This window comes from Dipodomys spectabilis, unplaced genomic scaffold (assembly GCF_019054845.1).
Source record: "Dipodomys spectabilis isolate Male_0828 unplaced genomic scaffold, ASM1905484v1 ptg000297l, whole genome shotgun sequence".
Lineage (NCBI taxonomy): Eukaryota > Metazoa > Chordata > Mammalia > Rodentia > Heteromyidae > Dipodomys > Dipodomys spectabilis.
This window is the reverse complement of record NW_024870974.1, coordinates 5,442,158-5,514,246: the sequence shown is the minus strand read 5'-3', so window position 1 is coordinate 5,514,246 and position 72,089 is coordinate 5,442,158. Positions and strand designations below refer to the sequence as shown.

Genomic DNA, 72,089 nt, shown 5'->3' with positions numbered 1-72,089 from the left:
TTGTGTGGTGTTTGTTGCTTCTAAGAAAGAAGAATCTTCTTTAGACACACAGAAGCTTGACCAATTAAGAGGCATAAACGGTGTCAAAGCTGTCTCTGTATGTGAAATCTTGAATTATTCAACTGTTTATAAAAAATGGATTCTAAGGAAATTGAATCTCTCTATAAAGCCTGTTGAAAGGAATGTTACAAACTACCATAAAAGTGTTGGTTCTATTGCGTAGTCTACATTATCTGGTATCTTTCACTTTGTTCTCTTTCTCACGCTGTGTAAATTTCAAATATTTCTTTCTTTTCTTTAAATTTCAAATATTTCTTACTGAAATAACAACGTAGCACAGAAAGAGAAAACGGGACAGTCTATGGGTGCTATGTTTCTCCAGCCCTCTAAATAGCCAATGTTTACTAAAAATCATTAACTGCTAAAAATAGACACTTCCCTTCTAAATGATTATGTTTTCTAGCTGTGTTTCCCCTAAGCTCCACTCCTAAATCTCTCAATCAAAACTATATAATCTTCTGAGCTTCAGAAGAATCTGGGCTCAGAAGATAGGCTACACCTTGATCTACCATCTCTGAATTCTCTCATGTTTTACAATCATGTCCTATATAAAGAGGCTCTCGCTAATATTCATTTTTTTTTTTAATTTTCTTGGCATGAACTCAGGGCCTGAGTGCTGTCTCTGAGCTTTTTTGGCTCGAGGATAGACCTCTACCACTTCAGCTCCACTTTTGGCTTTCTTGGTAGTTAATTGGAGATGAGAGTCTCATGGACTTTACTGCCTGGGCTTGCTTTGAACCTGGATTCTCAGACTCAGATCTCAGTCTCTTAAATAGCTAGGGTTAAAAGTGTGAACCACCAGCACCTGGCTTAATTTTTTTAATGAGAGAAAGAGGTCAACTGTGATAGATAATGACTTATTTCAATATTCATTGTTCTTAAAGACATTTTCAAAACTATTACTAAGTACTTGCACATATAAATCCACCTATATATACATTTGTGTATATATGTTAAGATTATGCAGCCTTTTATGTCTGTTTGATCTTTCTGTAAAAAGTCCTGGAATATTACACGTCTATGTATAAGGTCAATACCATTACAAAGCATTCAAGTGAAAAATTGTTAATAAAAATAAGAAACATTATTAATAAAAGTTTCAGTAGCTGGTTGTTTCCTCTGCTTTCTCTTCCCTTCTTCCTCCTTCTACTACAAACCAAAGACAAGTAAATTATCCATTTTTATAGAGACTATGTTTCATTTAATAAAGGTCTAGCTGAGTTCAGCTGAGATGAGCCCAGAATAGAAAAACTACCAGCAGCAAGGAGAACTAATAAACTGCTACTTTTAGCTGCTTTTAAAGCTATTTGTGAGTGTTTCTTTGTGCAGTAAAAGTTTACTGGTAGATATTTTATGTTTTATAGGAAATGTGTTTTATTCCTATGGGCTAGTGTTGGTTACAATTGGAAAATGGGATTTTGCCTTCACAAATCCAGAAATATCTTTGTAAAAATATTAAATGATAGACTGTGCTATATGAACTTTTATCCTTGTCAACATTTCTATTGGTGAATATATTCTTAGATTGTGCATGACATTGTTATTTCCTATTGTGGGAGTCAACCCACCCACCTATTAAGAAGCCATGATTAAATGCTTTCTCTAGTCTAAGTGCACTGAAAAATTCCAAAATTAATGGTGTAGTTTTCAGCTCCAAGTCACCTATAGTCTTGTAAATATGATTTACATGTGAAATGCAAGTAACAAGACAAAAATTGAAACAATATAAAGCCAGCCATGGTTCTTTTATCATTCTCTTTGTGATACATTTCCCTCTTCAGAAAGACAGAGGGAAAAGCCAAAGGAAGCTCACATTGTAATCTCTACTTGTGATATATTAATGAAGACAAGATGTGATGTTGAGGCATTTGGAAGAAATGTTTTAATATAAACAGATTAAAGCTCAAATAACTTGTGAAAAGAAGACTTCCTTTCTTACATGCTCCTTTTTTATAGTTTTTTTGTGTGATACCTTAATAAATAGATTTTGACCAAGGTATAACAAAGGAGGATATACCATTCTGTTCCATCTTCTGAGAACAAACAAATACATAAACAAACCCATGCAGTAATGGAGGGAGTTGAGTGAATTGGAGTTTGGGATTTTGATTTTACTTTTCTCTGGTATGTGTTGTCTTATAAGAAGCTGAAGCGGGTAGAACAATGTTTGTTTAATTTTTACAGGTGCTGTATTCTAGGAAGTTACATCTCATATTCTTTTTTTTGTGTGTGCTGGCTTAAACCCATGACCTGTCCCTGAGATTCTTTTGCTCAAGGTTAGTGCTCTGTTCTCTAACCCACAGCTCCACTTCTGGCTTTTTTGGTAGTTAATTGGAGGTAAATATCTCACAGAATTTCCTGCCTGGACTGGATTTGAACCATGATCTCAGATCTCAATTGCCCAAGTATCTAGGATTACAGATGTAAGTCACTGGCACTTGACTAAAGCTAATATTCTTTTAATTTCCATGAAATTGTTACTATTCTCATCAAATGGAAGAAAACTAAGGTTGTGAATGATCACACAGAAAAAGAGATGTATAAATAGCCTAGGAATTAATGCTTTCATAATTACATTACTTTGTTTCATTCTGTTGGGTATTAATTTTCCATTGGTAGCTAACATGGTTGTAGATACTGAGATTTCAGTGGTGAATCACAACCCATTTCCCATCTGAGAGGTGGGTGTGGGCGTGAGTATCAAGGAAATGAGTGAATCCATAAAGATAAAATATGGCAATAAATTTATGAAAAAGGAGAAGATTATATGCAAGGTTGGAAGATTAGGAAATACATCTCACTTAATTCAAGTGAGATGTGAATGATGGTAGTAAGCCAGCCATGACAAGATCGGAAGAAAGCTGTTTCCAGGCAGAAAGAACAGCTAATGTTAAAGCCCCCAAGGAAAAATAAGCTTATCAAATTCTAGCAACAGAAGATGAATGTGTTTAACACAGTAGTTGATGTGAACCAAGGCAAGATGAAAATATAGGAGATGGGCTGCATCAAATCATTTAAGACTTTGAAACCTGGGAAGAATTCATATTTTAAGTATGATGGAAAACTCCTAGAGGTTTTGAACTGGCTATCCTGTGAATAATGAATTGGTTGTTCTAAAAGTAAAAAGGCTGAGCCAGGCTGGTGGCTCACGCCTGAAATCCTAGCTACTCAAGAGGCTGAGATAAGAGGACTGCAGTTGGAAGCCAAGCCAGGAAGGAAAGTCCATGAGACTCCAACTGATCTCCAGTTAACCACCAGAAAACTGGAAGTGGCGCTGTGGCTCCAAGTGGAAGAGCACTAGCCTTGAGTAGAAAAGCTCAGGAACAGCCTGTGGACTGTAAAGGTTTAGAGTCTATCTAAGGATTTGCTGTTCACAGAAGGTAGTGCAGATAGAGAACCAGAGAGCCTGAGTCCTGTCTTTGAGTCAGAGTTTGAAAGGATTTTCAGATGATTAGATGTGTTAAGAACGAATCATCATAGCTTCCCTCTTAATGTCTTGGATGGTATTTTGAGAAGAACCTCGGAGGAAGAAAAAATGATTATGGGGGAAAGGGGAACACAACTGTCTCCTTTTTACTCCAGTGGTGAAGGAGAGATATTATCCCTTAAACTGGAGGAGAGAAAGTCAGGTGCACCATACTTGACACTGGACAGATGAGGTTGCCAGCTGTGACTATTACTCACAAATACAACAGCAGACAGACACTGTGTGCCACGGGGCTCACACAGGTTTTGCACTCAGGAACAGAGTGAATGTAGGTTTCCTTATGTAGAGTTGGACTCATATGTATTTCAAGACACTTGGGAGAATTAAACTGTGCCTCATTTATGCTAAGAGACTGAGAGAGGTAGGCCTTGGTTACAAGGTGAGGGTGGAGAGTCAGCCTCCGGTGGTTTCAGAAGGATGATCTGATTGGCTTGCTTCAGTTGCAGGTTAGCAGAGGGCTCAGGCTGCTATGTAGGGGAATATTTGGTGAAGGCAGGGTCACTCACCTGTGGGCCTGTGGGGCTCAAAGATGTAAAGCTATCCCTTGAAAAGTTAGATCTTCTGTTGCAGGGGGAAGTTAGCTGTAGCTGCCGTAGGGGTGAGCCATCTATGGAAAGTCTCCATCTGAGCAGAGACATAGAATTGTTACCTATTGATCTGGAGCTATGAGAAACCAGTCGCAGTGGCAAAAGACTCTGGAGAGAAGCTATATTCTGAGCTCTGACTGCATTGCAATCTTGAGAATGGAAGCCAAAGAGAACAAGTGTTGAGATGAGGAAGGGTAGCTGATAAAACCAGAGGAAAAAAAATCAGGGTTGCACACATGTCATAAACCAAGAGAAGCATTTCAGAAAAGTCGTGATCCTCTATGACAAATGCTTTTGAGCTGTCATGGAAGATAGGCAGCCACTGGTTTTATACAAGAAGTTGACAGGGAGTCTCTGTGGAGTTAGGAGAAACTGGATGCTCTATGTGTGCTCATTTTAAGGTGGGTGAAACCAGTGGTGTCTGCTATCTCTAGCCTCCAGTATCATTTTATATTAATCACTGTATGTTAAACAACAACAACAACATGGGCTATGAGGCAAATAGACACAATGTATATGTATAGATAGCCTTGCAGCCTTGTTTATTTTTTAGAGGCCAACATGAGGCAATTGTTTATCATCTGAAACGTCACAGACAAGGCATTAGAGGTACCACAGGGGCCTTGATTCCCTCTTATGATGTGTTTCCTCCATGGCTTTGTTGATCTTCTGATTTTACGAGCTAGACAAACTTCCCTTGGAGCTTTTCATTGTGCTTTTCTCTCTCTCTCTGAAAAAAATATCACTCGTTTCTTCTGTATAACCTCAACTTCAAGATCTCCTGGGATGTGTTCCTAAGTGTCTTTCTCTTTCTCAGGATAGCCCACTGAGCTCATTAATTAGCTATGTCCCTGCTATGGACTGTCATTCAGAATATTCCCAACTCTTCAAGGCATCTCCAGTGTACATCCATGAAATTATTTTGAGACCTGACTCCATGTTCTATGAAATTGTCACCTCTGTAGATTTTGTTTATTACATTTCTAGCAGATGCCACAAGCTCTGGCATTGAGTGAACAATAAATACTGTAAAAACTAAAACCATAAGAACTACCCAAAGGTATTTATTTTTTAAGGCACTTTAAGTAGCAGATTCATTAATTCAGTTCTTTCTTCTTTCCATTGCAGGAAGCAATGTGTGCAAGATTTATTTTAGAATCTTCATCATTAGTTGTTTTCATTTTTTTCTTTGTTTCTTTTTATTCATAAGTAGAAATGGAAGGGATTCACTCAAAGGTAGGGATAAAGATAAAGCCCATTCTACTTTTAAAATTCATCTCAGAACTAAGATGAATTTATTTAAATTATTTTATTCAGGTATTAATCTTGCTGAACGCATTCATTTTTGTGCTCTTATTTACTATTTGCAAAAATATTCATCAAGTAATAAGTAGTGAGTAATCAAGTAGTAATAATTTCAAGGAGGATTCTACTAGTTTATATTCAGTTCCATAGCAAATCATTTAATCTATCTATCTATCTATCTGTCTGTCTATCTATCTATCTATCTATCTATCTATCTATCTATCTATCTATCTATCTATCTATCTATCTATCTATCTAGTTCTACTTATCATTCATCTCTATTTGCTATCTATTGTCTTGTATTAATATATCTTAGGATATTAATGCATAATAAATATGGTAGTTTTTATTAAAGGAAAAATGCCTCAGAATTATTTTCCATCATTCCATGATACATGGTGTCATTTTCCCCCCTGATACTGAGGGTTGAACTCATGCTAGGCAAGTTCCCCAGCTGTAATTGCTGTGCTTCCAAGCAAGCCTTTTTATTATTGTCGGTCATGGAGCTTGAACTGAGTACTGTCCCTCAGTTCTTCAGTTCAAGGCGAGCGCTCTACCACTTGAGCCACAGCACCACTTCCAGTTTTCTGGTGGTTTATTGGAGATAAGAGTTTCACAGCCTTTCCTGTCTTTGAACTTCAATCCTCAGAAATGAGTACCTAGGGTTAACAAGCTTGAGCCACTAGTGCCCTGCCTTCCAAGCCTTTTTGTTTGCATTTTTGAGATAGGGTCTAAGTTAACTTTTTCCAAGCCATCTTTAACTTGTGATCCTCCTACTTTATGCCCCAAGTAGCCAGGATGACAGATATTCACTACTACTGCTAGTTGGGACAAGATAATTTGATCTGAGTTCATTCCCTTTACTACCTATATGATTCTTACTCCATATTTCACCTTGACTCTGAACACAAATCTTATTCTATTCATAATCTTTATATCTGCCTTCCCTGCATCTCAAGACCTACATATCTTTCTCCTACTTGACATCCATATTTTTCTCATTTCACCACTGCTCTTAAGGGTTATGTCTCAGACATGTATAGCCACACCTGCTTTAACAATGCCATGCTGATAAAACATAGCGGGCTATCTTAGCAAAATCTTCCTGAAACAAACGCGATTGCATCAATGTTGCGGGGTCAAAATGTTAAGCATCTGATAGCTTGCCAAAAGGGTCAAAAAGAAGCCCTACGAGTCCTTTTATTGCTAATAATGATGATCCTGGGAACGCCCTACTCACTGAGTTTGATGTACAAACAGGAAAGGCTGGGATCACTTGTAATCGCATTAGTGTTCATTCTCATGACTTCACTGTATGACTAAGAGAAGAGAAGAATATGAATAATGCTAGCATTTCTTTCTGTGAATAGAAATAGATATTATAATGGGATTTGTCTGGTAGAGGGAATTTGTTATTTGGCCTGGTCAAACATCACAATAATTTGAGTACTGCTTGATGATGTGCCATTAGTTTTCTCTCTCTCTCTCTCTCTTTTACCTTTCATTGTAAAAGTAATTTAGTAGTTAGTGGAGAAAACATGCAGCGTTTAGGCGGTGGGTCCCTGTACACTGTGTTCTTTATGCTTGGCTTTTTATTTCTTCAGAGAATTTCTATTGATCCTGAAGGATTCAGCTCAAGCATCATCTCCTCAGTGAAAATTATTCCCTGTTCATCACTTTTCCCCTCCCAGTTCATTTAGGGAAATAGACTCTCCAAGTCTGCTCCCCTAGAGCTGTATACATAAACTCTTTAATCATTTATTAGAGGATAGTAAAATTACTTGCTCAATAATGTAACTGGGGCTTAACTGGCCTTTGGATGATTTGACAAAGACACATGATACTTGCTCAACATGTGTTAGATATAAATTATTGTCCAAGGAACAATACAGAAAACCAGTAAGAGAAAAGGATTGTTTTTGCTTGTTCTCTTTATATGTTTATCAACTATTCTGACTAATGGTCTTTTCATACAGGAAGACAATATGCTAATTAGCTACTTTCTCCAGTTTTCCTCTGGAACTTTGTGAATATTACTTAATTCTTATGATTTGCAATGAACCCTGGGATGCGCTAAGGCTTTGACAAAGAATCAGGAATTGGGGTTAAATGATCAGGATAATTCAGCCACATAAAATGCTTTGCCATCGATTCATCCTCTTCTCTCAAAACTACATGTTGTGAGATGTAGCTCAAATGCTTCAAAACTAACAATAAGGGGGTATGAAGTTGATTCAAATGGTAACAAATTGTGCTTGTTGAAATGAATGCCTTTTAAAAAACATACTAATTTGGACAGTGATTTTTTTCTTACCTTCTTACTCACTTATTCACTATTGAAAATAGACCAAAGTGGAATAATAAGTTGAGAAATTAAAAAATACATGTGAAAGAAAATCTTACGTCCTTGGTATACTATTAAAGAACATTGTCACCCTTCATTTTTACATACATATTCACAGATTCTGGGAATGATTGAAATGGTAAATGAACTATCATAATGGTCCCCACTTAGCACTGAAATGTCATGTGATCACTCAAGGACATTAACAATGGGACCACATAGCACTTATAACTTTAATAGTCAAAGACCGCTCTTTAGTTGGCATATGAAATTCATGGATTGCACTCTATCCTAGCCTATGATTTCTATAGACTATGACAGGCATAAAAGGGAAATGCCTTATTTGTTTTCACGGAATTCTTTTGCTTGCGGAGAGAAGTCAGGAGTTGAAATCTATAAGAGATTCAACCCAAAAGAGGAAGCAGCCTATGACCGGATGATAGGTTTTTCAGTTTGAGAACCTAACACTTCAGTATTTAGACTCAAGACCAAAAGAACTTTCAAAATTTTGCCTTTTTTTTTGGTATTACTGTGACTTTGGAGCTGCAAACTCAAAAGTGTCTTTTAATCCAAGGGAAAGAAGGAAATGATACTTCTTATAAAAGAAATTCTGAATGTGCATTCCCACAAAACCTGAACACAAACTTTTCTGGGACATCTGACTCTTCTAGTTTTGTTCATTGGTGTTTTTATGAGATGTGTTAGAGTATTTTTAATCACTTAAAGTCGTACAGCATTATATGAACTATATAAAAATGTGATTGAGTAGAAGATGGTGAACCATGAAGACAGTGGTAGTAAGAAAAACTTGTGTATGATTGGCAAGAAAGTGTTATGACTTAGTAAATATTTCATGTGCTTAGTAAATATTTCATGTGCTTATGCTCCTTCCTATATAAGAAGTATAATATGTTAGCAGTGTGAAGGGAAGCTAACAATACACATCTACAATCCATCTACAAATACCTTGGTGATGCATGTTTTTATATATGATGACCATTAACGCTAGGTACTAAAGTAAATCTCTGTCCAGACAGACAGGGCCTATAATACTTATTCCCTGGAATTTCATCCATGTGGTAGACCCATGTTTTCTTTTTTGGGGGGAGCGTCCGGTCATGGGGCCTGAACTCTGGGCCTGGGCACTGTCCTTCAGCTCTTCAGCTCAAGGCTAGCGCTCTACCACTTGAGCCACAGCGCCATTTCCGGCTTTTTTCTTTTTGCTTATGTGGTGCTGAGGAATCGAACCCAGGGCTTCATGCATGCAAGGCAAGCACTCTACCACTGAGCCACCTTCCCAGCCCATAGACCGTGTTTTCTATGTGTATCTCTATTGTCCCTTTCCTGAATTTGAATTTGTAATTCTATTTATGGTGTCTCCTCTCCACCATGGTAGGTTGGATGCCAGGTGAAACAGATGGCTTGTCATTTGGATCATAAATGAACAGCCATAAGCAGACCTATCCATGGACTATGCACAGAACTCCATACCAGCTGGACCGCCTGGACTCTGAGTTGAATGAAGTAACTGTATGGCTGTGTCAGTTTTGAAATATGGGATATTTTCTGGGTTGAGCACAAATGATGCATACAGAGAGATATTTGATGGCTAAATGGGAATTTGTAACAGAAGGTGAGGTTTCCACCAATTAGTTATTCTGTGCATGTTTAATGCAAAAGTTATTACCAAGAAGTAGCTGCCTTTTGAAGTATGTATTTCTCAGAGTCCCTTGGCATTTAGTTGATACTTTTTGCCTACTTGTTGGCAGTTCAAGACAGTTATGAATCAAGTGTACCTTGCAATTAATGAGGTTCAGTGTGATCCATAATGTGCACTGATCAATCTAGCCATTATTTTTCCATTTTCATTGATTCCCTGTGATCTGTGGTAATCACCAATCTACTTTCAGGCTGAGGATATTTTAAAGAGAACAAGTAGTTCTATGTCAGGCTTATTTCACTTAATGTCATGTCCTCTGATTCCATCTATTTTGTTGTAAATGACCCTAATTCATTCTTCTTTATGGCTAACACTCCATTTTGTGAATATCACATTTCGACATTCTCTTTAGCCACTTATCTGTTGATAGAACCTAGGCTGATTCCATGGTTTAGTTATGTGACTAGTGCTGAAATACATAATGTGTACAAATATCTCTTCACTATGATGATTAATATAGTTTGGCTATATACCCAGAAGATAACTCAATCATATATATATATATATATATATATATATATATGCTATATATATATATATATGCTATATATATATATATGCTATATATATATATATATGCTAGATGTATTTTAGTGTTTTTTGGGGGGGAGAAGAAATACCTTGCTGTTTTGCATCATGAATGCATTGATTTATGTTCATACCAATAATGTATGAGTTTTTTTCCTTCTTATTCTAAATAGCATTTATATTCTTTTTTCTTTCTCTTTCTCCTCCCTCCCTTTCTCCCTTCCTTCCTTCCTTCCTTCCTTCCTTCCTTTTGCACTTTTTCTTTTCTTTTGCTTTTTTGCTCTTAATGAGCAAAAAAATGTGAGTGGACAACTTTTTCTTGTTCCTTTTAATTTTTTTGGCTGTTCCTCTTCTTACAAGAGGAACAAAGCAGGCTAATTAGCATATCTACCACTTCAAATATTTTCATTTTTTGTGATGAGAACAATAATGGAGTACAAAGAACAATATTCCACTGACTTCATTCATTCACTAGTGTCCCTTTTCATAGCCTTTCATTTGCAAGTTTGAATGAACTAGGGTCATCTTACTATAAATTAGAAGATTCATTATAATAAAATGCACAGTTATTTCCAAAGCAAGTTTTCTCCTTATCCTGAATCTCAGACAATGTAGAGTTTTCCGTTTTGGGGGGAGGAGACTATGCAACTTGCCAGAATCACAAGAGTTACTTTTTAATTAATACAGTACCATCATGAATATGACATTATACCTAGACAGTAATTATGCTAATTATCCCTAATTGTGATATTATCTGCCTATCAACAGCCAACTAATCTAACCTTTAAAACTGATAGCAATTGTTTTTCATATTTGCCAGTCAGGGTAACAATAAGCTTGAAAAAAATGGAGGTTTCTTCTATGAATTCAGTTTAAAAAATCAATGCTTTTTCAAATTTTCATTACTTATTCAGTACATACTTACTGAAGAAAATGAGCTTAACAAGAAAGAACAAAAGGATAGTTTTGAACTGTGTTTCTACTAGCCAAAGACATCTACTTTGTATTTTGGTATATTTTTTGTTTCTTAAATCATCTTCAACAGATTTTTGTTATTTTTAATTGAATACTCAGCATCTATGGCTGGAGAATTTCCACTTTGTGAGGCAGATCCTGACTCCTAGCAGAAGATCAGATACACATTTTTCCTGGTCTTGGAACTAGGCACAATGGCATGAGCTTACGTTATATCAGTCTAATGCAGCTGCTATAGGCTTTGGACTGAAAATTCATGAGGCAAAGTACCAGAAATACTGCAGTGATGCTTCATGTACCACCAAAATCTCATCTTCCAGAGGAAGAAGCCACAGCAGTGCCAGCAGTGGTTCATGGTGCCAAGTTTGGGTGATTAAAGAATTCTGCACAGTTATGTCGAAAAATGAACTTTACAATTTAGGCCGGGAGGTGGGGGGTGGTGGTGGTAGGGAGTGTAGTTGTAGAAATAGGAGGGAAGGGATGATAGGGGAAAAACAAAGGAGGAGGCAACAATGCTTGATAAGAAATGTACTCATTACCTTGCTCATGTAATTGTAACCCCCCCGTACAGTAGTTTCACAATAAAAAAACATTTTTAAAAAAAGTGCTGAGAACTTGATAGCTCTGTGTACTTGACTGCTTATTAGAGCTGCTTGCCTCGATTTTCCTGTAAAAGTCTGCTTTGATTCACCTTCGTTTGCTTTAAATAAACACTATCATATGAAACTAAAAAAAAAAAAAAAGAATTCTGCAGGGGCTGGGAAGTTGGCTCAGTGGTAGAGTGCTTGCCTTGCATGCACAAGGCTCTGGGTTCAATTCCTGAGCACCACATAAGCAGAAAAAGTAGGAAGTGGCGCTGTGGCTCAAGTGGTAGAGTACTAGCCTTGAGTTGAAGAGCTGAGGGACAGTGCCCAGGCCCAGAGTTCAGGCCCCACAACTGACCAAAAAAAAAAAAATAAATAAAAAAAGAATTCTACAAAGAATGGTGATTGTGCCCAGCAATTGGGATGATGGCGTTGAAGCTACCTTAAGGATACTAAAGAAGGATTTGAATATTGCTGGTGACCACATGGCCCCAGGTCTGTACTTCTAGTTCTTAAAGGGACTTTGGGAGTTACCTCATATGTTTAAGAAAATTCATTTTTGCTAAGATCATTTGAGTTAGTTTCTATGGCTCAGAAATAAGAACACTGATTCAGTGGAATCTCTTTTAGTATATGGTGGAATTCTATCACAACATGCTTCTGAGGTCAGGGGTAAATTCACCTATAAACTAGAAATTTTCTGAAGATTTATTTGTGTATGTGTGTGTGTGTGTGTGTGTGTGTGTGTGTGTGTGTGTGTGTGTGCAGACATAAAGTCCTGAGGATGTAGCATGCTTGGAAGATACAGAATGGTAAACGGCAAAGTACAGAAAAGTCAAGCAGAATATATAGATGGATCCTAGTGAAAGCCCAAGAGAGAAGAGAAGAATAAAGCAATGCCATGAGAAGTTCCCCATTACGAATGCCCACCGACGCCACTGTATTTTGACTTTTCGGCTGAGTGAAATGGGAAGGCAATACAGGATTTGAAGTACAAAGAGATGATGCGATGTGATGTTTTAAAGAAAATCCTTCTGGTTACTTCATTGTGAATCACCTGTAGGGAAGGCTTGAGGTAAAAGCTATTCTAATAATCCAGACAGGACGTGATTACAATTTAGACTAGGTTTATAATAATGGGCAGTATAAAGCAGAGGAGCACTAAATGCATTCTAGGACCTTGTATGCTTTCCTGATGCTCTGGATATGTGATGGAAAAATCTTTTTTTTTTTTTTTTTTTTTTTTTAATTTTTGGCCAATCCCAGGGCTTAAACTCAAAGCCTGGGCTATTTTCAGTTTCTTTTGCTCAAGTTTAGTGCTCTACCACTTGAGCCACAGCTCCACTTCTGGCTCTTTTTTTCTTTTTTTGCCAGTCGTGGGGCCTGAACTCTGGGCCTGGGCACTGTCCCTCAGCTTTTCAGCTCAAGGCTAGCGCTCTACCACTTGAGCCACAGCGCCACTTCTGGCTTTCTGCTTGTGGTCCTGAGGAATCGAACCCAGGGCTTCATGCATGCAAGGCAAGTACTCTACCACTGAGCCACCTTCCCAGCCCCACTTCTGGCTCTTTTGGTAACTGACTGGAGATAAGAGTTCCATAGGCTTTCCTGTTCAAGCTGGCTTTGAACCAGGATCCTCAGTTTTTAGCCTCCTGAGTTGCTAGGATTACAAGTCTGAGCCACTGACAGCTGGCTCTTTCTTCTTTTGCAATGAGTTGGTCAGTAGAACTTGTTTCTCTGCTGGAAAGGAAAGATGTCCTTAGAGCTGTTAGGATTGGATAGGCAGTGTGAGTCATTGAGGCCACTTGGTATAGCAATATTCCTGGTCACTGTTTCTCTTATCATCCAAAGAAGATTTCAAGACAATCAATGGATCTTCCAAGTAGATTCCAAGAGACTACTTTAATGCTTTCCTTTCCTCATCTATTTTCCTCTGAAGTTTAGCATTCTTATTCTTCAACCTGAAAACTGCCCACCTGCCTGTTACTAAAGAAATGATTTTAGTTTCACATGCTCAAAGCCATGGTTTCTATTGGTTGGCCTTTGCTAAGCTGTCACCTACACAATTTCTCCATCTCAGGGACCAGGGTCAGAGAGCAAAAGCTCAAAAGAGTCATAGATAGCCTCTGAGATTTCTTGAGAACTGAAAACATCCCAGAACTATGTCATAGGAGGCTGCAAGGCTACTTACAACCACTCAAAAAGTTTTGTCTAGGGGCAGGTAATACAGGCAAAAAAGGCTTTTTCTATGTTCTCTCATGCACAAAAATAATAATGATGATGTTTCAAGCACTTTCTGTTTGACTCTAAGGATAGAGTCATCTATTAGCTCATTTAACTCTCATATTAGCATTATGAAAAAATTCATTATTTTTCCACTTTCACTGATATTTAAGAGGGGCTCAGAGCAGAGATTCCCTTTTAAGTCCCAGAAAGCTCTTAGTAGACTTGGACTCAAATTCTAGTCTGTCACGGGGGGTAGCCATAAGACATAGTTTTAAAATGCTAGGTTCAGCCAGATGCCAGTGACTCATGCTTGTAATCCTAGCTACTCAGGATGCTAGGATCTGAGGATCAGAGCCAGCCAGGGCAGAAAAGTCTGTGTGACTCTTATTTTCAACTAATCACTCAAAACCCAGAAGTGATGGAAGTGGTAGAGCATTAGCCTTGAGTAGAAGAGCTCAAGGACAGCACTCAGGCCCTGAGTACAAGACCCACACCACTAAAAAACAAAAATAAAAATAAAATGAAGTTAAATGCTCTTTACTCAGTTTTGTGCATTTTCTTTTTGTGTTATTCCCACTCATTTGTTCTTTATACAGAATGTTTGTTCTTTGGTTACTTCTCTCAATAAACACTTTTACCAAAACATTAAAACTTAGGAAAACTAGGATTTTTACATGGAAAAGTAAGGGAGAAAAGTGTGGCTTAGTGCATGGTTTAGTGTTTAGAAATGAGAGCATGTCCCATAATATATGTCTTGGTAATTAATAAGAAAAATTTAGGACCTTTTATTTTGCATATTATTTTTAATGCACTTAAAGAAACACATAGAAATTAAATCTGCTGCATATAGCCACATATACAAAGGACATGGGCTTAATAACATAGCCAGCATAATATCACAAGTTGAAAATGCTTCATTCAGTAGCTGCAAATTATATATCTATACCTATATATATTACTTTATTATATAAACAGATTTGTTTCACTAATATATTAAATCACACAATTAATGACCTTATATGGTCCTGTTGATACTATTCTCCATTCTTGCTTGGCCTGAGGAGTGTGTGTTCCAATCTCATTACTCTGCATGGCTGGTGTCATGTTTGATTTCCTTAACTTTTGGCACACTATCAAAGACAAAAAAACCCTCCTGTGGTTATTGTTAGATGTTAAATTGCTGTAACTCTCCTTTGTATTGGATAGAATAACATATCAGACACTAATCACAGGTTTTCTGAGGAAATTATGACTTAACCAGAATCAAATTCCAATTTGGAGCTGGTAACATTAATTTTTTGCTTTTATTTTTATGTATGTTTCTTATGTATCAAACTAAACCTCTTGGTATTGCGTGTGTGTGTGTGTGTGTGTGTGTGTGTTAAAATTGGAGTTACTATGAAGATGGTCAGATTTCTGTTTTGATACTAGAAGAGATATGAAAGTGGCTACTAGGTCAGAAATGTCACCATCATGAAGTTGGAAGTGGAATAATGCAAGAGTATGCTGTACTGATAAAAAGAACATTTTAGGTTGCATTCTGCAGTGACTTTGCTTTAAGATGAACAACAATAAAAATGTTCATTTTTATTTACTTTTCCTCCCTCTTAAAAAAAGAATACTTAAAACAATACAAACATTTTTGGTTGTTGTCAGATTTTTCTCATAGTATTTTTAGATGTTTCTCATGTTGATATAAATCTAAAAAAATCTTAGGATGTTTTAACCATATGTTCAGGACTCCAAGTCTGTATTTACCTGTGAATGAAGGAAAATATTCACATTGAATGTTAACATCAGAGGGTAGAGTGAATTTCAGAGGCAAATTCTAAACCCGAATGAACATGAAAACACCCACATGTTTATTTCAATTAAATCTACTGAAGCTGATTTCCTGGTGCATATTTTGTAAATGTCAGCATCAAAGTTCAAAGAAAAGGATTAAACTCTTCTTTCAGTTGTTTTCTTATGATTGCTTAACATTTTTTGGAATTTCTTTGTTTTCTTTATTTTTTAAATTTGTTTTTATCGTAAAGATGCTGTACAGAAGGGTTACAATTACAAGAGTTAAGGTAATGAGTACATTTCCTATAGAGCATTGTTACTCTCCTTTGTTTTTCCCCTATCATCCCTTCCCTCCCCACTTCCCCAACTCCTCCCTGTTTAATATTTTTAAACTTAAATAAAAACTGTGAGACTCTTATCTACCCCCCTCAAAAAAACTAACAAATGTTGGAAGTGGAGCTGTGGCTCATGTGGTAGAGAAATAGCCTTTAGCAAAAAAACTCAGGGTCAGAGCCAAGGCCTCCAGTTCACATTGGCACACACACACACAGACACACAGACACACAGACACACAGACACACACACACACACACACATTCCTGCCTTGTAATTCTTGCTTTAAATGCTATGATTAATGGTGTGAATGACGTCTGTTTTCCTAAAACACATGAGAGGTATATTTGCAACACTGGGGGGCCTATTGCTCCATAAGCAGTGTAGTGGCAGACAAATTTACTAAAAAACCATCCAAACAACAAACAAAATAACTGACATTAGGGAATCTTTTTTTTTCTCAGAGATAACTTAGCACATTCAGTTGAATTCTCCTAACAAAAGCGAAGGCCAAGAGTTAGGTATTTCTATGTAGTTTGGTGGTGGATGACTACAAATTTGAAGGCCAAACTTCACATTGATAATCTAAAGCAGAATATAGTCCCATCTATTTTACATATTAATTATACAAATCCCATATTATTCGTACATTTAAAGAAAAGTATACTTGCTTTTACATATGAGCTTTTTCCTTGCTACTTTTACATTTGCTAAGCATTTAAATGTTTTAGAAATGAACACTTAAATCATTATATTCAAACAATTAGATATTAAATAATCATACATTTGACTGCCTAGAACATGCAGACAAGCTTTAGAGATTTTGTGGAGTTGTTTGAGGCAACCCTATGATAACCACTTATTATTTCAGAATGAATTTTGAATAATGCTTTAAAATTGTTACATTCATTATGTGACTGTATATATACATTCATATGTGAATCTATTTGTCTTATTTAATATTATTCAAAGAAATTCTGATCAAACATGGTCATGTTAAGTTGTTCAAATAGCAAACACTTTGTAACAATTTGATATTTCTGATTTTGGTTCCAAAATAAGGAGGATTTGCAGATTAAAGCCATGGCAGTAATAGACCATGATTTGCCTTTGCATAATTGCTTTTTATCTTGCCCTTCAAAAAGTTACTTGGTTCTCATGTGAATGGAGACCTGACTTAATTGATGTGTGAGAGGTAATTATTTTAGGCAGTTTTAAAACCTAACCGAGTATTTCAAAGAGGAAATTTGTACTAGGTATCCACATTCTCAGGGAGTTTTTTGGTTTCTTGAGTAGGATGGACAGAATTCCTAATTTAAGGGAAGATACCATAAGGAATAAAGTCTGGAAGATAAATTCTACATGTACAGATATTCCTTGTTTTGTTATAGATCTCAGGAAAATATATGCATGCGTGTGCGAAATTTCTTCTTGTAAGAAAATGAGTGTTTTTTTTTTAGATCACTGCCTCATTTTTTTCCATAATAATTAGATATTTTGGAATTATCTAAGCAGAGAAAAGAAGAGGACTTTGTGTGTAAGTGTGTGGTCTATGAATACTCCTGCTCACATGGTGTTAGCTCACACATATTTAAATTACGCAGCAGCTTCCTCCCCCTCCAACAGTTGACTTGCCTTCCTATGTCTTGTCTGACTTACTTATGTATAAATTATTATTTGTCAACTATATTTTGTTTTATAACCCTTATAACTTTTTCCCCTAAGAATTTGCACTTGAAATATATTCCAATCATTTCTCCTGGTCCTTGCTCATTTTCTAGTTAAGAGAGAAGGGGAGGATGCAATATAGTTGGTACAGTTAATGTCTAAAACTTTTGCCTTCAACTATAGGGGAGAGAAGCTGCCCTTGGAAATGGGAGGTGCTCTTGTCTGATTTCATACCATGAATCACTGGAGTTCTTGCCTGAAACAAAAGCAGCAAGTTACAGAGGTAAATGTGACTCTTCCTTTCTGCATTAGAAGGCATGGTTAGTGTCTTACATTTTCAAATGTAAATTTTAAAAAATCTATGAAAAATAAAATGATAATGATACTAGCTTCATATTTAAAATATGTAATAGTCAAAATGGAATAATTACTTTTTGGTCACTCATAGGAAAAAATTAATCAGGTTGATGACATGGATTCCTACTTAATGATTTGTCTAGATTTCCTTTTCAGTTAAATATCTCGTATGAAATCTTGAAACCTCTGAAGGTCTTTATTCTATGAGTTCTCTTGCATAATGGTTTTCATTACTTGCTCCTTTTGGAGGTTAGTTTTCTCTTTTTGTGGGAAAATGAATCATTTCACTTTTTATTTTAGAGCAGTAAAGGAGAATTTTTTTTATGGACTGTCATGTTTCCTTCCACCCAGAGTATTATGTTAACTAGTTTTATTCTTTTGGGAAAAAAATGTCATTTTTAGTGTCACAAAAATATTGCAATTTTTAAATGACAGAAATTGAACATATTACAAATATTTTTCATATATATTTTTGTTGCATACAACAATCGAGTTTTTTTCAAGAATAAATTTAAAACTTATATCATTTTGGGGGAGGTGGGGGCTAGTAGTGTTTTTGTTATATTTCTATATTACTTTTGTCCAGTCTAAGCCTAACTGCCTAAATGTTGCTCCTTTCTAAAGAGTATCTAGGACAGGAAGAAAACAGGTAAACATGAGGATCTACAGCAATCTTTCACTTCTGGAAATGGATTTAAGAATATTCATCCACAGAGGTATGGGGGGAGCTTATGAAACTTGAAGTGGTGGAGGCAGATTTGGAATTCCTGCGGGCACAGCCATTGAAGCCTGGGTCTCCTGGGATTGCTCTCTTCTTCCGGCTGGATTTAATGTTTTCTCCATCACTGGGGTCAAACACCACTGTCATGGACTCCATCCGGGTCACGGTGTACAGGCTGCTTTGCCGAGTTGGATGAAACCTGGTGGTCTTGAGTTCCAGCTCATCATAGCTGGACACTTGGATGAAAGGACACCAGCGAAGTGCTCTTTTAAACCCAGCTCTGAATCTGAGAAGCAGACCACAAGTAGAAAAAAGAAAAATCATCTTGCAAATAGAAATTTACCTTAGCAACCACAGAAAATCTTACTTAATGCCATTACACCATTTTGTAAAATTTGATTTTCTACTCACACTAAGAATCGATGCCACCTGTGTCAGTTCTCTAAATTTTGGTTGAAAAGGAATCTTAATTTCCCATTGGAGAGAAATGTGTCATCAATTAGCAAAAGCATAGCATAAGGTTATCAGTATGACCGCTTTTTGCAATGGTTTTGTACATTTACAGGGGCATAATTGCATTAAACTGCCCAGTTAAGGCACTTAAAATGGCATATGGTATTTCAAAATAGCTTCTCCAGAAATAATGACACATTTATAAACTAAAGTCTCATTTGATTGCAGAATTAATGGTTAACTTAAATGGTGTTTAATTTAATCATATATGTGAGCATAAAATCCTTATCCTTATAAATCATTGATTGAAGCTGATTATATACATGTGCATTGCTTGTGCAATGCCTTAAATTGAGGTATGGCCTATGCAATTGGTGAAATAGAATAGGAGGTAATTCGGTATTTAACAAATTTAAGGCACAGTATGGGAGAGCCCTAATTGGATAGACACTTTATGATTTAGATTATGCAATTACTTACATTTCTATTGGTGCTCAAAACATACTAGTTTAATTAAGGGAATTATCAACCTTAATGTAATTTAACTTTCCCCCCCATGTGGTGAATGTACAAAGAAGATAGGCAAACCACATTCTACCTTCATTCTGTCTGGTGGGAGAGGTTGGTCCGTATAAAAAGGACCCTCAGAGTTTCCAAGAATACTGCACTGAGCATTAAGCTTTAAGGTAGAACATTTTGTGAAGGAGGAGGAGGTGTTAAAAACCCCCAATCTTTCCATTCCTCTTGGTGATTTTTTTCTCATCCCCCTGTATTTCTGGTTTCTAAATTAGCACCAAGAAACTAGAACAACATGTGCTCCCAATGAAGTCTGGGGATGACAACTAGCTTGTATTTGGTACCTTTGTTTTACCTCTTATTCAGACAGCAGTAGATGATCGGGTTGTACATGGTGGAACTCATTGCCAGCCAAAAACTAGCCAGGTAGACTTGCTGGATATACTTCCACCTATTTAACTGCTGATAGACTGCAGTAATAATGAAGTAAATATGATAGGGCAGCCAGCAGATAGCAAATGTCACCACCACAATGATCATCATCTTTACAACCTACAAAGAAAGAAAGAAACCACTTATGCCAAGTTATCAAACAATTACAGATCATGATTTCATTGCCTTACTGATAATCCCATTTTTCTTTTTATCAATGTAGGTAAGTGTATAAAATATACAGTATGCCTGAGGAAGAGTTAATATTAAAAATAGTAAAGGTTAATATATTAACATATGTTATATATTACAAAAATGTATGGTGTTGTAACTATTCTATTTCAACCTATCCAGGTGAGTGAATGACACTACTGAAACACAAATTCTTACGTTTTAAGTGCTCTAAAGAAATTGTTTTCAAGGGTCCAGAAAGGTCTGATTGAAGAGAGAAGGAGGAGCTAGGATTTGGCTGTGCTTACTTGTCCTGTATAATAGTAGAGATATTATACGTAGGGAAACTTAGTCACCATGGAAATAAGAATATCGTTTTTCAAGATTGGGCTGATTTTTCATTATGTAGCATAGTCTTGCCATAGCTTAAGACTATTCTAATTTCTTTAATACCATACACACTAGGAAAACTTCTGTGAATATTAATTTGGTTTCTCTTATAATAGCATACCAGGGGAAATTTCCTGTACAGTGCATATGAATATTTGCAATAATATAGGGAATTTAACTAATTTTATATCTGTAAATAGGCAATTGGTTTATAAAACTAATTTAATGAGCTTGATAATCACAGGTAAAACTCCTGTCATTCCATAGTCTTAATACCTTAAAAGGCCCAGGTTAAATAGAATGTCACCTTCTATTTCCCCTCTACTTGTCCTTGAATGCCTGAAATGCATAGATGTCTCAGCATTACATGTCTGGTATACAGTTGGAGATATATATATATATATATATATATATATATATATATATATATGTATATATATATATGGTAAATATATATGTGTATGTGTAGAATGAGTAGATGGTAAATGATGGCATATGTTATGTAACAGAAGGTTTAATGTGAGGATGTTCTTAGTATATTTAAATGAAATGAAATCTCTACCATTTTCTTGGTCTATGAGGAAGGTAGAATCAAAGGCATTTGAAACTAACATTGCTATGCAAAGAGGTTAAACTAATACTCTCTGATGATCTCTTTTAATATTTCCCATCATTAATCAGTTTACATTTCCATACCTCTTGGGGAATTTTGGAATTGTAGAAAGTTTCGAATAAGTTATGTTAAGCAAAACCATTTTGGAGCTTAGTAGCAGCAAGATGAACATAATGAAGAGAGAATCCTGATATAAGTCCAATGAGGCATGTTAGAACCAGGAAATTGTATTATTTATAAACTGGCCTTGTCATCTGACTTCAAGTTGTAAATTCAAATGGAAGTTGGCAAGGTTAAGAGTCATGAGAAACATTATTCTGGAAATAGACAAAGCATGAAATAGATCAACACAGAACGCAAAGCTTCCCTTAGGGCCTATCCCCAGCTCCGTTCAGGTGACTGGGATTGAACTGATGGGAAATTGGCCATCCAAGCAGAAAATCCAGGTCAATAGCTCACAGAATGTCATCATTGGACACACTAGAAGTCATTTGATTTTTTTTTTATGTACTGCATTCAAATGTCTTCACTTGTCTCATTCACACAGTTGTAAAATTCAAGTAGTTGCTACATTGTAATATTTATGGCACATGTATTTAGCAACTTACTATATTTTTGTTGTGTGTGTGATTAACAACTTATTATATTCCAGCTGCACATCTGGAAACAGAGGCAAGGCTGAAAAGATGTGACTATTGTGATTCATAGGACTATGTTAAGGTCTTTCCAGACTTCTTGTTGATTTGTTTCTTTGTGGTGCTGGGGACTGTGCCCAGGGCCCTATATATGCTAGACAAGTTCTTTATCACTGAGCTACGTTCTCTAGGCAAAGTGAACATCTTTAAAATTCAGGCTCTTACGTATTCTTTTTTCCTCCTTATAGTTCAAAATAGTTTTTAAATCACAAATGACTCTAGAAAAAATATTGGGAAATAGAAGAACAATTCATTACCTTGGTGCTGACGGTATAATGAAAACAATGTTGTGCTAGTGGCTTTAGTATATAGCCTTGTTTGTGACTGTTTGGGTAAATGCCCAAAAGTGGGATTGTTGGGTCATAGGGGAGCTCTATTTGTAGACTTTTGAGGAACCTCCATACTGCTTTCCAAAGTGGTTGAACAAGTTTATCGCAGCATTATTTACCATAGCTAAGATACAGAACCAACCCAGATGCCCCTCAGTAGATGAATGGATCAAGAAAATTTGGTATACACACACACACAGACACACACAGACACACAGACACACACACACACACACAAACACACACACACACACACACACACACACACACACACACACACACTGGAATTCTATGCCTCCATCAGAAATAATGACATTGCCTCATTTGTTAGGAAATGGAAAGACTTGGAAAAATTATATTAAGTGAAGTAAGCCAGGCCCAAAGAAACATAGGTCCCATGGTTTCCCTTATTTTCAATAACTAGTACATGTTTAAGACAAGCAGAAAAGGTCAAAAGCTATGTACATATGACCATATAAGATGATGCAAAGCGAAATGAACCCCAAGATAAGGACACAAGTGGTTTTTATCTTTCTTGCTGTTGTTTTTAATGCATTTATAATGTATTATGTGATTTTTTTGGATCTTTTGTATGTTCTTCCCCAACGGTATAACCCCTGTTGTGACTGTATTTGATTCGGTGTCCTGCATCTTGTACATATATTTTTCTAATTTGAGGAGGGGAAGGGAAATAACAAAATGCTGAAATAAGGATACAGGATGACCCATTGTAACAATGAGATATACAAGACACTATGTTGAAACAAACTTTACAGCTTCAGGGGGTGAGGAGGGAGGCGTTGTGGAGATGGGAAAGGAAGGGATGGTAGGGGAAACACAAAGGAGGAGGCACAAATGTTAGATAGGAAATGAACTCATTACCTTACTAATGTAACTGTAACCCCTCTGTAAAGTATCTTTACAATAAAAAAAATTAAAATCTTGGGGCTGAGCAGGTGGCTCAGTGGTAGAGCGATTGCCTTGCATGTATGAGGCCTTGGGTTCGATTCCTCAGCATCACATAAGCAAAAAGGAAAAAGCCGGAAGTGGCGCTGTGGCTCAAGTGGTAGAGCGCTAGCCTTGAGCTGAAGAGCTGAGGGACAGCGCCCAGGCCCAGAGTTCAGGCCCTACGACTGGACCCCCCCCCAAAAAGTAAAATCTTTGGCAAAATGCATAAATGTGAGCATAAATGTGTCAACAAAATTAAAAATAGTGTTTATGAGAATATGATTGCTTATTGTAGTAATGGATGGTTGACAACGGTTAACTAAAAACATATCTGTTAAATGTAGGCAGAAGAGTTATTGGGCTGAATGAAGGGAGTACTATTGAGATTTTATTTCTTAAATATGAATACATCTGTGAATCCTTGAATGAAGTAAGCAGACCTCTGCCATACATCCTATTCTCTATGGCTGCTCCTTTTTCTAGAACATTCTTACTTAAAATACTCATTGCCTAATGTCTTCATTTCCTTCAAGCTTCTATACAGTTGCCCATTTCTCAGTGACTTCTATTTTGACCTGTTTATTAATATTTGTTATCTGCCCTTCCAGAACAGCCAGAGCCCCTCAATTTGCTTCTTACTTTCTTATACTTTGTTTTTTTCTCAGGCCACAGTATAAAAGATCAAGGCCTTTCTGGTTGGTTTGCTCACTGATGTATTGCAGGCATCTAGCCTAGTCTTACACATAAGAGGTGCAGAAACACTTAAAATGATGAATGTGAGCAGACAAATGAAAGAAGCAGACCCATAGGTGGTTAAGTAATGTCCAAGATTTTACAGTCATTAACTACTGGAATCATTTGTTTTTTTTTCAGCTAAAAATGGTATGTGTATATAAAATAAGCATAGCATCTCATGCTATTTCCTCTTTATGGAAAATAAATGAAGGTGCAGAGATAAGTACAAAAATTATTTAAGCATATACATCATTTGGATATATGAAAGTTTGAAGTTTTGTTCTAGATAAATACTAAGTTCAAGTGAAGTACCTATGAGCGTGTAAATGTGAAAGTTTCAGACCCAAATTGTGTATATATGAAATTGTTTTCCAATAACAGTGAAGACCTACTAAAGTGATCAGAGTCTAAAACATGGTAAAATTAAAATGCACATGGAAAATGGTTTCATTTTCTAATTCTTATGTGTAGATTCTTGGAAAGTATTTTAGCAATGTATTTGAAGCGTTTACAAAACTCAAAACAAAAGACTCTAAAAGAAAGGCTCCTCTGAAGTGAAACAATTCATAAGTGATAAAAACATTGGGCAATGGAGATGAGTCTAGGGAAGAGGAACAGATAGAGTTGGAAGAATTGTGGCAGGGATGACTCTGATCAGTTCTGAGCATTTAGAGGGATACATTAAATTGTAACCCTCTGGGGTACAACATTCAGCTAATCAAAACAATTCTTATGCTATATTTCATTTTATTTACTTCTTTTAAAAATTATGATTAAGTAGTTTTACAAAGAGATTCCAGTTTCATTAATCAGGTTCTGAGTGCTGTGCGGTTACCTTATCTCTCTCCCCACAAAACCTTGTAGAGTTATTATAGATAATTGAAGTTTCAGTAACTTCTTTTTTGATAGAAATACAAAATTTCTTCTGGGTAGGAGAAATTATTTTGATCTGTGAAGTGCTTAAAAAGATCACACAATTGTAATCATCTTCCAAAGGACAAGAGCTTCTGGAAGCATCTAGCTTGAGCAATGGTAAATGTACAAATACTGTAAGTAATCTCAATGTGCTGCAGGGACCAGCACAGACAGGCTATGAATGCTAAGCTGGAAAGGAAATCATTTATTAAGTCCTGAGACTCAAAGCTTTGGAGATTATTGGGAAAGATGGAAGTGTGGGATAGATATTAAGTCCTGAGACCCAAGGCTTTTGAGATTGTTAGACAAGATGGAAGTGTGGCTATGTAGAAAGATTGATTGATGTTGCACATTCTTTGTGGCCAAAAGACACATCCTGGTATCTCAGGCAATGGGAATTATTTTCCGTGGCAGCAACTGTGGACAGGGGTACCTACTTTCCTTAGTTTAGGAAGTTGAAGAAGGGGAAGTGGAAACAAGTGATAGAACTCTTACAAGGTAGAGTGTTTAGTTTTTAGTAAGGACAGGATTGAAATGCATCTCATACATTGGTGAATGCCCTTTCCTCATGTATCGAAGGGAAACTTTCCTTTGACTTTTGTATCTTGTACAGGTTAGAATGAAATGCCTACAGCTATTAGTATCTATCACATTTAGTTAGAGTTGGATGGATGAGTTTGAGGTTGAGGTCATAAAGAAAAGAACCAGTCTAGGAAATTAAATAAGTAGTACAACAACAACAAAAAATCTTCAGTGAACATGTATTATTTCTCAAAATCTGCATGAATGTGTCATATGAAACTTCTTGTTTTGGTTAGAATTTCCTCAGGGCATGTGACTTGAAGAAGCAACCAATAGACTATATCCTACCCCTGCTCTGAACTTGTACTCTCAATTAGGGTTCTCCAATGAACCATCACACTCTCTTAAATCAAAATTATGAGCCTCATTATTTTACCCACTATTTCATGGGTTATTACAGCTTAGCTTTTGGTGTTTCAGCTTCAAAGACGATTCTTAATAACTTTGGTCCCAAGTGAAAAAACAACTTCGCAATACCTGTAGAAACATGGCAAAGTGGTCCAGAAGATAATTTTTTTGACCAAACAAATGGAAAAACAGGGAAAATGTCTGCTCCTGCATGCTGGGCTCACAATCTACTTTTTTTATTTGAGAGGAAAGAGAAATAATTGAAGAAGGAATTGTTCAACAGCAAAAGAGAGGCTTAACTTGAAGACCCAGAAAATGTTCAGCCTCTCCACATCAGAGAGGATACTCTTGAGAAAACACTAGGCTGATGGCCCAAACCACCATTTGATTTAAAAACAAAAAAGAACTTGCTGAGCGCTGGTAGCTCATGCCTGTAATCCTAGTTGCCCAGGAGGCTGAGATCTGAGGATCGACAGCTTAAAGCCAGCCCAGGCAGGAAAGTCCAGCGAGACTCTTGTTTCCAATTAATCACCAGAAAACCGGAAGTGGCACTGTGGCTCAAGTGGTAGAGCACTCGCCTTGAGCCAGAGTCAAAGCCGCTATGAACAATATATATATATATACATATACATATATATATATTATATGTATATATATTATATATATAATATATATACATATAATATATATATATGTATATATATATATATACATATATATATATATATACATATATATATATGGATCTACCTAAGTATCTGAGCAGAAGGCAGAAATAGAGATAGGGCTGACCAGTAGAAAAATGTTCTGGGAGTTTCATACTAGAATGAGTAAAGAATTTGGGACTATTCAGATAAAATACATGCATCTTGCTGATGAGATATACATGAATTTAGGAGGACCAATACAAGGCAGAATACTATAGATATTGTATCCTTATGTTGAAATTTAAATCCCTGGGGGACAGCAAAAGGTTATCAGGTTAATATGAATGGCAACTTTATCAAAGGAAGAGATAATGCACAGCCTCCTTGAGAAGACATGAGGTGAGGTTATCTTTAACCCCTGAAAGAAACTAACCCTGTTGACAGGTGAATCTCAGACACACAACTTTCAAAACAGTGATAAATAACTTTCCGTTGCTTAAAGCATCTGATCTCAGCTATTTTATAATGGCAACTGAGTGCACGCTTCAAATATAATGTTTGACTTGCTGAGGAGACTATATTTTATGGCTGCCTTCTAGCAAAGTAGAAAGCAAAGTACTGCACAGGGTCTCAGTCAAAATGAATATGGACAGAAGGAGTTAGATTGCTTGTAGACTTGTTTTCATCAATGTAAGTGGTTAGACCAAACTCTGTTCCTCTCACTTGAGCTTCTTTTAGGTTACATAGGGTCTACACTGTTTTCAATGCTCATCTCTTACAGAAAGCCTGCTTGCTAAGTAAGAAGATAGACTCATCCTAGGTTTACTAACAACTCAAAAACACCAATTGCAGCTGTCACTTTGAGCTTAGCTTGCAGAATGGTCCTCTTGATAAGAGCAAAGGATTTCTGAGATATCACTTGCCTATTCCCCTCTGAAGGAGCAATGCTGATAGAACTTGCTGGTTTTTAGAAATTAGTATCTGCAGTTTAAAGCAATAAAAGGCATTGATATAGTCACTGGTACTTCCAGGATTCAAATAGTCTAGACCAATGGCAAGAATAATGTTTAGAAGTCAGATAGTACTAGAATGGAAAGCATAAGCAAAAGAACAGAGCTTGGTAAGAAGGCCCCTAGAATATAATGAGGAAAATAAAATGGAAGTTTTAGAGGAAATATTTCCAATGCTGTAGAACATTTTTCAAAGTTTCAGCAAGATAAGAATTTAGTTTCTAGCCATGTAAGAGATGGTTTAGAAAATAGCAGCTCTGTTGGAGCTCGGGGAAAGAAATTCAAATTGAAAGGACTAGAGTCACTGAGATGTGGAGGAATATAAACATATAAATGACTTTCGAAGATTATCTTTACGTGATTGTGTAAAGTTGTACGAATCAGAGTGTCTGTTTATGAGTGCAATGCATCTTGATCAGTGTTACCTCCTCCATGGTGCTCCGTCATCACTCCCAGTCACACCCATCCCCTTTCACATTTGTGCTTGGAATATTACGACTGTATTACTCATTATTTCTCTATTTATCTGCCCACTTTCCCCATGACCTCCTCTGCAACATATTGAATAGGTTGCATAGTATTTAATAAATGATTTTGACTGTTTAGTTTGGCAGTGATGGAAGAATATAGACTGGAAGCAATATAGAGGAGGATGAAAAAAATTCCTGTAAGGTTGAATGCCAAAGGAAATAGTCTATAGATCTTCAGCTACGATGGAAGGCTTCCAAGAGAATTTGAGAGGCAGCTTTTTGTCTCACCACACATGAGGTGAAAATGTGGGTTATGCTTAGGAAACCTAGACTAATGTCATTTAATGTCTTTTAGTTTCTTAATCGTCAGTGCTCTAGAGGTCTAGAAAAGCCAATGGCACATAGGAAATGCTCCAGAAATGTGGGCTAAATGAATTAATAAAGTCTGATTCAACACCACTAGTTAAGAAATGGATTTGATTAGAACATTGTCTAGTGTTTTGGTGGATTTCTTCACTTTCTTCTTGAAGATCAAATGATCTCATGATACGGTTTATCATGCCCAATTTAAGTGATCTGGTTGTTTTTGTTCTGCTTCAGGAAGTAGAGCTCAGTCTAGTTTTTGCACTTTTGTCTTATTTTTGGAAGATGGGTTTCCTAGGGTTTGCTTCAATTTTTTCCCCCAGCTCTGTTCAGGTTCTGTTCCCTCTGTCCTATAAAGTTAAGCAGAGGAAATTTTCAAGGGCTAGCTATCTGCAAACACTATGCAGGGAGAATCCTCCTAGCCTGTCCAGCCACGCATCCCCAGGGAAAGGCAGGAAATCCTTGTGGGCTTAATAATAGCATACCTGTCTGCAATGGTCTCAGAAACAATGATGTTGGTGAGACAAACCTCGGGGATATTGGAGATGGCATTGAGTCTATGATTTTCATTGCAACTTAAAGACTAACAAGCCTCACTAATAAGACAGCATATTTTGTATAAAAATAGTTACCAGAACATTAGTTACAAGAAAAATAGCAAATGTTCTAAAAGAAAATCTGTTCTTGATATGTATCTAGCTTTACTGAAATATTGGTGGTAAGTGAAACTTACTGAATAAAATATTGAGTAATAAAAAAGCAATACATATTTTTCCCCCTGATCCTGGGGCTTGAACTCAGGGTCCATGAGCCTCTTTGTGCTCAAGGTTACTATTGAACCACCTGAGTCACAGCTCCACTTTAGGCTTTTTGGTGGTTAATTGAAGGTAAGAGTCACACAGACTTTCCTGTCCAGGTTGGCTTCAAACTGTGATCCTCAGATCTTAGCCTCCTGAGTACTAGTATTCCAAGCGTGAACCACCAGCACCAGGGTAATAAATGTTTTTAAAAGTAAAAAAAAATTAAACAGAGACTCTATATTCATTATAATACAGAGAACATAAAATTAAAACAAAACACAAATATCAGCATCTTCTCTTTTGTTTAAGATAAAGTGTGACATTCATCTGAGAAAAAGAAACCCCAAATGACTTGTCTGTGTTTCTACTCTCTTGGTTCGTTATTTTCACAGAGGTGGGGCAATATCCTCTGCTTTGGAAATTCTAGAAATATATTTTAAGATATCACATTCACTCCTTCCCACACTGTTTCAGGAAAACTGGAGATGTTACAGAGGATAAAATATCACAGATTCCTGTGGATGAGAAATGTCAGAAATTAGATGATTTGTAGTAGAGGAAATGTCTACATAAAAATATTGTGTATACTAAGTTACAAGTGACCTTTTTATACAAGCTTGGTGATCACTACATAACAGAGAAGATTCAGCCAAAAAAAGGTAACAGGAGATAACATAAAGGTGTTCCCAATATTTTAAAAAATTGGGGGGTTTTGATTCCCAATAATGGCAGAACACTGGAAATCTGTTAGGAAGAGGAGAGCAATGAGGATTGAGATATAGAATCGCCATTCATTGTGTTTCAGGTGATCTCTAAGTAGAGGTTAATTTGATTCCTCATTGGCTCACAGCATTGGATTCAGATGTCTCTGTTCGATCTCTTTCCCAATGAAAGAGATTGGTTTGGTTCTGAACTATTTTAGGAATGCCATCAAAAATCTACCGCTAGAAAATGCCATGGTGATGAGACTTGGCTTCTGTTCAGAGGCAAGTAAGTGAAACATTGTTTTCTTGTTCTCCGTGAAATCTTCATTTAAAAATGAGAACATGTTTTGTTTTCAAGGTTGGATTTACTGTGGCATATTAAGTCATGCTCATCACTCACCAGTTTTCAGTTTCTGGTGAGATACTGTTTATATAAAGTGACTTATTTCATATTTGATTTCCTGCCTTATAATCACTATGAGTAGCATTGGAAGAATGTTATTTATCCCAATTATTATTCAAACTTTTGTTATGCAACTACTATTCTATAGGTGGCTTTTGGTGATTTTAGGGTTCTTTTGCTGTTTGCAGATTTTCTATGTGGGGTTTGTATGTTTTCCTTTAGAAGGGTATCAGTGGAAATCATTTCTCTTGTCTGGGCTTAGATAAGGACAGCACACGGCTTTAGAAATTCTTATTTCAGAGATTTGTATAAGGCTGTCACTTCTTGTTGGAGAATGGGGGAATAATGAGGCAGAAGTAATCTGAGGATAATACCTGAGAATTGAAAGGCACAAAGTAATCACAATGTATTATCCCATTGAATCTAAAGAATTCTAAATAAAAACAGATTAAATACAGGTTTGGGAGGTGTATGAATGATTTGTCAGAGCACCAGACATGGAAATATCACGGATAAAGCAGCTAGATGTACAGAGAATTAAGCCTCTTTTGGAACCTAATATCTAAATGTTGTAGAGGGATATCTGTCTAAAATCTTGCCTGACTAGAAATACAAATAAATACTAACAAGGGTAAAAGGACAGAAATCAGCTATTTGTCATCCTAGAGATACATCATTATGTGTAACATAACGGACAACAAAGGTGATTTTTATATCTATTATTCCCATCCAATTTGAAGGAGAGTAAAACTGAGACTATGAAAGATACTTCGTTGGCTGAGCAGGTTAATGAAGCTAGGTAGGGATATGCAAGTTTCAGTTTTTGAATTTTGACTGTACTGTTGTCATTTTAATTATAAGAGCAGTAGCAAAGTAAGCCCTAAATCATATCATGACCTATAACGGACATTGATAGTGGTACATATGGCAAGTGGTACCCATGGCAAGTCCTGTACATATAAATGTTTGATTTACATAGCTGCCCTTTTGGTGAGGATGGATGGTTGAACCTGCTCTTTCTGACCAGTTGCCTCCAGTTATATATTATCAATCCTATACAGAATCTGTCAGCCAAAGGAACACTAGGAGGAGAAGGTCTCAGCTTCCCTTGTTCTTAATTTGTTAGGAAGGATTTAGAAAATAGATTTATAGTTGATATTACCAGATGAAGGCCTGGGTAGAATGAGAGCCTTGCATAAGTATTTTCTAGGCTACCAAATATGCCATGAAAAATTTCAATACTCAAGTCTAGCAGCATACCCCCTTGACATTCATCGTTCTTTTAGCTTTGTCTCTTTATAAAATTACCTAACTTGCCCAGGGAATGTGGTGACAAATATAGTCTTGTGAAGGGTCCACATAGTATTCTCCTACAAAATAAAGCAGCAGTATACTTCTGTAGATTTGTTATTGCTTTTCAGTATGGTTTAATATTCAAGGAATTTGGAATTTTATAAAGATGAATGAGCACATGGCATAAACTGCTGATTTGTTTTACTGGGACATAGTGTCAAGAATCAACACTTCTTGCAGGGCTTAGAAACATTTTACTTAATGACAAATGCAGTGAAATCAGGGATACATTCCAAATCAGTTTAATCCTTTCAACAGTAAGATTCTTTCTGTGTGTGTCAAAACTAAGGCAGGGAAGCTGCTTTGGAATTTGAGAGTAACTTATCCCAGAATCTTCTCGCTTTAAATAATTTTGACCCTGGGCAATTCATAGCACATAATTGTACATTATTTCTTGTATAAGATGTGAAGCCAATTCACATAAGCTTTATTCATCTATTCATATTTTCAGAACTGTGCTAAGCACTGAGTCAGTAAAGAACATGACTTGGTTTGGTATTCTACAATAAATTCAAGAACTAATTCGTAATAACATACTCTACCTTTCTTTGGAATATTGTCAATCCTTATTTTGAATCTTGGCAATTTTATCCTACCTTATTTTTTATATCTGTTTACTGTACTGTAATAGTGTCTAGAATATATTTTACAATATATTTTAATTGTGAGTGATTATTAAATGATAAGTCACTATTGACAAGCACGAATATGTCTAGTAGTCACAAACAGCTTACTTAATGTGAAATGTACAAAATAATATATAATTAATGTATAAATTAAAAAATTACTCAAGGAAAGGTAAAATAAGAGAACACAGATAATGTTTAGAGATGATTACATAGTTTTCAGAGACAGAACAGAAAATAATGTTTGTGAGGATTTACTTGGTCAAAAAGAGCATGGAAAACATTGAATCAAATTCTTTTTATTTTTTTTTTTGGTTGGTTTTAGGGCTTGAACTCTGGGCTTTGGCGCTATCCCTCAGCTCTTTAGCTCAAGGTGAGCGCTCTACCGTTTGAGCCACAGTGCCACTTCCAGTTTTCTAGTGGTTTATTGGAGATAAGAGTCTCACAGACTTTCCTTGCCTGGGCTGACTTTGAACTATGGTCCTCAGATCTCAGTAGCTGAGTACCTCAGATCTGAGTAGTTAAGATTACAGGTGTGAGCCACCAGTGCCTGGCCATTGAATCAAATTCTGATTTAAATCTTGCTGTCCTGAAAAGGTACACCGAAACCTGGATGAAAGTTCATAAAGAAAAAAGTAAACAGTGTAATGAAGAGCAAGAACAAATCTACTTGTAGATAAAAGGTACAGAAAGGTAGTGATAAAAGGTAGCATAAAATATAAAATCTAACAGTTGCCATAATTATTAATGGGTCATCAGATGAAATAAAAATGTATCATTAGTTACATGGACAACAACATTAGAGAATTAATCTTACAGAAGGAATTTGTTTTCTTAAAAAATATTGGGGTGACTCATGCCTGTAATCTTAGCTACTCAGGAAGCCAATATCTGAGGAATATGGTTCCAAGTCAGCTTGGGCAGAAAAGTCTGTAAGACTCTTACCTCCAATTAACCCACCAAAAAAGCTGGAAGTAGAACTGTGGCTCAAGGGGTAGAACTCTAACCTTAAGCACAAAAGCTCAGGATAGCATCCAAGCCTTGAGTTCAAGCCCCAGGATCAGCACAAAAGCCCAAACCAAACCCAAGTCCCTGGTGCATGGCTTGTTTTCTTTATGCCCTAAGAATAATTTTTTTTAAAGTCTTTTAAAAAGCATTAGTGTTGTGATATGATCTCCGCACTCTTTGACCTTCTATCTTCTTTCTCTAACATTCACAATAAATCACGTTAACCTTTTAAAGGAAGTAGAAAGTCAGTAGATAACTTCCTTGACCTTAGTGCTAAGATTATGTTCAAAATCAGACTCTTCCACTTGCCTGACAATAGTTTTAATCAATTTCAAAACTCTAAACCTTGGTTACATCAGCAACTGGCTAAGCATAATGTTTTCTTGCAATGATAATAAAGCTTCTAAATCATATCATGTATGTGACTTGTAGCATGTAGATATAGCTTAATTATCATTAAAGGTAATTAACTAAACATGGAAGCACTGACTGTCTGAAAGACAATAACCCATGTTTTATAATCTTAATTACAAAATACAGTAATAGAGTTCCATGGGACAGCTTATTTACTGACTTTAAGTGAGAAGATTTCTACTGTTGGTTGAATGATTTAAAAAATAGAAAATGTCTTGAGCTCACTCTCTTAGGGTTTAATTCTTCTGTAGTTTATTTGTACTTGCTCTGCTTTGGATAACAGATTTCTCCAATTCAATTAGTGCTTTTCCAAATAAACATAGCCTTTCAAAATAGAAGCTGGAGAAAATATATAAATATGAGTCAGTACCAATCAGTCCATCACCATGCTAAATAAACAGCCGCAAATACAACTCCTGCTGGCTAAAGGTCAGAAGCTAAAAGACTACACACTGTTATTAATACAAGCCATATAATTATGAAGCAAAATTAAATCAGGACAGATGAAGGCAGGTGGTAACAACCTTCTTACTTTTTGAGTGTCCCCACATAGCTTCAAGAACTGCTAGTTATTAGCTCCTCTTTTTCAAAGGATATTTTATAACCTGTCATAAACTAATAACCTCTAGGAATAAGAAGCAACATTCTCAATGAATTTTTTTTTTTTTTTTTTTTTTTTTTTTTTGCTTATGTGGTGCTGAGGAATCGAACCCAGGGCCTCAGGCATGCAAGGCAAGCGCTCTACCACTGAGCCACCTTCCCAGCCCCTCTCAATGAATTTTTGTTTTTGCAGTCATGAAAAAAAAATCCGTTCCCTAAATTAGAACTAAAAAACAAAAGTAATAAAATAAGTATAAACAGAGGCCAACAGTTTTGGTAAAATGATTTTTTTTTACTGTATTCCTGACCTGGTTTTCAGCCTGGAAATGTGGAGAAACATGAGTGGTGAGCAGCAGGGTTGGTGCTCAAGATTTCCAGTGGGTTGTGATTATTATGCCATGAAATCAGCCTAGTAGAATGTTTTCCGGAAAAGTTTCTAGTCAGAGTAACAGAGTACAGATATAAACCTGATTACAGGCTTCACCATCAGTTATCATCAGCCTCAGCTGGACCATTGCTACAGCTTTGGATGGCCCATTTTGCCCAGATTCTCCTTCACTAATTCATCTTCATTTGCAAACCTGAATCCCCTCATTTGAGCTCTCTTTTCTATCAACAGTGTCTACATTTTCTTATCAGTTGAATCTTTGAGACAGAATTTCCCATTTTCCATATCTAAGAGGTCACCCAAAGGGGCTGGGAAGATGGTTCAGTGGTAGAGCGTTTGCCTTGCATGCATGAGGCCCTGGATTCGATTCCCCATCACCACATAAGCAAAAAGAAAAAAAGCCGGAAGTGGTGCTGTGGCTCAAGTGGTAGAGCGCTAGCCTTGAGCTGAAGAGCTGAGGAACAGCGCCCAGACCCACAACCGACAAAAAAAAAAAAAAGTCACCAAAAGAGTTTGGCGATTATTTATAAAGTCCCTCACTTTGATTCTTTCTCCTCTTGCTTTCATATTTAATGCCTGTTTCTATCAACATGATCTTATTGATAAAAATCTTTTTTATCAAAATCAGAGTTAATTTTATTTGAAAAAGTTTCATAAAAAATCCACAAGTCTTCTGTGTGTGTGTGTGTGTGTGTATGTGTGTGTTGAAATATTGAAAATTGTGGCGATTGTTTCAGATTTCATGTGTTGAGATTTGTTTTCCAAATGAATGCTGGTGGCTCATGCCTATAATCTTAGGCAGACCACAGTCTGAGACGTGGAGGATTGCAGTTGGAAGCCAGCCTGGGCAAGAAAGTCTGTGAGATCCCTTATCTCTGAGTAACCGGCAAAATGTCAGAAGGAGAAGTATGGCTCAAGTGGTAGAGTCCCAGCCTTGAGTGATAAAGTAAGGGACAGTGTCCTGATCTTGAGTTTCAGTACCTACCTACACACACACAACCTCCCCCCCCCCCCCAAAGATTTATTTTCTAGATAGAAATCCCCAGTGCCTTGAACATAAATACCAACGGATTATCCACAGACAAACTTCCAGGGATTGTAAAGGATTCTGTGTGTGTGTGTGTGTGCGTGTGTGTGTGTTTACTTTAAATATATTTTATCCTTTCTCAGTTTTAAATAAATTCATAAACATTTCCTCTTCTCAAGCATCATTGCTTAAGGGAAGCATGCAGAAGGTTTTCTAGATTTTTCAAAATGATTTCCATCTGCTGTCAGCTCCAAGAACAGAGAGGATATTTAGAGCAAGTGGTATTGGCAATGAGGACCTTGGAATGGGGGCGGTAGGCAGGCTCTCCCAATTAGAGATTGTAGCATGGACGGGGTGGATTTGTGATTTGTAGTAAACTTCCTTTTTTCAACTAGAAACAATGGCAATGTTACTCAAACCATCCCAAGTTTCAGGTGTTTCCTGACTTTATTTTGTTTTATATCTCTTCCATGGAGGAAAGAAAAACCACTTAAAGATAATTTAAAAAGAAAATCGAAATACATACACATTAAAAATAAAAAATTTAAAGAAACTGCTGCATAATTTTTCATACTTTTTTCCTGTTGGGTTAATGTATTTACATAGTTTGGAAGAGATATAAGGCAACTATGTTGTTCTGGTATTCACTGGTTCATCAGCCAACATAGAAACTAATGATAAAATATCTGGATGAAAACTACTTGGGAAATAACCACAAGTTTCTACATAAAATGTCATTATTTGTTTTATTTTAGGGGGAAGTATTTCTTTTTCTTTTTTTTTCTCAGTCGTGGGGCCTGAACTCTAAGCCTGGGCACTGTCCCTCAGCTCTTCAGCTCAAGGCTAGCGCTCTACCACTTGAGCCACAGCACCACTTCTGACTTTTTCTGCTTATGTGGTGCTAAGGAATCGAACCCAGGGCCTCATGCATGCAAGGCAAGCACTCTACCACTGAGCTATCTTCCCAGCCCCTTTGGGGGAAGTATTTCTATGAGCATTTCTATGAGCATCACAATTCAAAGTCAGCTTAGACAGAAAGGTCTGTGAGACTCTTCTGTCCAATTAACTACCAAAAAGCCAGAAGTTGAGCTGTGGCTCAAGTGGTAGAACACTAGTCTTGAGCATAAAAGCTCAGGGACAGCACCCAGCCCCTGAGTTCAAGCCCCAGGACTAGCAAAGAAAAAGAAAAAAGAATAGAAGAAAGAAGAAAGGAAGGAAGAGAAAAAGAAAAGAAAGTAAGATATATGTTTGAAAGATGATCATATGGTTTTATGATTAGCAATACTAGTATATACTCCTACATTTCTCAGAATCTTAGGACGATGATTTAGTAGATAAAACATGGAAGAAATTATGTCTAGTACCCAAATCAATAATAAGGATAACTATCATGACAAGATTGTGTCTGGCTACTGGAGGCAGATGTGCAGGAAAAGTAGAAATGTGTTGTAGGAGTATAGGAACAGGAGGGAGGCATAAACCCAGGTAGTCATAGCTGGGCTCTGTCTGAACTTGAATGTCTATAGGAAGTATTATCATTGGAAGCATAAGCCATCTGGATAATTTCAAGTTGTATTTAATCACAAAAATGATTCATGAAGAACAGAGAGGAGTTAGCAAGGAAAGTGTTGGACTATTCACTCAGCATTTCAGACACGTGTCAATTACTCCCAGCTCTTACTATTGTGGAAAATGTTCAGTGAAAAATATTTACACACCTTGTGAGTCTGCTATAGCTGGGAAGCTAAAGGAGATAAATGTTAAGCTTCACAATATCATAAAGTATGGTGGAGAAATGTGCTATCACCATCCTCGTTCAGCCACTTTCAATGGGTTTTGCTAAATCTGAGAGATTAAAAAATGAATAAAAATTTGTCTTCTGTTCTTGCAGTTTCTATGGTTACCATGAGCAACTATATACATTGGAATTTGCCATTCGTATTTTTAATTACATTTAATGCATAGAAAAATCTTGGGGACCTTGGAAAGTAATATTAATCTTAGTATAACTTATCTTGATGGTAAGTCTTGATAACATCTACAACCAGCTTAAAAGGAGAAAAGTGAGATATGTATGGCCAAACATGAGATTTGAAATTCCCCATATTGAAAATGGTACAAAATGGCAGGAGACAAAGGAATTATCAACATGGTTCAATTGCCTGACATGTCAAAAGTATGGTGTTAGGTTTAAAATTGGAATTTTGGTGTACTGTTTGCAGTTATTTCTTTTTTCTTTCATTTTTGAAGCATTATCCCCTGTTGTCACTGTATTTGATTTCTGTATCCTTAGTCTTGTATATAAGTTTATCTGATTTAGGGAAGGGTGGGGGAATCACAGAAGTGCTGAGCAGAAGACAAAGGGTGAACCAATGCAACAGTGATGCAGGACAGTATGTTGGAAATGAACTTTACAATTTGAGGAGGAGGGGAGTTGGGAGGAAGGAAGGGGAGAGAAAACGAGGAAGGGGTAACACTGTTGGACAAGAAATGTACTCGTTTCCTTTCTTTATGCAACTGTATCCACTCTGTACATCACCTTTACAATAAACTAAATGGAATTTTGATTTCCAAATGTCCTACTTTATAATCTTCCAACAACGATAATTTTCAACCAATAGGATCCAAGAAGGATGGAGGTGTATTTAAGATGCCAGAACTAGAACACAAACCTTTGACATTCAGAATCCTGCTTTTTGTATTCTTCCATGGATCAAGGCACTAGAGTACAGTTTACGGTAATCATGGTGGTATGCTATTAGCTTTTCTAGTTCTCTCACATCTGTCCTCTCACATCTGTCTGTGTCTGTAGACCTGATCATCATGACCAAAGAGCTGGTATTCTTGCTGATGAAACTGGAAAAACACCAGCAGCATTGAGGACAGAGCTCTGCAGCATGGCCTTAGATTCCTTCCTCTAGGTGGAGCCCATCAGCCCATCTAGAATGTCTGCCTCCAATCAGCATTAATAAAACTTGCAAACTGTCCATTTTCCTTTACCCAATCCACAAGGGTATCATAATACTGGAAAACATTTTTCCTGGAGTCAATGGACTATATGCATTTGCGCAATGGGAACTGTTAACCTTTGGTTAACAAATTGAGTTTGCTCAAACTACTCATCATTTTCTTCTATTCTCTATTTAGCCCCCACTTCTTTTTCTTTTCTTTTTTTCTTTTTTATTCTATTTTATTGTAAAGATGCTGTACAGAGGGGTTACAGTTACATGAATACAGTAATGAGTACATTTCTTGTCAAACATTGTTACCAACTCCTTAGTTTTCTCCCATTATTCCTTCCCTCCCCCATTCCTCCCCACCCCAAGTAGTAAAGATCATTTCCAACATAGTGTCTTGTGAGTATCGTTGTTTTAATGGGTCATCCTTTCTCCATGTTTCAGCATTTTGTTATTCTCCTTCCCCTCATTAGATAAATGTATATACAAGATGCAGGGTACCAGAATCAAAGATAGTGATTGCCAGGAATAAACCAATGGGAAAAGAAAAATGAAATAAAATAAAAAGAAAGAACTAGATATATTACATTGGCAATAATGTCAACAACTGAAAAAAAGACCTGTCATTTCCATGTCTTGGAGCATATTTCAATTAGCATCTTTTTGAATGGTCATATATACATAGCTAATGAGCTATTATGATTCTCTTCCAGGACTATCCTAGACATATACTAATTATTTCATATTGATGAACCTGGTAATCATTATTACTAAAAGTATGAACTTTAAGTCCAATTTATATACTGTGTTTGTTAGTGTGACTTGTTATCTGCATGTCGCCTTTGGGCCAGTAGCATTTATATTCCAGATCAAGATGCCAGCAAGGAGCCATCTACTTCACTCACATGCATATTTTGAGATATATGTTGTCATTGCCAAGAATCTTAAAATCATTTATGGGAATAAATTACCAAATTTTCTTACCCCTCAAATTGGAAAGAAAGAGGCAGTCTTTAGTTATGAAAATACTCTGTAGGAAAGATAGATTATAAATCTGTTTTCAAAGTGAGTGGCTTTAGTTTCCAGCCTTATAGATCTAGTTATAGTTAAGACCCCGAATCTAAAAGGCATTACAAACAACTCTGCTATTATACTTATGTTTTTCTCACTTGCAGATACTTAAGGAAACACAACGTAGGCAACAAAGGGGGAAAAATCCCCTATAGTATATTTAATTTCTTTACTGAAACATCTTAAATAAAAGATCTGCTAGCCCATCTCCTCATTTCCTCCTCACATGGCATTTGGTTTTAGTCCAAGAGACTTTAAGCAAGAGATTCATAAAAAATTAAGTTATTAAGCCTGTCTTTCTAGATTCTCCATCATTACCAGATTATAAATGTATTTTAAATCAGTTTGTGAGCTGAGCTCTATATATTTAAAATCTGTAAAATTACAAACTTTGTGGTATAATTCTAGTGTCTTGAAAAACAGTTTTTCTAAGCCTGATTAACTTTGGTTTTAAAAATAAGATATAGAATGTGCTTTGAAAGTGTAAAATACATTATATAAGAGTTTGTGTTTCTGACCTTTCTCTTTCTTTCATTAAAGATCAGTTCTATACCTGTGATTCAAACACAGAAATAATCCTTTGATGTTCCTCATAGCTCTTATTAAATTCTTCAGAGCCATCTAGCTTTAAATTTGATTTTGACATTCCATTCTATAATCATAATGGAGGGTTTCTGGAGGTATTAATTTTTATTTCAAGACTAATAATCATTTTACCTAGTGCTGACTGCAGCCAATGACGTCATTCTCTTAAATGATTAATCCTACTCTATCAGAAAGTTTCATAGTAGTTAAATTATTAAATACTCACTTCTAAATAATGTAGAAAAGTAGTTCTTTAAAAAATACTCTTTAGGGCTGGGAAGGTGGCTCAGTGGTAGAGCGCTTGCCTTGCATGCTCGAGGCCCTGGGTTCGATTCCTCAGCACCACATAAGCAAAAAGAAAAAAGCCAGAAGTGGTGCTGTGGCTCGAGTGGTAGAGCACTAGCCTTGAGCTGAAGAGCTGAGGGACAGTGCCCAGGCCCAGAGTTCAGGCCCCACGACCGGACCCAAAAAAAAAAAAATACTCTTTAGCCTGGCACCAGTGGCTCATGCCTGTCATCCTAGCTACTCAGGAGGCTGATATCTGAGGACTGTGGTTCAAAACCAGTCTGGGCAAGAAAGTCTGCCAGACTCATCTCCAATTAACCATCAGAAAACCGGAAGTGGCACTGTGGCTCAAGTGGTAGAGCTGAAAAGCTGAGGGACAGCACCTAGGCCCAGAGTTCAAGCCCCATGACAAAAAAAGAAGAAGAAAGAAGAAGAAGGAGAAGGAGAAGGAGAAGGAGAAGGAGAAGGAGAAGGAGAAGGAGAAGGAGAAGGAGAAGGAGAAGGAGAAGAAGAAGAAGAAGATTCTTTAAAAGAATTTAATCCACAAGTTTTGAAACTGAGCACAATTGAAATGCCTGTAGAACAAAGAGAGAGGGAGGTCACATTCGCAAATGCTTGGAAGATTTCTTAGTGATTTGACATAAAAGGCTTTAAAGATAGGGTCTCACTATATAGCCCAGCTATCATTAAAGCTGCTATCTTCCTGCTCTTGGCTCCCAAGTCCTGGGAATACAGGTGTGTTTAAGAGTATCACATTAGATGAAATTTCATCAGGTTTCATTTAGTTTGTACATGCATATTTGGGAGTCAGTCAACCTCTGCCCATATTTTGTCATTAATGGGTTGATTCAAAGTTGGCTTACAGAGTTGTTTCTCTTGATAGTCAGGCTTCATTTGCACAATTATAGCCAATACTTCTATTTTTATCTCTCAAGCCTGATCTGAATGATCAAAGATAGGTCTGCTCTGGGAGACAGCCAAGCTGCTTTTATATATGTGGTCATATAAAATTATGAAAACCCCATGATGGTTAGTAGTAAATATATTTGAAATCATACTTGAAAAGACTTAAATTGTAGATGTACACATTTATTATGTCAGCTAAAATGAAAATATATTTAAAAGATCTTTTTTTTAAAGAGAAGGAATTAACAGAAAAGTTAGCTATATTTGAAATTTGGAGAAAATGGAATAGTAATATCCATGACATACTGATGCCTATACTAAAAGTCACTGTGGCGAAAATCCAAGGACAAGATGACTTCTAACGAGACGTCTGTGACTTGGATGTCATTTTGCATTATTTTAGCACAGGATTCAGTTTGAGAGAGAAAGAAATGGATCACAACTCTAAAATATTCTTTTCTGAAATATTCTAGAAAAGTCAGGCAGCCAGTTTTAGTTATATATATATATCTATATATATATATATTTTACTTTGAAACAAACTGAAAAAGGAATATTTATGCTTTCTCCTCACCAGTTTGTGCATTGCCATCATTAAAAAAATATTTACTCATGACTTATTCCCTTTAGAGTTCTAACTGAAGAAAAATAAAAGCATTCCAATTAAAAACTTATTTCTCAAAAAATTTATTTCTCCCTAAAAATATTGCATGTATGTGAAGAAAAGTAATTATAGTCTATGAAGTATAAGAAAGCTATTAGAGTGAGTGTTGAAATTACAAAGGAAAGAGAAACTTTATGTAAGATAAGGAATATATTAATCAAATCCTAGTTTTAAGGTTCACTTGTGAGTGTTAAAGGTACATATGGGGTATTCATACACATTATGGTTAGGGTTTTCTTTTTCTGGTTTTGAAATTTGAACCCAGGAACTTGCAGATGCTAAGCATGAACTCTGATTTTGAACTACATCTCTAGTCTAAAGAACGCTCCTTTAAAAATATTTTTAATGAGATTAAAATAACATTGATGGGGAAGATATCACCCTTGTTTTTTGCTTTTACGTACTACAGATTATGATAAATCTTCAGGGAACCTGAATCCTGTCTAGCAGAGAAAAAAATATATAATGCTAACATGGAATCCATTTGCTATAGTATTTTTTTAAGAAGCAGAATAGTCATAATTAAGCAAATGTTTATAGCTAGTAATTTCAAAAATGTTGAGAGATCTTTTTTTTAAAATGGAAAGTCCATGGGTTTAGTAGTAGCTCTATATAAATAAGTTAACAATAATTGGGACAAATAACAATGACTGTTATACTTACTTATCCTCACAAAAACCTCTCCATTACATATTAGGCATGCATCAATTGGAGAGAAGGAGTTGGAACAAGATTCTTTTGGATTTCACCAAGTTATGGAAAATCTCACCTATGGAGTCAGATAATGGCAATTGAGAAAATATCTTGGTGGAAAAAAAATAATTCCAATAAAAGGTTACTACTCTTCAAATAAAGGGAGGAAAGTAGGGGAAGAATGCAGTCAAAAGCTCATTGTAATCTTTACAATAAAAATATATATTAAAAAGTTCATTGTATATACTACAAAATCAAGAACAGTGAGGGAAGGGGTGGGTGGGAAGGGATGAGTGAGAATGTTGAAGGGTGACACTGACCAAATGGGCTGTGTTCATAAACTGCTGTGTTTTGTGGCACTTCCTTTGTACAACTACTGAAGAATAATTTAAAAAGCAAATCAAGAGAGGTTATTACTGTCTAATCTGTAGAGATTTGTCTCTAAGTAGGCCTTTAGTGTCACTCAGTAACTAAATTCTCATCCATTCATCAGATATGTGATGTGTACAAGAGGAGGAAGATCACAGTAGGGTCGAGATGGGGAGGAAATTGTAGCCATGGATAGCAGAGATGTCATTCTTGGGAGGAAAGATTACAGAGCATATCAGAGGCTGTCTACTTAATCAAGGTCAAAGACTAAACTAGAGTTACACAAATATAACCAGCTAGGATCTTATTGAAAGTATATTGTTTTGACAATTTCAAGTAGAGTTATTGAGATGAGTCCGCCACTGGTGATTTCTTCAAAAGTCTCAGTGTAAGGAAATCCATTTTTTATGACATAGTCATTTTCTAACACTGCATTACAGAAGCATGACAATGATAGCAAAAGAAAGAACAGAAAGAAAAAACCATCAAAAGGCACATTAACAAAAAAAGTGTAGAATATCAAATCACTTGATATTAAAAGGCCACGATGCGTCTCCTCCCTGTCTGATATGGCACAATGTACTTGGGTGCTAGGTGGACTCTAGGAAACCATACCTTTCGTTTCGCTTTCAGCTGCTCGTGGTACTTGTCACATGTGTCTCCTGGGATCTCTCCTCCCCAGAGAGTAATTCCAACGATGGTGTAGGTGACACCCATGATGAGCAATGGGAAACAATACACCAGGATAATGACAATAATATGGTACCTACAGGGAAAAAGGGGAAGTACAGGCTGAAGAATCCTTTGGAATGAAATACGTGGGACTTGGAATTTGTTCAGAATAACAAAGTTGCCAATATTGTTTTCATCTTATTTTAGTCAAATCTATCAAAATATCATGCAATTGTCATCTCCAGTTGTATTTCAAATCTTGCCAATGGATTTTTTGGTCAATCTTTGTTGGGCTTATGAAAACCTGAAAACTGAGGTGAAATGCTCTTTTTTTTTCCCAGTCTGTTTGTGTTCTCTTTGCTAAAAATGGAGGATGGGTATCTTTCTGCTAGTCAGTCCTCTGTGTGTAATTGAACTAAATTACTACAATGCATCATCAAAGGAAAATGATAAGATAGGTTGAACTAATCCACTGGCCTGTGTTTTCTTCTGTGTGAGACTATTGCATATATTCTTGTGATAAAAGATATTTGAAATGACTTGCTTTTCATCAAATTTTAAAAAAGCAAGTAGGTACTCTGTATTACACTCAGCACAAAATAGTTTTTGATTAAAAATCAGACAAATTTGCATGACTTTTCCAAAGTCATGATGTATCTGATTGAATTTTAACTTCATAAATAATGGACACACCTATTAATCATAAAAATACATGCTTCAAGCTATCAAATTATACCATAGATCATCAAAATTAATAAAAATTCTAAGCATTTAGTTAAGGAGGACGGGGAGGACAAGCCATCATTTAACAGCCCAAACAGAGTTCTACAATCTTCCATGTGTTTCTCGTGTCTTCAGAGAACTTAAATAACTTATATTCATTTAGTTTTGTAAGAGTTGTAAACTTAAAGGATGCTTATCCATTTTTAAACATTTTATTTAATTCAATGGAGAAGTAATTCATTCAATAAATAATTTAAGAATAGCACTATCATGCTCCTAAGGGTTAATAATAATACAGTACAGCCCTCAGGGTACAGCTTGATTTTCCTTTAATAAGTGCCTCCTAATCATTTCATTTTTAAAAAATATGAACATAGTTAGATAAAATGACTGCTTTAAAGATAACCAATATATGAACCATCAGTTTTTAAGGGGTAAAATTGGCAATCATCATCTGAAAGTGAGCAAATGAAGTGATAAAAATAAAAGATTATCAATTACATGATTACAGCTGTGTTTCCTTTTTGCTACAAAAAGGAAATATCAAATTCTATCAAGTAGCACTTCTAATTCCTTTCCAATCTAGAGTTCAGGATTCTTCATGCTGAAATACATGAATGCAAACTGAATCAAACCAAAACAAGTTTCAAGGACCTCCCAAGACTTTCTAAAAGAGCAATTAACACTTTGGAGCATTGCTTCCTTCCAGCCTCTTTTCAATCGATAACAATCCTGCGGGTCTATGCCTTCACCTTGTAGGGTTCCTCCAGGAAACTCTCGCGATACTTCATAGAGAAGTCATCGCATCTCCCATTAAAACCTTGTGTTGCTTAACAAACTTAATGACCACATCACACACTGTATTGTCTCTATTTTACACGTTCCCTTTACTAAATGAGACATTAGCCATGAGAGGAATGTGTATACATTTTTTAAAAAAATTTTTATTGTGAAAATACCATACAGAGGAATTACAATTACATGGGTAAGGTAATGCATTTTTCTTTTTTTCTTTTTTTAAACTTTTTGTGTTCCTCACTTTTATTTCCCTAAGTGCTTGATAAACTGAATTGAAAAGCATAACAGAGAATTAACTTACGTGAAATGTTGTTTGGGACCTTCTGGCCACTGCACATAGCAAAGTGTACGGCCCGGCATGACTTTAATTTTGGAATAAAGGCACTGCGGGAAAGCAAGTAGAAAGGCTAGAATCCAAATACTTCCAATGACAATCTTAGTGGCTGTAGCTGACAGTCTGGGTTTCAAGGGGTCAATAATGGCCATATACCTATATGGAAACAAACAAGAGGATCATGTTGGTTCTTTCATTATTGGAATTTAAAATGGAGTTTCAAAGCTATTGTAATAGACTTCTTCTCTCTTTTGGTAAACAAGTTGATAAACATTTTTTTCTTTCTTTCTAAAGAAGCAACAGAGGATGAGAAAAATCAGGCAGAACTATGTTCAGGCACTATTCTGACAGTAGTTTAATCCTTTGAATGTTGATTTCCATATCTTAAAAATAGAAATAAGAACATGCACTGCTTAGAGGTGCCTAAAATCAAGGAAATAACACATGTGAAAGGTATTGATTATTTGGTGCTGTACCCAACAGGTTACCCGAATTGATAAACATCTGCTGAATTTCATCAAATAGACACGTTTAAAAGTAATACTGCTCTTTCCCTCCCTCCCTCCCTCGTTCCCTTTCTCTCTCTCTCCTTTCCCTCTCCTTCCTTCCTTCCTTCCTTCCTTCCTTCCTTCCTTCCTTCCTTCCTTCCTTCTTTCCTTCCTTCCTCCTTCCTTCCTTCCTCCCTCCTTACCTCCCTCCCTCTCTTCCTTTCCTTCTTTCTTTCTCCTTCTTCTTAGAGCTAGGGGTCCAATTGTCAAACACATTGGTCTACTTAGTGTTATCATTTCAAAAGTAACAGGTAACATTGCATTCTTTTATGCTTATAAATGATCCTATCATCTAAATATGGTTTGAAAGTACCAGTGGTTATCTATTATAGAGACTAAAATTCTCATAGACATCCATTGAAAGCTCCTGTTTTAGTAAGATTTCTTATTGATTTTTCCTTTCCATTTGACCACCTTCTCTTTACCATGTACCTTCTGCTGCTGTAACTGAAGGGGATTTTTATGTTGACTTTCATGTCTTTTGAAAAACTGACTACTGTGATACAACTGTTGTTTGCCTTTTCTGCTTGGTAATTATTATTGGTATGTGATGTCATCTATCATTTTATATTAATCTCTGTTTCTGTGTCCTTATATGCTTCTACACACTTCAAAGTTCTTAAAATGAACAGTGTAGCCTTTGGATATTTCCCTGATTGTATTAAGAATGTAACCCAGATTTCTTGAAACATAGAGAGTTTTGCTCTTTTCCAGGTTGCTTCTTGCCACAATAGAAGATGTTCTAGTCTATAAATCCCAAATACAAAAAGTGGCCTGGCTACTCTGTGTGCAATATAAAGGTTGTTTACAGCTGTTACTCATGACTTATAAAAATTAAACTGTCACATTGCATGCTAAAGGAATTTTCTTCTTTGACAAATCACTTGAGAGATATATTACAATTTTCTAAGTTGTGTTTTCTAATTTTTTAAAATTTTAATTAATCTAATTTTTACATTTGTTTTTCTAATTTTATATTTTTATTTTCCAAAGTGTGCTAAACACATTTAAGAATGAGATAATCAATTGATCATAAATGTTGCCTTAATGAATTTTAAAGTAAAGAAGCCATTACTAAAATAATCCCTTCCATACATATGTACATAAATGTCCACAAGTAATAAGAAATACAGAATATTATTTGGCAAAAAAACAAATACCTTGCTCATGAACTTAAATACTTGGATTTATTTTTAAAATGAAAGTTATACTCTTTAACAGAAATTATATTTACAACCAGCTAGAATAGTTAAAATACTTGATCTTCATTGCAGATGCTTTGGATTTAAATTGAAAAGTACATTTGCTTAGCCATGTTATATATATAAAATCAGCTGTTTGTGGGTTTTTTGGGGGCAGTCTTGGAATTTGAAATCAGGGCCTTCCACTTGTTAGACAGGTACTCTACCTCTTGAGCCAATCCTCAGTCCTCAACTAATTTTTTTAAATAAGAATAATTTTTATTTTATTGTTAAGATGTTGTACAGAAGGGTTACAGTTACATGCGTAAGGCAATGAGTCCATTACTTGATCATGGTTACCCCTTCCCTCCCTTCCTTGTTGTTGCCCACTATCTCTTCTCTCCTCCCCTTCCCACCCTCCTATCACCCTTGCCGCCTGAAGTTGTAAATCAACTAATTTTTTTAGCAATGGAAAATCTAGGACTTATTATTTGTTTTCCTTCCTTCCTTCCTTCCTTCCTTCCTTCCTTCCTTCCTTCCTTCCTTCCTTCCTTCCTCCCTCCCTTCCTCTCTTTTTCTCTCCTTCCCCCCTTGTTCAATGTCACCTCTTTCAACATTCTCATTGAACCCTTTATACTTACCCCTTCCCTTACTTATCATAATATAGGTACTTATACTTATCCTAATATAGGTACTGAGCCAAGTCCTCAGTACTCAACTATTGTTTGAATGATATTTACTTATTTTCCATGACTATATTACATTTTTTGGTCACATTGATGGATGAAATAGATGTAGATCCAGCCCTTATTGAATTTAGAATCCAATATGTAAAAATTGTCACAAAATAAAGTTACCACTCAAATGTTGCTTGAGGCAACTTTGCCTCCTGAATATTTGGCGTTCACCAAATGTTCTTTGCTGTAAGGGACTGTGTTTCTCATCAACCCCCATTGATCTTTAGCCTGAGTGGTACTGTATTTCTTTTATACAGGATCTGTATAAAATGCTCTTCTCAGTCAAAATCCTGCATGCAAATTATATTGTCATGTGATTTCCAAAATAAACCCAGTCATATAAAACATTTCTGACTTCAAAATTTTTATTGGATTTAGAGTTTTAAGGGAAGAGAGAATCACTGCTATTCTTTGTTCCAATGATGCCAAACTTGACTATGCTCTCCTTGTAATGGTCACCTTATATTCTGGACTTTTCTTAGACTACCTATAACCACAGGTGACTTATCATTTATAACCTGCTGATAAGTTTAGTCCAGTCCCCAGTTCTTCATGGACAGAAAGCCTGCTCTTTTGGTAATTATAATAAATAAAAAAAATTCCCCTTGTGTTCTGGGATGACAGGAAGATATGTTACCAGTATTATTATTACCATCAAATAGGGAATTTGACCTAGTCTGGAGTGGAGATCTAAAGTATGACTTTCTCAAGAATGCAGTAGCAATTAGCTGGGCACTGGTGGCTCACACCTGTAATCCTAGCTACTCAGGAGGCTGAAATTTGAGGATCACGGTTCAAAATCAGCCCAGGCAGGAAAGCCCGTGAGACTCTTATCTCCAGTAAAACACTCACAAAACCAGAAGTGGTGCTGTGGCTCAAGTAGTAGAGTGCTAGCCTAGAGCTGAGGAGCTGAGGGACAGCACCCAGGCCCAGAGTTCAAGTCCCACGACTGACGCCCCCCGCCAAAAAAAAAGAATGCAACAGCAAGATCAGAAGGGGAGAAAACTAAAAAACAAAGATGGTGGATGGCTAGCACACACCCCTTTCCCTTTCTCCAAGAACCAGAAATAAAACCTCAGGTATATATCTCCAAGGAACAGTGGCCAAGTCAATAAGCCAGAAAATGGACCCAGCAAAAGTTCAGATGGATAGTGGCTAAAGAAAATAAAATATATAAGATCTCGAAAAGAAAGAAGAACACATTGCTTGGACATCACCCTGAATCACCTCTGGGTGGGGAGAGAAGGTCTCCTTTCCTTTAGCAACCCAGCCTGGTTGGTTTTGTTGTTGATTTTAATCCAGGGCCAAACATCTCCATAGAGGCCAGTAACCTGTCCTGGCCACAGACAGAAAGAGGCCTGCATCTGTGTCCCTCCACAGGGCAAAAGACCATTTTGACAGCAAAAAAATGAAAGTGTCACCGAGTCCAAACCATTGTGTAAGCCTAAATAAAACTGCCCAGGGGAGACTTTCAATTGAGCAACCTGATTCAGAGGCCCACACACCTATCCTGTTAGTTATATTTTCATGATAGCTCACTAAATGTTGCTTTGAGCACAAATGATTCAGTTATAGAAGGATTTTTAAAAGCTGCATCTTTTCCATCATTTACTCATATAATAATATATGTGGATATTATTCTAGTGTAGATATTATTCTAGTGTCTATGACTCCAGAAGTAAATAGAATAGAGAGTAATAGTAATAAAGTACTAACAAAAATGGAAGCCAGTAAATGTGTGCATATGATAATGCAAAGCTTCTGTTTCAGTAATGATCAGCTCATATAAAAGCTGTTACATTGAGAAAGTGGAAAGTGAAAAGGAGTTGCTTACATTTTTGTCTAAGACTGCTTCTCTGTCCTCAAACCACACCTATAAATAGAAGATTAATTTAGTGGCTTTTGCCATCACTGGGATATAATTCTCCCAACTCTGTCTGAACTTATGAAAGGTAGATGATTCAGGTCATACAATCTAAGTTTAAAGAACAAGTGTCTTCCAGTTCTATCATATTCATGTTATCACTGTAGAACATTGGGAAGTCAGTCTGCTCTTCCTAGAGGACCAATTGGATTTTAGTTCCACTAATTACGTAACATCATTATCTTCACTTTGTACAGTTCAAAGTGTTAACGTCTCTGATGATGCATCATGATACATTAATATAGGAAAGTAAAATTCAGTTACCTTGAAGGTCCTAAATTTTCCATGTTGCATTGCTTCTTTTGAAGTAAAACTGAATTCATTATTCTTCTATTTCAACATGGTTAAATGAATCTCTATCTTCTCCCAGAATAGCTGAATTTGTGACTTTGAGTGGATGTCATTGCATAAAAACAATGGCTATTAGCCACAGTATACTTCAAGTCTTAGGATGGGAATATTTTGGCAGGTGGTAAATTTTTTTGAGGTGTGGTGGTGAACATAGCTGGCTTTTAGGAGTCAGAACCTCGAAGAAACGAGATGCTAATTTTCGTGCTCATGAAGTGGGTAGAGAAGGCTTTCACAACAGATGTTCTCTTTTCTCAGGTTTTAAATCCAGTAAAAAAAGACATCTTAGTAACAACACCAGCAGGGAGTTACTGTATGTAGCAAAGTTGGGTGGCAACAGGGTTTGAATCCTTCTAATTAGCTCTACATGCTTACGAAGAGCAAGATAAACCCGTGTGTGTGTGTGTGTGTGTGTGTGTGTGTGTGTGTGTGTGTGTGTGTGTGTGTGTGTGTGTGTGTGTGTGTGTGCATGTAGTGGGGTTTGGCCTCAGGAACTGGGCACTGTTCATAAGCTTTTTTTTTTTTTTTTTTTTTTTAAACTCAGTGCTGGCACTCTTAAGCCATAGCTCTACTTTTGGCTTTTGGCTGGTTAATTAAACATAAGAATCCTGCAGAATCTCTCCTGCATGGGCTGGCTTCAAACCATGATCTCCAGATCTCAGCTTTCTAAGTACCTAAGATTACAGGCATGAGTCAGTGGTGCCTGGCAAATAACCCACAATTAAACTTTATTTTGAAGGTATGAATTTAACCTTATGTAATTTCATTCTGTAGTGTAATAATGACTCTAGAAAACTCTGAGAAAAAGATACTAGAATAATAGCTTGTAATGAAATGTCCCCATTGTCAGAGATTGAAAAGACTGGCCATTAATTCTCAATGTTTTTTTTCTTCTTCTTTTTATAACAGTACTGAGGTTTGAATTCTGTGCTTTGCCATACTAGGCAGATGATCTACCAATTGAGCCATGCCCTAGCCCTATTTTTCTCTTAAAAAGATAAATTGAAACCACAGATAATGTAAGAGTTGAAATTACAAATCCTACAATATTAAGAGATAATTTTTAATGATATGGAATAATTTGATATAATCAAATAAGATCTGTAACTCTCTATGCAAGAACAAGTACATTATTATCTTGCTAAGTGACTATGTTTCTTATCTATCTCTCTTCAGTCCTTTAGTGGAAAATACTCTTTAACTCTTGTCAAATTATACCATCTTAATAGGTGCAAGTAATGTACTTGAGAACAGATAAAAGGTGGGTCTTCTTTGTGCTCTCTGTGGCACTTAGTCGTCAGCAGTGGTGGGAAACACTTGCAAATCTTTTGTTTGACCCATATTCAAAGACAAATTAGGAACTTTACACATCTCAGTTATCTTGCTATTCTATCTTTAACTAATAAGTACATATTATTTATCACTTAAAGGCTTTGAGTAATTACATATCCATTCCAGTATAAAATATAAGCAATATTCAGCCCTTAAAAAGCCCTTAGTTAGCCAGTCTGCAACACTTTGGGATGAGAGTGGATTGAATGACAGCAGAAAGACAATTGTTGCAGTCCATTTCCCTTCTATAGTCATTGCTTATGGCATAAATGAAGCTACAGATACTACTTAGTGATCATGAAAAAAACTTCTACATAGTCAGCACCTACCTGAAGTGGTAGGCCTTTAATTCTAACAGAATATTACATCCACATATGAAGAAATATTATTTGATATTTTTGTCTTGTCAAATTCTCAATGCTACTTAGGTTGAGTGCTTTCAAAATGTTCTTCATCTAGCCAGGCACAGTGGCTCATGCCTATCATCCAGCTACTAGAGAGGCTAGAAGATCTTGTTCTCAGCCATCTTAGGCAAAAATATCTTGACACTCTCAACTCATCTCGACTAATGGCTGAGCATAGTGGTACACGTCTGCCATCCAGCTATGGAAGTGTAATGGCTGCACAAAGTGGATCATGGGTGTTATCCTTATTTGAGGAAGCATAAATAGGAGGAACACAGTCCAGGCTGGCCTAGGCAAAAAGTGAGATTCTATCTAAAAAAATAATTAATGCATAAAGGAATGGCAGAATGGTTCAACTGGTAGAGCATTTACCTAACAATTCAGAGACTCTGCATTCAATCTCCAGGATCTCTCTCTCTCTCTCTCTCTCTCTCTCTCTCTCACACACACACACACACACACACACACACACACACACACAGTTTCAATCTACTCTGTGAAGACAAGACAAACTTTGTGTCAGTGTAGTTACACTTAAAAGATATTTTTCTAAGTGGAAGAAATTGTGAATGAGCTTCATTCTAACATAGGTGTTAGGCCATTTCCATTGCCAATGCCATACCTTTGTAAGGGAATGCTGAGTTTGGGAAAATGTGAGCTTTGATATGTTTACAATTGTTAGTATAAAGAACTAACTGTGGTCATAGCCACAGAATATCAACTGTGCCTCTGGTTACAGGAACTTAGCTATGTGATCAGGAGAAATATTTAGATTCCATTTGGGAGGAAAACTCTGTGCATGTCTAGTAAAAACGACAGAATGTGTATTGTTATATGGAACACCATAGACATTTGCTATAGTAGCAGTCCACTAAAAGGTTTCCTGATTCATTTAAGGAACATCCATTTTCTCATTATTTATGAGAAATAAGACACTGATCACAGTGTCTTATTTGTATCTTAGTAAGTAACTCAGAACAGATACACCTGGAGGTCAATGTCTCAGTTCTCCACATCTGTTTTACTTACTCATGCATCATCTGAAATTATTGACAACAACTATAGATTTTCCAATTTTGTTTTCTCACCAAGTAAGGATCCTTTTAACTCTACGGAATCAAGAATCACATTTATGTTCTCACATAGTGGAACTAATAGAGCTATTAGAAAATTGAAAAGTCATTCTGGCCGCTATGGTTGTGTGTCTCCCTATTTGATACCAATCATCTCAATTTTTTTCAGAAGAAAATGCTAATTTCTTGATAATTTTATATCTGAATGACTCCTTCCTCTACACATATTGTCTTTCTCCTTTCAATTTTTTTGGGCCAGTTCTGGGGCTTGGACTCAGTCCTTTCACTGTTTTGCACAAAAATGGAACTCTACTAATTGAACCACAGCTCCCATTCTAGCTTTTTGATGGTTAATTATAGATGAGAATCTCAGAGTCTTTCCCATTTGGGCTGGCTTTGAACCTTGATCCTTAGATCTCAGCCTCCCATGTAGCTAGATTGCAGGCATGAACCACCTAGGTTGGACTATCCCTTAATTTCTTAAAATTTTAATGGAACAGTTTCCTTTTGAAAATATTGCAACCACAACCAATGAGTTCTCCTGTTTTATATGTTTTATAGACAGGTGATAAAGGAAATTTAAAAATTCACTTTCCAAACTCAGGGAGAAAGTAAACTTTAAACTGATAGAGGAGTTCAAATAGCATATGATTTTCCATTTCTACCAAAAAGTACACAAATTAATATTCCCATACTCTATGAGGGATATCTAATGCCACTCAAGTTTTCATGATAGAAACTTTACCCTAAAACACATTTCTCTCATGACCTAGACTAGATAATTGGAAATTCAGTTTTTGCCTTGCCTGCCATCAAACTTTGAGATCTTTACCTCCTCAGAAACTATGATTCCAGGCGTGAGACATAACATCCATATTAGAGTGGCTGTATTATTTATGAGGCAGAGTAACATCAGATCAAAGAAAATGAGTAGCAGTGAAGATGCTATTGAGTCATGCTAAAGTGTCAGTTTCCCAAGAATTCCTAACAGACAATCCAAGGCACATCTAATGCAAGAAAAAAAATTCAAACTACACGAGGCAAGAATTCACAATTGTGCCTTTATAATTTTGGACTTCATCTTTGTTTCCTTATTAGAATCAGGAGTCCCTTAATGACAGGGATACATCCTGGGAAGAGCATCTGTCATTGTTCAAATATTAAAGGTGCAGGTTAATTAGCCATGTGCTCCCCTGATATCCTCAGACTGGGAGGAAGGATTATCTATGAGACTGTTGGCATCCAACCCAGCACACCATGTTGCAATGGGTTTCACAGTTTTATTAGTGCATATTGATAGTAACACGTAGGAATTTCATTGGGATATTTCTATAGTACATGTAGGCTACTCTGATCAATTCACCCCATTGCTTTTTCTAGTCTTCTCCACGCCATCCTCTTTTTCCCATCTTTCTGGCAATTTTTAAAATGGGTTTCATCATTTCTTTTTCATACATGCTTAGAGTAAAAATATTTGAGTTAGTAGAAGAATACACTTTAAATAATAATAGTAATAATAACCATAACATAGTGAATATAAACCGGTAACTTTGTCACTTACTGCCATTATCAAGTGTTCTGGATTGCACATAATTGCATGCGTTACAGTTTTCCAGGATTGGCAGCAGAGTAGGTCCTTTTACACCAACATCACCACAAACAAATGAGTAATGTGTACAGTTAGGTTTCAGCTCCATTGGACTACTATGCATCACTAACATATCTGTGACCATCATTGACCTGCCAGCTGTGGTAGAACTCTTCTTGCAAAAGTCATAGAAAACCAGCAAGGACCTATAAGATCTGACCAACTCCTTCAATTACCTATGTTTGACTAGCTTATAAAGCACCCCACAAACAGTAATCTTTTACTTTGAGAGAAAGTTTCACAATGACAACTAGGCTAGCTTCCAAGTTACAATCTTCCTCTCACTACCTCCTAAGTGTTGGAATTATAGGCATGTGCAACAATGCCTGGTTTCATAACACACTTTTACATTTTAAATGGAATATTCACTACTTATTTTCTCAATGAGTCAAGAGTTTTGGACAATTTAGCTGGTGCTTTAGTTAGCTCAGGCTAACTAATGACGGTTTTGGCTGGGTGTGGTTTATCTGGTGAATTGTGGTGACCAGGCTCGTGCCAACTTACACTTTTTTTGTTCTTGTTGTTGGTCATGGTGCTTGAACTCTAAGCCTGGGTGCTCTCCCTGAGCTCTTCAACTCAAGGTGAGCACTCTACCACTTGAACCACAGTGCCACTTCCAATTTTCTGGTGGTTAATTGGAGATAAGAGTCTGATGGAGGGCTGGGAAGGTGGCTCAGTGGTAGAGCGCTTGCCTTGCATGCCTGAGGCCCTGGGTTCGATTCCTCAGCACCACATAAGCAAAAAGAAAAAAGCCAGAAGTAGTGCTGTGGCTCAAGTGGTAGAGTGCTAGCCTTGAGCTGAAGAGCTGACGGACAGCACCCAGGCCCAGAGTTCAGGCCCCATGACCAGACCCCCCCCCCAAAAAAAAAAAGAGTCTGATGGACTTCTCTGCCTGGGCTGGCTTTGAACCATAATCCTCAGATCTCAGCTTCCTGAGTAGCTAGGATTTTAAGTGTGAGCCATTAGCAGCTGGCTTCAACTAATTTTTTAAAAGCCACTAATAGAGAAAGGCACTATGTGCTAGTGATAAATGTGATAAAAATAGAGCAGATAATCCTTCCCCTTTGCCATGTTTTATTAATACGAAAACACACTCCATGGTTTCATTTAAGACTTAACTGTAGTGGGAGAAAAACTGGAAGGAGAGATGAAGAAGACCATCTTAAAGTTTGCCACAAAATGGGTGGATGAAACTTCAAGAGAAATATCTTGAAAATTGGAGTGGAATAAAAATGTAAATATGAAATAGCAAAACTTGTGCTATTCTCTTTAAGCAGTACTTCAATAGAAATTTTTTAAAAGGAAATGCTGAGTTGGAAAAAAGCAGAAAAATCTCCAAGTTTTCATCTTAAGATACTTGAAAAATAAAAATAAAATAAACTCCAATGAAGCAAAAGAAAGGAAATTAAAGAACAGGGGAATTCAATCAAAGTAGAACTGTAGAAAAAATATTAGCAACATTGCCAAGTATAAAGGGAGAGGGAGAAACACCCATTACTAATACTGATGTAAAATAAGAGATAACACTATAAAGATCAAAACCTTAGAAAAAGGATAAGAGAATACTATGTTCAACTCTATACATACACATTTTTAGGTGAAACAGATCAGTTCTTTTCTATGATGCATTCAAAGAGAATTAATACCACTGTTATACAATGCAATATTTTGCAGTTTACTTTTGAGATCAGAATTGCTCTGAAATATGAAAAAAGAGGCAAGAGAGAAAAAGAGAGATAGAGAAACAGGCAGAGAAGGAAAGAGGGAGAGAGATGTGCTTTATCCACATGTGTGTGTGTTGGGGATTTAACTGAAGGTTTTGTGCATGTTGGTTTTCATACTAAAAAAAAAAAATCAATTTAGCCATATGCCAGTGGTTTACACCTGTGATTCTAGCTACTCAGGAAGCTGATGATTGTGGTTAGAGTTCCAATTAACCACCAAAAGCTAAAAGTGGAGCTGTGGCTCAAATGTTAGAGTGCTAGCCTTGTGCAAAAAAAAAAACTAAGTGTCCAGGCCCTTCAGTTTAATCTAAAAATATCAATTTTATCTAAAAATTCATGTAAACTAATTAACTGGTGTAGAAAATGCATTGATAAACATTTAGCACATTAAAGTACAAGAGAATTTCTCATATCTGATCATTTACAAATAACCTCAAACTAATGAATATCTTGTTAACGATTAGAGGATGCAAATTTTTCTCCCATGATCAGAATAATTCAGGAATATCCTTGGGAGAAAATATACAGCATTAAAAAAATCATATCAGCCAATGTTTTTTGTTAGATATCTGAATTCTCATTTGATAAATCATATGTAAAAGCACATTGAAAAGTAGAGTAATAAAAATAACTACAAAACAATAACAACTGAAGTTGGAGGAATCACACTATCATATTTTAAGCCCTAGTAATCAAGACTGTGTACCTGGTACAGACATAGATCAATGAAACAGATTCAAGAGTCCAGAAATAGACCTACATAAAGATGGCCCATTGATTTTTCAACAGAAGTGCAAAGGCAATTAAATGGAGACATGATAGTATTTTCACAAAATATTTTTGAGACAGTTGGACATCTGGAAGTCAGAAATTTACATTGTCCTCAACCTCACGCTCAATACTCCAATTAACTTGGAATAAGCTGAAAATTTAGGAGATGACATGGAAAGAATCTTCCATTACCCATCTAAAGACAGAGTCCTCCAGAAGGTGCCAAGAGCATAAGTAAATAGATCACTAATGGACCATTTGCAACATGTATAGCTTCTGCTCTGCAAAAGAATCTGTGAAGAAAAGATTGTGGCTATAGGCTAGGAGATATTTGCCTCCTTGACTAAGGATACATTCTCAAAATATCTTTAAAAAACACTTAAAACTTGGCAGCAAGGTAACTATTGTATGGAGAGCTCTGGAATTCCTTTGTTACAAAACCACTAAAAAACAGGAACAGAATTGTCAAGAGGAACACTTAATGAACATCTTTTAAACTAAGCACAGACCAAACAAGTGAAGAGTGATTTATTCACTAACATCTGTGTGTCTGTAAGAGCACAGATTTCTTGAGTTTTGTGTCTTCTCCGCTCTCACCCCAGGGCTATAGTAAAATTCTGCCCTGCATGATTGGCGCTATCTCTGATAACTTACCTCTGCTGCCCTGCTGGCAGGAACTGACTTTGCTCAGATGACAGAACACAAAAAAACCCATACCTGGGGGTTTTAAACAATTGGCTTTCCAGTGATAAACAGTAAGGGAAGGCTAACAATGTGGCAGTATTCTCCGTTGGAAAGATAATAAAACTGCAGTGCTGTTATAAACTCAATGGGAACATCCAGGGCAAGATAAAGCCCAGGCCTTTGAAAGTGACGAACCTCTGTTGACCTGCAAGGCAGTGTGCATACACAAGGCTCTGCCTCCTGTCAGAGGCTGGAGGAAGTTCTTGAGAGTTACTGGAAACTGGATGAACGTGAAACCGAGCTGTGAATTCCCAGATGTACCCAAGCAGCCCCACAACACAGATTGAATGGACAATGGTAGACCAACTTACTTAACATGGCCCCTGACCTGTCACTGGCTAGTGGGTGAATCATTGACAAAGCTGACCAGAGGCAATGCTTGGGATGTTAAACCTAAGATTAAAAATAAGGAAAAGAAAAAAAATACTTCAGTGAGACTCTTTGAAGATGATGCTTTTCTTCTTTAGATTATAAGCTGAAGGAAATATCTGTGAGGATCAAATGAATACTTAAGTAGGATGGTTGAATGTATACGAGAAGTCTGTATTCATGATACCATGCCAATGTGTTTCTCAGATCTATATAATATTCTATGACAAGCATAGCCTTTTAAACTTATAGAAGCTACAATAAATGGGATATTTCTAATTTTTTTAAAGAAAAGAAAAATACAAAACCTGACCAGTGACATTATAGGTCACAGATGTGGGTGGAAACAGACTCTACAAAATTAGTATTGGCAAGGCACCATATAAATAAACAATGGACAAATAAGCAATAGGGGAATGGAAAACTAAGGGACAGATCCCAGGCCCTGAGTTCAAGCCTCAGTATCATTGCAACTCATTTCTTAGCAGGGTGTGCTGATTTCCACGCCAGCATCTCACACAGGAGTCAGTTTGGGTGGGAGGGTCTCAGACTGACAGCTTGGGTGGGAGGGGTCTCAGGCTGGTCACAACTGATCAGATTATAGGGAGCCTTATAGGAGTGGCTGGGTGAGTAATGATAGCAGAGAGAGTGAAAACATTAGAAGCAGAGTTTCGTTTTGTCAGACAATATCAACTCTTCTTTTCCCTAATTTTGAAATGTATGTGTATAGACAACCGTTTCTTTTCTGAGCCCTCTCGAATGCTTGCTCAAATCAAATAGATTTAGTTCCAGATAAAAGTTGAACCATCTCCTCATAGCAGATGAATGGAAAATATTATCTGCTGTTCAATAACATCAGGGAATTGCTGGAATGGATAAATGTTGTGAATCTCAGTGTGAGAGAGTTCTAAAGGCAGGTCCTGGATTTTTTATCAGTAAACCAACAACAGAATAATAGCAGAGCAATGAGAAGGCATATGAACCTTCTTCATTTACACAGCCAGTAAAATTGTGGAAGAATAATCTTATCCTGTTTCCCAAAAGTTACATTTCTTCCTCACTACTAAACATTCCCCATACATAAATATAATCTATATGGATAGAAAACTAGTTCGCTATTTAGATGTATCTATCTAAATATATCTAGCTAGCTCGATAACTAGATAGATATAGAGCCAGTTTTGGCATTTTAACTCTGGGGGTCTTGCATGCTGTCCCTGGGCATTTTTGCTCAAGGCTAGCCCTCTATCACTTGAGCCACAGCTCCGCTTCCAGCTTTTTAGTCATTCATTGGACTTAAGGCTTTGCTGCCTACGATGACTCTGGACCACACACTGATTGAGCCTGAAATAATTGAGTGACTTTAGCAAGAAGGAGTAAAATAAGGTATGGGGAAAAGAAATTTGGATAATCTTGTTGACTTTGTCACATTTATATGCACTAGCTTGGAGACTTAGGAAAGTCAGGGTTATATTTAAATATGTTATTATTTTATTTCTATCTTTTATTGATTTTATTTTTACATAGATTTGCACTTTTAAATGTGTTTCTTTTCCCTTTGTAAAGAATTTGGTTGTTTTTGAATTTGGAAAATAAGTTCTTGAAAATGCAATTTTATTTAAAATCGCTTGTGTGTCTTAGACTGAGTTCTTTTTTTTGGGGGGGGGGGGTCCGGTCGTGGGACCTGAACTCTGGGTCTGGGTACTGTCCCTCAGCTCTTCAGCTCAAGGCTAGTGCTCTACCACTTGAACCACAGTGCCACTTCCGGCTTTTTTTCTGCTTATGTGGTGCTGAGGAATTGAACCCAGGGCCTCATGCTTGCAAGACAAGCGCTCTACCACTGAGCCACCTTCCCAGCCCTTAGACTGAATTGTTAATAGTGGAATAATGTATGCACTGGTAAATTGTAACTCTGATATCAACTGAGGTTGTGCTGATTATGTAAGAGACAGCTCTGATTACATCTTAATCTGGGCTGACCTTGCACTTCACCCATTTAATTAATATGTCTATGTTCATAAGGATTGACATCAGATGTAGGTGTCACAAGACTGATGCCTTGTGATGCTAGGCACAAGCCTAGCAAGTATAGGCCCTGAATTCAAATCTCTACATCTCCAAAAGAGAAAGAAAGAAAAGAATTGATATTTACTGATTCTAAACAGAACTCTCACAGTTCACAAAATCTATTATTTTACTGGATACAAATGAGATCTTTTAAAACCCTTGAATAAGAACTGTAAATGATGTAAAGGTTTAGAATACATTTCCTGAAAGAAATATTGCCCAGAATAAAGCTTTTAAATTATTATTTTTATACATAATTCAAAGATATGAAATAATTGACCTCAGAGTAACCCATATCAAGTTCATGATGCGGGCTAAATGATGAGTCAAGTGAGGACTGTAGCTGTAATAAAGAATATTAATTGTTTGGGCAGTAAGTCCTCTCAGAGACGAGGTTGAATCAGGGCACTCAATTCAAACCAATAACAAATTAACCAATGCATTTTTATCATAATATTCACAACATATAATTTACCACAATATATTTAGAAAGCCTATTTCTATACTAAGATCTTGATATATCCCATGTTTGTGTACTGTTATCTATTCATAATCTATATCCATAGAGTTCTTTTAAGGTTTTATGAAAAATTTACATAAATTCCTTTGTTAAGAAGCAAAACAGGAGATTTCCAATGAAATATTGAAAAAGAAGGTGGCTGCTAAGGTTTGTTTCAAAAACCTTTAGCTAGAATTGTTTCTTAGTTCAGTTAAATATTTCTTTAAAGAAAAATATTAGTTCAGTTAAATAGTTCTTTAAATAAAAAATGTGAAGCAATTTTGCCATTTTCCATAAGGCATTCACGTTATTAGATGAAATGCATTGTTACTCCCTTAAGGTTTACCAGTAAGAAACAGGGAATGTAATTCTGAAATTAAGTATTCAGAACAAACTGAACCATGTGTCCTGAAATTATCTTTTATTATATGTTAATAACATCTCCCTATGGTTTCTAACTTAATCTCAAAATTGTGTTGAGGAGATGAAAAAAGATATGTTTGTGTCAGCTGCTCTATTAATTTTCTACTTCTGTCATTCTTCATTAAAATATAAGTACCTTATATGATTGGTTCTGCATGCAGAACCAATGGTATTAAATTCTAGCAGTCTTAAAGGTAATGACTTTATCTTCATAAAAGTCTTCGTAAGTAGTTAGGAAATATAATCGCGTGGCATTTAAGTGGAGAATGCACCCAAGAGTGGACCGATTTGAATGCTGAATGTACCGTGATCCTGGGAAACTTGGTATCTTTTTGATAAGTGTTTCATCCAAATGTTTTATTTCAGCATGGCAAGTTTGGGGAGAATATTTCAGTGACAAGAAGCCCATTGTTACTCAAGGAGGTCAGGACAGTGGGAAACTGGCTGTTCAGACAAGAAAGAGGTAGGTATAACGGAGTGATTGACCCACAAGAAAGCACTTTGTGTTATGAGAGTTAGACTGGAAGCTGTGACTTCATATTCAAATATTTGGTAGTTATTTACAAAGGGAAAAGTGGAAACAAGCAATTCTCCAAGTGTAGAATGAATGCTGAACATTTCAAAGGAAATGCCTTCTATTATAGCAAAATGTATGACCATTAGCCTGCAGGTCTCCATTCACAAGCTACAGGGAATTATCATTATGGGAGTTATTGGCAGTCCTTTTGAAGTCCAAAATTTCTAAGTTGTAGGAAGTTTATAAGTGTTTTGCTGTGGCTGGAAGAAAGTCATGTCTCTCAGTCAAAGCTGATTCTCTCTCCCAAGGATCTTCTTATTTTAGGCAAAAAAAAGAATTGATTTTTTTCCATTTAGGTTGAGATCATACAATTCTGTTTGAATCAAATGGGGGTGGAGAATATTTGCAAGTAAATATATGAAGTATTCGCCTTACATTCAAAATGATAGATTCCTTTATTAATGAGGTCAAACTAGGCATTTTCTCTTCCTTACAGTTATTTTAGTAAAGCATTAATTGTTGATGAAAATATAATGTTGGTGAGTCTATACTAATAAAAATGTTTCTAGCTTAAAAAATGATAGTAAGTGCTATAACTATAGCCAAAGGTATCACGACTTACAGGTCAGTATTGGCAGAGTTAACCTTGCAAAGTTTAACCTAGAAAATGACTGCAAATACCTCAGTCAATTTTCCCAGTTCTTATTTGATAAGGTACCAGTGCAGAAAGATTCCACTGTAGACAGTTTTAATGACTTACGTTTATATCATCTTCAATTCTAAGCATCTTTGAAGGGATTTTCCTCCACTTCTGTAGTTAGTTTATTTATTGATATTATAAGGGTGATGCACAGAGGGGTTACAGTTACACAAGTCAGCTAATGAGCACATTTCTTTTTGAACAGTGTTATATGTCTTCCCTCATTTCCCCTAGTTTCTCACCCCTCCTCCCTTCCCCACAGCTTGTGTGGGTCATTTTCAACATAGTGTAGAGTGAGTATCACTGCTGCATTTGTTCACACTTTGTCTCTCCATTTCTGTGCTTCCCCCTTTGTATTTCTTTTGGGGAAGTTTTTTTTTTTTTCCAGTTCTGTATTTTTTATTTCACTTTTCTGGTCAGATAAGTGCATTCTCTTTTTTTTCTCAGGCATTTTAATTGTTGTTATAAAGGTGATGTACAGAGCGGTTATGATTATATAAATAAGATAAAGAGTACATTTCCTCATGAACAATGTCATTCCTTCACCCACACCCTCAAAGTTTTTCCCCTTCTGTCCCCACCCACAAATTGCATAGTTCATCTTCAACACAGTGTCTAGAGAGTACCACTGCTACACTTAGAAATACTTTTAAAAGGAGACATTTTTCCAGTACCTGAAATGAGCATGTTTCAGCTTCCATAGCAAATCCTGTGCTATACAATTTGTGTAGTTTTAGTGACATAAAACTTTTACTTCTATGAAGAAGTAAAAAAGAATAAACAGTATTCATTCATTTCAAAACAGGAAGTATAATGAAGTAACATTGAATTATAAGTTTAGAAAATTCCCCGAAACTATTTCAAAAGTTGGAAAAATAAACTCTCTTCTCTCTCAGAATTGTGATACCAATTTCAGAGGTACTAAATTTCTATCGACTTTTATATTGCCTCATTATCACCTCAAAAAAAAGATCGTGAGCATTTTATAACTTTATAAGCTAACACCTCTCCCCCTCACTGCTACATAAAAAAAAATGCACATGCAAAGTTTTTTTTTTGCAAAGGAAAAGAAGCCAAAACTAAAGTAAAAACAAAAAAGATGTGCAAACCAAAGATAAAATAGCAACTATTTTGGTGGGAGAAGATGAGAGACAGTTCTACTTTTTCCCCGAGTTCTGGCTGGTTTTGTTCATTCTTTGCATTCACTTTTTCTCCCTGGCAGAAATGCCAGACTAAATATGTGTGCAAAATCAGAGACAACAGGACAAGGGAAATTACTATTTTAGAGGTTTTAAAAAGTATGATTTTAGCCAGGTGCTGGTGGTGCATGCCTAGGTCTTGAATTTAAGCCCCAGGACTGGCACTAAATAAATAAATAATAAAGTTCCATTTTGTGTTTAATTGTCTTCATCTGGGACAACAAACCATCATTCGCTCAGCTTCACCTGTGGAACTGGTCTGTGAAAAGTAGTTTCTGTAGATTGTTGTTACTAATATCTTTGTGCTCAGTATTTCAAAATAATGAATATTTTGGACTTATGGGAAATTTTATTCTTGTGTTTTTTCTCATAACAGTAATGGAATGTAGTGAAAGTTAATAGCCTCATCTGATTGTGAATGTAAAACAAAGGAACCTTTTTGTTTTTTAACAGAACATTGAGGCCACACGCTTCTCATCACTTTTTATACACCTGCCAGTCACAATGCCGACACTGTAATCACCTAGAGCAATGTTCATTTCTACCAAAACATTCAACTAAAATGTGACCTGCTTTCTGTAACAAATTACCATTCGCCAGGGGCAAATGCATACAGAATTACAGAAGACTGTGGTTCTTTTGATTATCTGAGTCTCTCAAAATCTCCCCCAACAATTCAGGAACATTCTGAACATATTTTTTTTTTTAAAAAAACAACTGTACAAGTGTGTGCCTCATTTTTCAAAACCACTATTCCTTGCCTCTAATGTTATTTGTCCTCTGAAAGATGGTTACACCCTCAAGATGTTCACACTTGATGGCCTCCCTGTGGATTCTAACTGCGGACCCACAGTTTGGGTGGGTGGGGGAATCCTGTGCTCTCTGATTGATGACTCCTCTAAGACTTGGAGAAGCTGGCTTTCGGGTAAGGTTAAAGGTGGGGTCGGATGAGACAAAGAGAGGGAGATAAGGTCGCATCAGCACTGCCCGTTTCTCTACCAAAACAGTGACCAACAACAGAGAAAAGGAAGGGCGAATAATAATAATAATAATAATGAAATTTTGTGGAGAATATAAATTTTTCTTGATTGTTCATAACGATCAGAGCAAGTGGGATGGTATTACATATGTCTTGCTCAATTTGTTTTTCTTGGCAATAATGAGAGGTCTTTAAATCACCCCCCACTTGGTCTTTTCAGTCCCTCTCGATGCTTTAATAGGGTTGGAGTGGGAGAGAGCAGGAAGACAGAAACAGGTGCAGCTCCCAGTTCCTCTGCTGTTAAAGACCCTGTCAATTTTCATGTCTTTGGTGGCCTTACCCCAAAGGGGAGCTCTTCTCTGTCTCCTCTCCCCCCTCCCCTCCCTCTGTGTCCCCTCCCCTCCCTTCCCGGGTCTTCTCCATGGCACTCACCTGTCCACCGCTATGGCGGTCATGGAATAGATGCTGGCGAACACGGCCGTGATAGGAAAGAAGTTCTGGAAGCGACAGTAGTTGGCGCCGAAGTACCACTCGCTGTGAAGCGCGTAGATGAAGTTGACCAAGGTGTTGAAGGCAGCCATGGAGGCGTCGGAAAAAGCCAGGTTCACGAGGAAGTAGTTGGTGACCGTCCTCATGCGCTTGTGCGCCAGGATGATCCAGATGACAATGACATTGCCCAAGACCGCCACGGCCACCACCACGCCGTACGCCAGGGACCAGAGCGCGATCCTCCAGGACGGCTGCACGAACTGGTTGGTGAGGTTGGCCCGGGGCTGGGAGGGCGCGGGGGTCGCCGCCAGCCCCGGGGAGGAGGAGACGTTGCCGGTGTAGACGAGCAGATTGAGCCACTCGGCGCGCACGGCCCCTGCGGCCGCCGCGACCCCCAGCCTGGTGGCGCTCAGGTTCCCCGGGGCGTCTTCACCCATGCCCCCGGCGCCCTGGGTCCAGGTCTCAGCCGCTGGGAAAGATGCCATGGTGCCGTCCACCCTCCACCCCGATCTGTAGCCCTGAAGCTCCCCACTGGGGCGCACCCCTCGCCAGGATGCGAGGAGCCGGCTGCTGGCAAGTTCTCTGCCTCTTGGTGACTTGGTAGCCGCTTGCCTGTTCAGCGATGCTGCTCTTGAGAGGGCAGATGAAGAGGACCCGAAACCGTGGAGTTTGCACCTCGTGCAGAGAGCAAAGACTAGAAGGTTCCAAAGAATTAGGGGCTGTCCCCTTGGGGTGTGTGTGTGTGGGGGGGGTCAGATCCGCGCTCCAGCGGAGCTCTCAGAAGCCAGCTGCAGAACTGGAGATCCTGCGCTGCGTGCATGCATGCTTTATAGTCTCCTGGAGTCAGCCCCCTGTCTCCGTGACGTTGTGGGGGCGCAGAGCTGACGAGCCCCCCCCCCCCCGCCCTTCTCGGGCTATGATTGCACTCCCTTTTCTCCAACCCGCCTGCCCTTTGAATTCCATCCGCTCCCCAGCCAGGCATCTCCACTGCAGCTGGAGCCTGGAGCGGCTGATGCGCGCAGGGAGGGCTGGGGCTGCACGTTCTCAGCTATAATTACAATCTTGCCAATTCTGTGTCCTCTCCTTCAACTCTAGGATTTTGCTCGGAGACACGGATGGTGGCATACACTTTTCTAAACGGATTACATCGTTCTCCTGTGAGGTGAAAGGAAGATCTCAGATCCCAAGAGGGATGTAGCCTGCAACAGGCTACAAGGAAGCGCGCACGTTCTTTAGTGCCAAAGACTTTGGGGATTTCATTCAACTGCCTGCTCCTGTGTTTTTATATTTTTACAGCTCCGATTTCTTTTCATTTGCTTTCCACTTTCAATGTTCACCGTTCCCTTCTTTCTCTAACCTTTGCCACTGGAAATCAAACCCTTTCATTCTCTCTCCCCTCAAGCAGACAGAAATATGATTTTTTTCCCTTTTGCTTTCCTTCCTGAAGGATCTTTCCCAGATTAAAATTGTCTGGCACTCAGAGGGTAAATCAAAAAACCTCTGAGATGTAAGTTGTTTTGAATGACTATGAGATTTAGGTCTCTGCCCAGAGATCAAAAATGCATCTTCTGAGCTAGGTAAAATGGGTATAGTTGGTTTGCATGGCCTCGGGGATTTGTGCCCGTGGTGTTCGATTTTGAACAAGAGGACACATGAGAATCTTTTTCGTTAAATTTTTAACTTTATTTTTTTAATCTTCTTACAAAGGGATTTCAATTGGATGTGACAATTTATGGGTACAATGCATCATGATCAATACCACCCTTCCCATCAGTCTCCACCAGTCAGTGACAATCCTGAGGACTGAACTCAGGGCCATACACTCTGGTTTGGCTTTTCCCCTTGAGGCTAGCTCTCTGCCATATGGGCCTCACTTCCACTTCTGCTTTTTTTTTTTTTAAACTAGTTAATTGGAGTTAAGAGTCTCACAGATTTTTCTGCCTGGGTTGGCTTTGAACTGTAATTCTCAGATCTGAGTAGCTAGGATTACTGAACTGTGCATAGGAGCAGGTAGTTTGAATCAACATAGCTCTCACAGGACGTTCCTAATGATTGGAATATTCCAGGGTAAAACTCTCCATTATTAGTCTTTTGGCAATTGTACAGGTACTCAGAGATAAACAGTTTCTCCTAAGTACACTACACCTCAGAAAGCCTCAGGTTCCCTGTTTGAAAATTAATTTGTGTGTGTGTGTGTTGGTCCTGGAACTTGAAGAGGTTTTACCTCAAGACTCTCACAGAGCTGGGTGTTGGTTGCTCACTGTAATCCTAACTTCTCAGCAGTTTGAGATCTGAAGATGATTGTTCAAAGCCATTCTGGGCAGGAAAGAGACTCAGCTCCAATTAACCACCAGAAAACAGGAAGTAGAGCTGTGGTTTAAAGTGGTAGAGCACTAGCCTTGAGCAAAAGAGCTCAGGGACAGTGCCCAGACCCTAACTTCAAGCCCTATGGCCAGAAAAAGAAAAAAACAACAAAAACCACAACACCCCTCCCCCAAACAACAACAAAAAGAATCTCACAGATTTTCCTACCTGGGTTAGCTTCAAACTGTGATCCCCAGATCCCAGTCTACTGAATAGCTAGAATTATAGGCATGAGCCTCTGGTGCCTGGCAAAATTAGTATTTTTAAAAATCGAACAAATTGCCTACCTATGAGGTTTAGGAGTTTCAATGGATTTCCTCCAACAACATAAGGTAGGAGAAAGACCTCAGTAGATATTGGAATTATGGTTGTGCACTGTATCTGAACATTTTCAGGTGAAATGGATCCCAGTAGTAAGTAGCGACAAAGAGTAGCTTGTGATTCATAAATGTTCTGACTTCTTAAGTTTTCTAAGTTAGAACCCAGTCTTCACAAAGAAGGCACTTATTATTACACAAAGGTTTGAAGGTAACTGGTGCGAATAGTGTTTCCTTCTTAACATTCTTCACAGCCAATTGGGTACTGCATGGGAAAACCTCATAACAAGTACACTGACAAACCCCTGGTTCTCAATAAATTCATGCTGAACATGACAGTTATCAGAAATGACTTCCTATTTCTTCCCAGAAAGGCCCACGAGAATATGTGATCGTTACTAATTACTAATTATTAAGGACTAATTCTGAGTAGCATATTGTAGGTCTGCCATTCTGATGACACTGATACAGACAGAATCATATGAGAAAAACAAAGCAAAACCCTAAGTGATATGATGGAATTAGGATTAGATACCATGACGGAATGTAAAGAGTTTACTCTCAGAGCAAGACACATCTATCTGTATCTGCATAGCAGTCACTGTTTATTCCTGTCCTGATGGGGAAAATGTAAAGTACTGGGAGTATAGTCACCAAGCCAGCCATGAGCACTGTCCTCATGGAGCTTGTAGTCTAGCAATATTTTTTGTCACTAAAGCAGGGCTAGAAATAAACATAGGAGATACAAAAAATGGGCATATTTAACAGTGTAAAGGAATGTTACACTTGCTTGATTCTGAATTCTATCATCCTCTCTCTCTCTCTCTCTCTGTGTATATATATATCTTAAATATCCCAAAGTAAAGGCAGAGCTACCAGAAGAGTATATAGTTTGAGAATGAACTTTATGAAGGAAGAGCTAAGAATAATTCCCTGTTGAAGAGGTTTTCCTGAGTAATCTGCCCATTAAGTAAGCTCTAGATTCTGAATCCTGTTATTTGAGCTCACTAAATTGTGTTTTTGAAAAATATTTCCTTATCCTCTTTCTCTTACCATAAAAACTCCCTAAGTCGTAGCCCAGGCTCACTAGAAGGAGAAGCAGAAGAATGCATGGAATGTTAGAAATCACCAGATGTCATTCTGAGAACTCAAACCTATTCTCTGGCTTTTGAAACTTGAAAGTCCGATGAATGTCCTTTCTTGCCTAATGTGCTGCAAATCGTCTTCATTTATGTGGCTGCATACTTTTTATTTCTAATAATCAAGAAATGTTTATATATTTTATGACGGTGTATTGTTTTGACTATATGCTTTCTAAATTTTGTATGTTAGTTATATTTGGCTTTCAATATTTACTAGAAACATGCTCCAGTTATTTTACTGGTGATTTAGAATAAGAAAATAAACAATGGAGAGGGTGAGTGGGGTTTGGGAGAGATAGAGAATTATGGAAAGGGTGACATTGATTAAGATGTATTATACTCATAAGAGGTCTTGGTGAATTGAAACCTCTTTGTACAACTACTTAAAGAAAATAAATTTAAAATAAGAATATAGATACTTGTCATATATTAATTATTCTTTCCTCTCTTCACAACTTGACAGTTAGTGTCTTATAATTCACACTTGAATTGATTTTAACAGGCCTCTCCAAAGAAAGTCTAACATGATAGTATTTCATGTAATGTTGCTGGCTAGTGGATAAGCTATTTTGGGGAAGAAGTTCTTGTCTAAATTTCAGATATATGTCTCTGGCAATAATAATCTATTTGACAGTTTGATCATTCTTTTTCTTTCTGTGTGTCTAGTATTTTTCCACTAAGATTAGGTTATTTTTCAGGGCTTTATGTTTGCTATACCAGCACTATGCCACTTGAGCCATATCCCATCAGACATTCTTTTCTTTCTCATCTATTTCAGATCCTCATAGTCTAGTCCTCTGGCCCTTCATTTACATTTTTTCCTTTGATATTTGCTTAGAGTTATTTTGCATTTGAGTTGATTGGTTCTTACCTTTGCACTTGGACCACTGCCACCTATAACAAAACTATAAGCATTGCAAACAATCAATCAACACATCTTTGCTTAATTGTACATACAATCACATCTTGAAGATTTTATTCTTTCTAACAATCAACTATGCAAATGTACAAGCAGTTCCAATTTCCCAAATTTTTATCTATTCCTTGACTCTTCCTATCTGTCTTCCTCCCTCCTTCCTTCCATCTCTCCCTCTCTACCTTCTTCCCTTCCTTCCTTCCTTCCTATCTTTTTTCCTTCCTTGTCTCCAATTTATTTGACAAAGTCTGTCACCCACACATTTCAGCATTTTTATTTCAATCTTATTTTTATCATGTGCTACTATTTCAGTGATAGTCATTTCTTTCCTTTTAAAATTCATTTTTCCTCTTTGATTTTTATCAAGTATTTATTTTCTTTTTACATTCTCTTCAGGATCTTATATTTGTTTCCCCCTCCTTTTTAAAAAGAATCTTTACAGTAAAATTAAATAAACATTTAGTTGAAAGCTTTTGTTCCCCAAACCCCTATCAACTCTTAGGATTCAGGAAGCAAATTATTTTCTTTAGTATTGAAGCATACCTAGAATTTGCATTAGGGAAGGGGATTTATTTTAGCACAAGGTTTTAGAGGTTTCTGTGCACCATGATAAGGAAACCGTGGTGAATCAGAAGCAGAGTTATTCAACTCATAGCAGCTGGGAAACAGCTGAGCAGTAACAGAAAGGGTTCAGGACAAGATCCCAAGGGGCTCGAACCCAGAGTCACCCACTTCCTCTACCCAGGCCCTACTGTCCATGCATCCAGCACCTCCCAAGAGTTTATTCAATTTTTTTTCTCTTCTTGGTTTTGGTTTTTATCTTATTTGTTTTCATCATTTGATTAAGGGAAACATTTTATGGGAAACAAAAAATGGTAGTATATATGATGGGTACCAAAGAAAATATAAATGATTTTTGTTTTGTTCTGCAGTACTGGGGATTGAACCCAGGGCCTCAAGCCTGCTAAGCAAGCAGCTCTGCTCACCACACCAGTCCTTGTTTACACTGCAGAATCTGGCCTTGAATCTGTTCCAAGGTCCAATCTGACCTTGTCTTTCCTTGCATCAGAACCCTGATGTTTGAATTATCTCTGGAACTATCTTCCCAGGCACACTAAGGATTGGTAAGAGGCTTTACTATCTCCTAGGCATTGCTTAGTCTAATCAAATTAAAAATGAAAATGAGCTATAGCACTGGAAAGGGGGATATTTCTTAGGAGGTGGGGCTTACAAAGAGGGCCAATGAAGGCTCATATGGTCCAAATAGGTTGTGTGGATAAAAACAGAACAATAAAATACACTGAAATTGTTCTAAAAACTGGGAAAGGAGGCAAGGGAGATTGACAGAGGCTGTAGTTTGATTGGCATTTATTGTACATATGTTTAGAAATGTCACACCAAAACCTCCATTCATTATATAATTAATGCATGTAAACAAATAAACAAATAAATAAATGCCACAATCCCCTAATGCTATAAATCCACTAACTTGCTCTAGTGCAGTAGCTTCAGGCTTCTTAGCAACTTGTATGTCAGTTTCCGTATTTCCATTCCCAATGCTGCTGCTTTCTTAGGTCTATTTCCTACTACTTTTCTTGCAAATTCTATGACAGCCACATAATAGTTTTGATTTTAGTCAGGTTTTTTTTTTTGCCAACCTGAAACATAATCAGTGCCATCTTCAGTTTGCTGAAAACCTTTCAGTGGAGAACATTGAGGCCCCTCAATATTCCATCCTCTTTATCTCTTTAACATTTCTACTCCCTGACAATGTTTGTTCTTTTCACTATTTGCAGTTATTGGCAATAGTCCCATCCTACTATTGTATATCTCATTTATTTGTATTAGAGTATTTCTTCTTAGAAAATCCTTTAATTCCTTTACCTTGTTACTTATTCTGTAAATTTAATTGTATTTATTTCTTTTAAAAGCATTCCATCATAGTACAATATAGCAGTATTTTGGGTTTTTTCCCCTCCATACAAAATTCAATAGTTATA

The 72,089-nt window shown here is 36.9% G+C and overlaps 1 protein-coding gene across 1 annotated transcript; it reads right to left on the bottom strand.

Annotated features, from left to right (window-relative positions):
* Positions 1-18,647: 18,647 nt before the first annotated feature.
* Positions 18,648-65,835, bottom strand: Tacr3 (tachykinin receptor 3). The gene is made up of 5 exons (XM_042701826.1): positions 65,294-65,835; positions 45,642-45,830; positions 43,763-43,913; positions 20,002-20,198; positions 18,648-18,963 (listed from the first exon to the last, which is right to left on the bottom strand). The coding sequence occupies exons 1-5, from the start codon at positions 65,833-65,835 to the stop codon at positions 18,651-18,653; spliced, it is 1,392 nt and encodes a 463-aa protein (XP_042557760.1). The 3' UTR covers positions 18,648-18,650.
* Between the last annotated feature and the right edge of the window lie 6,254 nt (positions 65,836-72,089).

Coding starts and splice junctions, on each gene's coding strand:
- Tacr3 (XM_042701826.1), bottom strand. CDS start 65,835: ATGGCATCTTTCCCAGCGGCTGAGACCTGGACCCAGGGCGCCGGGGGC. Junction 45,831..65,293: donor ACCGCCATAGCGGTGGACAG/GTGAGTGCCATG, acceptor GTTTCCATATAG/GTATATGGCCATTATTGACC. Junction 18,964..20,001: donor TACTGCTGTCTGAATAAGAG/GTAAAACAAAGG, acceptor TCTGCTTCTCAG/ATTCAGAGCTGGGTTTAAAA.